We start from the raw sequence: 57,679 nt of genomic DNA, 5'->3' as shown, positions 1-57,679 counted from the left end.
ACAATATTTCTCCATTGTCCAAATAACATTCATTTAATGGGTAACTCAACCAACTGGTAGACAACATTGTTCTAGTTGTTAAAATGATAAAACAACATTTGAATAATTTCATCATTCCAAAACTATGTTTTAGAGGTCAACAACATTTTACAGTCTTGTAATTTCCAATTTTATATACAGTGCCTTCGGAAAGTATTCAGATCCTTCGACTTTTTCCACATTTTGTTACGTTACAACCTTATTCTAAAATTAATTTAATCGTTTTTTCCACGCATCAATATAAACACAATATCGCATAATGACAAAGCAAAAACTGCTTTTTTAATAAGGGGGGGGCCCTGACGCGCGGCCCTCGCAGCGCGCCGCCACCGTCCTCGAGGACGACCCGGAGGACGAGGTGCTGGGCGATCCGGGTGGAGGCGGTGGAAATCTCTCAGGAGAGAAGGGTCCAAAATGTCCCTCACCGGAACCCAGCATCTCTCCTCCGGACCGTACCCCTCCCAGTCCACGAGGTACTGTAGGCCCCCCACCCGGCGTCTCGAATCCAGAATGCCCCGAACTGTGTACGCCGGGGACCCCTCGATGTCCAGGGGGGGCGGAGGGACCTCAGGCACCTCACCTTCTTGCAGGGGACCAGCCACCACCGGCCTGAGGAGAGACACATGAAACGAGGGGTTAATACGGTAATACCTAGGAAGTTGTAACCTGTAACACACCTCGTTTATTCTCCTCAGGACTTTGAACGGCCCCACACACTGCGGCCCCAGCTTCCGACAGGGCAGGCGGAGGGGCAGGTTCCGGGTCGAGAGCCAGACCCTGTCCCCCGGTGCAAATACGGGGGCCTCACTGCGGTGCTGGTCAGCGCTCCTCTTCTGCCGTTCGCCCGCTAACCGTAGTGAGTCCTGAACGGCTTTCCATGTGTCCTTGGAGCGCTGTACCCATTCCTCCACCGCAGGAGCCTCGGTCTGGCTCTGATGCCATGGGGCCAGGACCGGCTGGTAACCTAACACACACTCAAAAGGAGACAAGTTAGTTGAGGAGTGGCGTAGGGAGTTCTGAGCTAGTTCAGCCCAGGGAACATACCTTGCCCACTCACCATGCCGGTCCCGGCAATAGGACCGCAGAAACCTGCCCACCTCTTGGTTTACGCGCTCCACCTGCCCATTACTCTCGGGGTGAAAACCTGAGGTTAAGCTGACCGAGACCCCCAGTCTCTCCATAAACGCCCTCCATACTCTGGACGTGAATTGGGGACCCCGATCAGAAACGATGTCCTCAGGCACCCCATAGTGCCGGAAGACATGGGTAAACAAGGCCTCAGCAGTCTGCAGGGCCGTAGGGAGACCGGGCAACGGGATGAGACAACAGGACTTAGAAAACCGATCCACAACGACCAGGATCGTAGTACTTCCCTGGGACGGGGGAAGGTCGGTAAGAAAGTCCACCGATAAGTGTGTCCACTGCCGTTGTGGAACGGGGAGGGGTTGTAATTTCCCTCTAGGCAGGTGCCGAGGAGCCTTGCTCTGAGCACACACGGAGCAGGAGGAGACATAAAATCTCACGTCTTTAGCTAGCGTGGGCCACCAGTATCTCACTCTCAGACTCCGCACTGTCCTCTCGATGCCAGGATGACCCGAGGAGGGGAGAGTATGAGCCCACCGAATCAGCTTGTCCCGGACCCCCCTCGGTACGTACTGGGTTCCTACTGGACAGTTGGGGGGGGCCGGCTCTGACCGTGAGGCCTCCTCTATCTCCGCGTCCACCTCCCATACCACTGGTGCCACGAGACATGACGGTGAAATGATGGGAGTTGGCTCAACGGGCCGCTCCTCGGTATCATAGAGGCGGGACAGCGCGTCGGCCTTGGTGTTTTGGGAGCCGGGCCGGTATGAGAGGGTAAACCGGAACCTGGTAAAAAACATGGCCCATCTAGCCTGACGTGGATTTAGTCTCTTCGCTGCCCGGATATACTCGAGATTACGATGGTCAGTCCAGATGAGAAAGGGGTGTTTAGCCCCCTCAAGCCAATGTATCCACACCTTCAGAGCCTCGACTACAGCTAACAACTCCCGGTCCCCCACATCATAGTTTCGCTCCGCTGGGCTGAGCTTGCTCGAAAAGAAAGCACAAGGGCGAAGTCTGGGTGGCACGCCCGAGCGTTGGGACAGCACGGCTCCGACCCCAGCCTCGGACGCATCCACCTCCACTATGAACGCTAAAGAGGGGTCCGGATGCGCCAACACGGGCGCATTGGTGAACAGCTCCTTCAAACGAGTGAATGCTCTGCCCGCCTCTGCTGACCAGCGCAAGCGCACCGGTCCTCCCTTCAGCAGCGAGGTGATGGGAGCAGCTACCTGACCAAAACCCCGGATAAACCTCCGGTAGTAATTGGCAAACCCTAAAAACCGCTGCACCTCTTTCACCGTGGTCGGAGTCGGCCAATTACGCACGGCTGTAACGCGGTCATCCTCCATCACCACCCCAGAGGTGGAAATACGATATCCCAGGAAGGAAACGGACTGTTTGAAAAACTCACATTTCTCCGCCTTGCAATACAGGTCATGCTCCAGCAGTCGCCCAAGTACCTTACGCACCAGAGACACATGCGCCGCGCGTGTGGCAGAATAGATCAAGATGTCATCGATGTACACTACCACTCCCTGCCCGAGCAGGTCTCGGAGAATCTCGTCTACGAAGGATTGGAAGACGGCTGGAGCATTCTTCAACCCGTATGGCATGACGCGGTACTCATAATGACCAGATGTAGTACTAAATGCAGTTTTCCACTCATCTCCTCCCCGGATACGCACCAGATTATACGCGCTCCTCAGGTCCAGTTTTGTGAAGAAGCGCGCCCCGTGAAATGATTCCACCGCCATAGCGATGAGAGGTAGTGGGTAACTAAACCCCACTGTGATGGAATTTAGACCTCTATAATCAATGCACGGACGCAGACCTCCATCCTTCTTCTTCACAAAAAAGAAGCTCGAGGAGACGGGTGATGCGGAGGGCCGAATGTACCCCTGTCTCAGCGATTCAGCAACGTATGTTTCCATCGCTACCGTCACCTCCTGGGACAATGGATACACGTGACTCCTAGGAAGTGCAGCGTTCTCCAGAAGGTTTATCACGCAGTCCTCTCGACGATGAGGTGGTAATTGGGTCGCCTTCCTTTTACTGAAGGCGATAGCCAAATCGGCATATTCAGAGGGAATGCGCACGGTGGAAACTTGGTCTGGACTCTCCACCGTAGTCGCACCAACGGCAACTCCTCTACACCTACCTGAACACTCCTCTGACCACCCCTTAAGAGCCCCCTGTCGCCAGGAAATCACCGGGTTGTGTTGAGCTAACCAGGGAACCCCCAACACCACCGGAAACGCAGGTGAATCTATAAGGAACAGACTGATCTGCTCCTTATGATCCCCCTGCGTTACCATGTCCAGTGGCACCGTAGCCTCCCTAATCACTCCTGACCCTAATGGTCGGCTATCTAAGGAGTGCACGGGGAAAGGTTGGTCTACCGACACCAGGGGAATCCCTAGCCTTAACGCAAGCCCACGATCCATGAAATTCCCAGCTGCGCCTGAATCGACTAGCGCCTTATGCTGTAGAGAGGGAAAAAACCCAGGGAAAGAAGTCAAAACATACACATGACCGACAGGAGGCTCTGGGTGAGTCTGGTGCTTACTCACCTGGGGTGATCGAGCAGTGCTCCGCCTGCCCTCCCGACTCCCAGACGAGTTCCTCCAGCACCGGTCTGACGTGTGCCCTCGTCGACCACAACTGGTGCAGGAGGACACTCCTCCTCCGGTCTCCCTCGAAGCTGCCCCTCCTAATTCCATAGGGATAGGGGCAGGAGGGCTGGGAAGTGGAAACGACAGGGCCTGATCCGAACGCCCGCGGGCAGCCAGCAGATTGTCGAGACGGATAGCCAAGTCAATGAGCTCATCCAGTGTGCAGGTGGTGTCCCGACATGCCAGCTCCCTGCGGACGTCCAGTCAAGCAGGAGACGAGGGCGCTCACGCTCTCCTCTCCAGAGGGAGCAGGACGCACGGTAGCCAGGTATAGCTCCAGTTGCAGGAGGAAACCCTGGCACCCAGCCGCCGTTCCGTCATACTCCCGTGGGAGTGTCAACCGCAGAGCCCCGGAGCCAGATGTGGTCGCAGGAACAGGAGGTGCTGGAGAAGGGGGTGCTAGCGATGATGTGGGAAGACCACTCCTCTCCCATCGATCCATCCTCTCCATCATTTGGTCCATGGCAGAACCAATCCGATGGAGCACGCTGGTGTGGTGGAGGACTCTCTCTTCCATCGATGGGAGAGGAGACGCGGCTGCTCCTGCTGATTCCATTGGTGGTGCGGGATTATGTCACGTATTAACAAGGTGGGTGGAATCAGGCGCAGAGAGCAGGTGCAGTGAGTCGAATGTTTATTCTCCGGAACCAAACACGGTCAACCCAAAATACAGGGTGAAATAATCCAACACAGGATTAAATGTATCGGAGCAAATAACACAATACGTATTCACGAAAACACATGAAACCAAAACAATCCCGCACGAAACAAGGGCGGGACAACCTACTACATATAAGGACGTCAATAAACTAAAATACACACAGGTGAAACTAATAAGACAAAACCAACAGACAAACGAAAAAGGGATCGATGGTGGCTAGTAGGACGGTGACGACGACCGCCGAGCACCGCCCGAACAGGCAGGAGAGCCAACTTCGGCGGAAGTCGTGACAGATATGGCAAGAATAAGCTAAGAGAAATGACAGTCCATCATTACTTTAAGACATGAAGGTCAGTCAAAAAGTTTCTTCAAGTGCAGTCGCAAAAACTACCAAGCACTATGATGAAACTGGCTCTCATGAGGACCACCACAGGAAAAGAAGGCCCAGAATTACCTCTGGTGCAGAGGATAAGTTCATTAGAGTTACCAGCCTCAGAAATCTGCAATTAACTGCACGTCTGATTGCAGTCCCAGTAACATACAACATTAACTGTTCAGAGGAGACTTGGCGAATCAGGCCAAACTTTTGTCCAAACTTTTGACTGGTATGTATGTAAATTAATGCATTAACTGTTAATAATGGTGCCCATAATACCTGTAAAATTAAATGTACTGAAACATATTGAAGATAACAGGCAAACAGTAAATGCTGAAATTAATATGAAAATATTATTCTATTTACACAGACCAAAAACAATATTTCTCCATTGTCCAAATAACATTCATTTAATGGGTAACTCAACCAACTGGTAGACAACATTGTTCTAGTTGTTAAAATGATAAAACAACATTTGAATAATTTCATCATTCCAAAACTATGTTTTAGAGGTCAACAACATTTTACAGTCTTGTAATTTCCAATTTTATATACAGTGCCTTCGGAAAGTATTCAGATCCTTCGACTTTTTCCACATTTTGTTACGTTACAACCTTATTCTAAAATTAATTTAATCGTTTTTTCCACGCATCAATATAAACACAATACCGCATAATGACAAAGCAAAAACTGCTTTTTTAATAAGGTTTACTAATTTATAAAAAAATAAAACAACTGAAATATCACATTTACATAAGTATTCAGACCCTTAACTCAGTACTTTGTTGAAACACCTTTGGCAGCGAATTCAACCTTAAGTCTTCTTGGGTATGACACTACAAGCTTGGCACACCTGTATTTGGGGAGTTTCTCCCATTCTTCTCTGCAGATCCTCTCAAGCTCTGTCAGGTTGGATGGGGAGAATTGCTGCACAGTTATTTTCAGGTTTCTCCAGAGATGTTCGATCGAGTTCAAGTCCAGGCTCTGGCTGGGCCACTCAATGACATTCAGAGACTTGTTCCGAAGCCACTCCTGCATTGTCTTGGCTGTCTGCTCAGTGTTGTTCTCCTGTTGGAAGGTGAACCTTCACCCCAGTCTGAGATCCTAAGCACTCTGGAGCAGGTGTTCATCAAGGATCTCTCTGTACTTTGCTCTGTTTATCTTTGCCTCGATCCTGACTAGTCTCCCAGTCCGTGCCGCTGGCAAAACATCATCACAGCATGAGGCTGCCACCACCATGCTTCACCGTAGGGATGGTGCCATGTTTCCTCCAGAACTGAAGCTTGGCATTCAGGCCAAAGAGTTCAATATTGGTTTTATCTGACCAAAGAATCTTGTATCTCATGTTCTGAGAGTCCTTTAGGTGACTTTTGGCAAACTCCAAGCGGGCTGTCATGTGCCTTTTACTGAGGAGTGGCTTCCGTCTGGCCACTCTACCATAAAGGTCTAATTGGTGTAGTGCTGCAAAGAGGTTGTCCTTCTGGAAGGTTCTCCCATCTCCACAGAGGAAGTCTGGAGCTCTGTCAGGGCCCTTCTCCCCTGATTGCTCAGTTTGGCCGGCTCTAGGAAGTGCTTCCAAACTTCATAAATTTAAGAATGATGGAGGCCACTGTGTTCTTGGGGACCTTCAATGCTGCAGAACATTTTTGGTACCCTTCCCCAGATCTGTGCCTCAACACAATCCTGTCACTGAGCTCTACGTACAATTTCTTCGACCTCATGGCTTGGCTTTTCCTCTGACTTGCACTGTCAACTGTGGGACTTTATATAGACAGGTGTGTGCTTTTCCAAATCATGTCCAATCAATTGAATTTACCACAGGTGGACTCCAATCAATGATGATCAATGGAAACAGGACTTGAGCTCAATTTCTAGTCTCATTGCAAAGGTTCTGAATACCTATGTAAATAAGGTATTCCTGTTTTCTGTTTTAATACATTTGCAAAAAAATCTGAAAACCTGTTTTCGCTTTGTCATTATGGGGTATTGTGTGTAGATTGATGAGTAAATTGTTTTATTTGGTCATTAACATAACAATATGTGGAAAAAGTCAAGGGGTCTGAATACTTTCTGAAGGCACCGTATAATTAATACTGAAAATGTGTGATTAATGAGGTTTGGTTTGCTACAGGTTCACTGCCTGGCAGCTGGCTCAGCACAACAACAGTTCATGACTGAGGGCTGGCCTCCCCGACCAACATCCATGCCAAAACCCTCATACAAATTCTAACTACTACCACCCCTGCCAACATGTTTGTAAAGTGGTGGTAAGCTGAACCTCGTGAATTTAGTAATAGTACAAACTTTGGAGAGGTGTGTGACCACTTGGAGACGCCAGTTAGACCTTTTACGCAAACCCTTGTAATTATTTTGTCTTATGTTGCACCTACCTCACATTTTCCATAAATATTGTTATTCTGTTACTGAATGTACAGTGTCCAAACTATTTTCAGTAAAGGATTAAGGAAAATGTTTTCACAAAAATGTGTTTGTTCATGGAAAATAATTTAAAAGTATGCATTAATTAGGAGTCTGTATTATAAAAGTTGGCAAAAATAAATGTAGACATTAATAAATGCATTTCTATATCTTCCAAAACCTTTCAAACAATAGTGGAGAATAACAAACATTGTGGTGCAGTGGCTTCAAAACAGTGCACCCTGTCAGTCATAATGTATATACATAACTGTCAAAAAGAAACACGAGGTGACAGAGGTTGGTTGAGTGGTAAAACCGTCAACTCTAGAGAACACATATCCCTTACTGGAGACTGGGGTTCAATTCCTGTTTCTGTTTTGTCCACCTATGCCAATCACCCACTATTCTTCCTAAAAAAGGGCAATGGAATTCCATTTTGCTTTTAAAAACTAACATGAAAAATTGACTGCACACACAATGCCAAAATGGACTAGCCTACATCACTCAAGTTACAATCTGAAGTGATAGAGGAAGTGATAGAGGAATTAAATTCCTATATGTTTAATACCCAATTAAATTAAATTTACTCAGCCCATTTCTAAAGATTTGTAAGAAACGTATTTGCATAAAATGGGCGGAGACCAGTCTCAAAATCAAGCACTAGCGTTTATTCTCGAGAGTACTGAACATGATACAATTTACAACAGGTTATAAACTGAAAATGACGTCATTAAGTTTCGAACTGTCCGGTCTCTCCACCACTACGGTACAATGACAGTATAGTTCTCAAGCCTTCCTATATCCTACAGATAATTTATGACCAAGCCAAGGTATTCCTGTGTAGATAAGCATTCTAGCCAGTCTGACAAGGAACAGACAGTCATTGTTCTAGTTCTTGATTATAATTACACATATTATATTTAGTACTAGGATTAAAATAAAATTCATACATTTATACAGTAAAATAATAGTATTCTGATTAGTCAGTCCTGATTGAAATGTATACATAATTAGTCAGAATCCCTTAACAAGTTGCCAATTATTTTTCCTGGAGTTTGATTTCACCAGAGGCCTCCAACCTTGTAACCATGTTTGGGAGTTTGGGTTGGGAGTGTTACCATGTTCAGGGTTTTGGATAAAAGGCTGTGATGCTGTTTCAGTCTTGAGGGGTGGAAGAGAACTCAGAAACCAAAGAGAGGACCCTGTGGAAGATCATCTCACCCTTTTTGTTAGTGTTATACTTCAACAATTTATGTCAGGGACAATCCTTCTTATGTTATCTAATGTGCTTGTTGTGATGCTGATGTTTTATGTTAGAGTTGAAAGTGTTATTGTGTCCATTGTATCTACATCTATTGAATTATACAACATTGAATTATAGTCAGTTGTTGTTCTCTTTTGTGAAATATATTATGTTGGTTTGTTTTTGGTTACTTTTTTAACTTTTTCATTAAATCATTTGGTTAAATATATTGACAGTATTTGTTCCAAAACAGTAAGTATTTAAGGAGAGGCAGGGTAATGAACAAGGATTATCAAATTGTATTTGTTGCTTGGTAGACCTTTTCTTAAAGTCATAACACCACTGGTATTTATTTGGTATTTATTATTAAATAACGTTATTGCATTCTCCTGCAGGTTGTGACATTCATTCTGGGTGGCAAATGGAGAACCACACCTACCCTAAGAACATGTTCCTCCTGGAGGGGTTAAAAGTCACTCAACAGTCCTCCTACCCTGCCTTCATCCTTCTCCTCATCATCTACATCTTCACGATGGTATCCAACATCGGTCTCATACTACTGATCTCCGTTGAGAGGAGCCTGCACCAGCCCATGTACATCCTCTTCTGCAACCTACCTCTCAATGATGCTCTTGGAGCCACGGTTATCATCCCTCGTTTGCTGAGTGATATATTTGTGGCAAGCGCAGACCGCTACATTAACAACGTTGCGTGTGCCATCCAAGCATTTTGCGCCCACATGTTTGGCACAACATCACATACAATACTGATTATCATGGCCTTTGATAGATATGTGGCCATCTGCTACCCCCTACGATATGCCACCATCATGACCAACAGGATGATCGCAAAACTGACTTTTTTTGCCTGGGGGTCTGCCTTTCTGCTTGTGGGGATCCTCCTGGGCCTCACACTCAGCCTGTCACGATGCAGATCTGAAATCTTCAACCCCTTCTGTGACAATGCCTCGTTATTCAAGCTCTCCTGTGAAAGCGTTATTATTAACAATATCTATGGACTCACTTTTACCATCCTACTCCTGGGGTCCTCCATAGGAAGTGTGACACTAACATACCTTAAGATAGCTATGGTGTGTGTGAGAAACAAAAACAGGGTTCTGAATAGCAGGGCCTTGCAGACCTGCTCCACACACCTGTCTGTGTACATCATCATGCTGGTGTCCGGTTTCATCATCATCTTTCTCCATCGCTTCCCTCAGTGGGCCGACCACAGGAAACTGTCAGCCATTTTGTTTAATGTGGTTCCTCCTTGGCTCAATCCTATTATATACGGTCTGCAGACCAAAGAGATCAGACAGAAAATCTTCCACAAGTTTCAAAATAATAAAGTGACTGTACGATGAATGGTTGTAAGAAAAAAATATGTATTAATTCTTATTCTGATTTGTCTCTCTCTCCCTCTCTCTCTCTCATTATGAAAAGCCAACTGACATTGGTGTTGAAATGTTGCACCCTCTAGGCCATGGGTTCACATTTTCACTCGGAGGCCCATTTCCAGCATTGGGGAACATCACCCCCCCAGCACATGTGCACATGTGCGACATCTATTTCTATGGGCACAGGCACAGTTCTTGACACAAACTGTTCCCACCCCTCTTATTGGTGGAGAGAATTTAGCACGTCAAGCTAATTTACAGAGTAGTCATGGATTGTGCAACTTCCATTGTTTAGTTGAAGTGGAACTGGCAGCATTTTATCAACATGAAATCTTTTTATTTTTTTCCACTGACAAGCGAGCACTTAGATATGGTCATTTTCATGTTTTCATAAATTTCTCGATTTTTTGGGAATTACGTATACTAAAGCATTTGTAAAAATTCTATTCGACTAATTTTCAACGGAAATATGGGCAGGGTCTCTAGTTTTTTTGTGGGGGCCTTACTGTTAAACACTTCCGGACAATATTTTGCATTTAGCAAACTAACTTGCTATCGCTATCACAACTTCCAAAACATGGATTCATGCAAAATGTGCCTTTTATGTTCAGTAAGGGATGCCACAATAACTGACAGAAAAGAAAGCTGTTCATGGAGCAGGAGTGTTTTAACCACCAAACATTGTAGAGGAGGGAGTGCTGTTGTGGTAAAGCAAGCGGTAGCGGAGCGCCAAGTCGAGGTCCAAGAGGCGTCTTAACAGCTTCTACCCCAAGCCATAAGACTCCTGAACAGCTAATCAAAGGGCTACCCAGACCCCTCTTTTACGCTGCTGCTACTCTCTGTTTATTATCTATGCATGGTCACTTCTACTCTACCTACACGCACATATTACCTCAATTACCTCGACTAACCGGTACCCCCGCACATTGAATCTGTACTGGTACAGTGCCCCCTGTATATAGCCTCGCTATTGTTATTTTACTGTTGCTGTTTAATTATTTGTTTCTTCTATTTTTTACAGAACACATTTTTCTTCACTTCTTAAAGCATTGTGGTTAAGTGCTTGAAAGTAAGCATTTCACTGTAAGGTTTACACCTGTTGTATTCGGGGCATGTGACAAAAAAAATGTGATTTGATTTATGTTGGCCACATACCACACCCCCACGGGCCTTATTGCTTAAATATATACTGTATATAGTTTCCCGTTATATCTGATTCATTTTAAGGCTCCTACATGTATTGTACCTTTGCCTGTTCCTGATAATTACAGGGATCCACTACAATCAGGGGTGGGCAAATTCCAGTCCTCGAGGGCCTGATTGGTGTCACAATTTTGCCCCAGCCCCAGCTAAAACACCTGACCCCAATAATTACCTAATCATGATCTTCAGTTTAGAATGCAATTTGATTCATCAGCTGTGTTTGCTAGGGATGGAGAAAAGTGTGACACCAATCAGGCCCTCGAAGACTGGAGTTGCCCACCCCTGCATGGTGCTGCAATCATTCCAAAATGTCTCTAACAGACCAAGAGGGAAGACAACTGTTTATCAAGTGCCACATTGTTTTTCATAATTTGTGCCACTTGAAAACCAAACCCAGAATCAAACTGAAAACACATTTGAAACCCTCCTATTCCTTCATTTAAAAATGTTAAGTATTAAAGAAAATGTCAACAAAGTGGAATTTCATAGTGTTTTATTAACACCATAATTTGCCAAGTGCAAGATGAGTTACGGTATGCTCAGTTCATGAAGTGCTATATGAAAAAATATTCATAATTCATAAGGACTTATCCTTAGGCATTAGATAAACATGTATGAAGAGAGCTGTACAAGGCAAGCCATAAAACAATTATGCAAATATAATCATGTAAATATGCATATGAAGGGAACTGTGCAAGACAACAAAATAAAGTGTTACGCTTAGATAATAAAGTAGAGCTGACAGAGAGACCTTTAGAAGGCACAAAATATGAGAACTATTTAAAAACACAAAGTATTAGGCCCTGAGCCTAAATACCACATAGTTTAACATATTTGGAGCACAGAGTTAGTCTGCCTGACTGGAACTCATATACTGTCCTTGTCAGCATATGTACGAAATACAATGTCTTCAGTTCAGGGATAACATCAGCACTGAAGTTCACATCAACAATAACAACCTGCCCGGATGGAGCCCAGACAGTAGTTTGCATCTCTCCAGTCCTGTGCAGAACATGCCCATTTGCCCCTGCATGTAGTACCCCAAAAAATCAAATCAAATGTATTTGTCATCTAACCTAACAATTCCAAAACTAATACCTTATACACACAAGTGTAAAGGGATAAAGAATATGTACATAAAGATATATGAATGAGTGATGGTACAGAACGGCATAGGCCAGATGGAGTAGATGGTATAGAGTACAGTATATACATATGAGATGAGTAATGTAGGGTATGTAAACAAAGTGGCATAGTTTAAAGTGGCTAGTGATACATGTATTACATAAAGATGCAGTAGATGATATAGAGTACAGTATATACATACAGTATACATATGAGATGAGTAATGTAGGGTATGTAAACATTATATTAAGTAGCATTGTTTAAAGTGACTAGTGATATATTTTTTACACCAATTTCCATCAATTTTCATTATTAAAGTGGCTGGAGTTGAGTCAGTGTGTTGGCAGCAGCCACTCAATGTTAGTGGTGGCTGTTTAACAGTCTGATGGCCTGGAGATAGAAGCTGTTTTTCAGTCTCTCGGTCCCTGCTTTGATGTACCTGTACTGACATCGCCTTCTGGATGATAGCGGGGTGAACAGGCAGTGGCTCGGGTGGTTGTTGTCCTTGATGATCTTTATGGCCTTCCTGTGACATCGGGTGGTGTAGGTGTCCTGGAGGCCAGGTAGTTTGCCCCCGGTGATGCGTTGTGCAGACCTCACTACCTCTGGAGAGCCTTACGGTTATGGGCGGAGCAGTTGCCGTACCAGGCGGTGATAAAGCCCGACAGGATGTTCTCGATTGTGCACATCTGTAAAAGTTTGTGAGTGCTTTTGGTGAGAAGCCGAATTTCTTCAGCCTCCTGAGGTTGAAGAGGCGCTGCTGCGCCTTCTTCACCACGCTGTCTGTGTGGTTGGACCAATTCAGTTTATCCGTGATGTGTATGCCGAGGAACTTAAAACTTACTACCCTCTCCACTACTGTCCCGTCGATGTGGATAGGGGGGTGCTCCCTCTGCTGTTTCCTGAAGTCCACAATCATCTCCTTTTGTTGTTGACGTTGAGTGTGAGGTTATTTGCCTGACACCACACTCCGAGGGCCCTCACCTCCTCCCTGTAGGCCGTCTCGTCGTTGTTGGTAATCAAGCCTACCACTGTAGTGTTGTCCGCAAACTTGATGATTGAGTTGGAGGTGTGCATGGCCACGCATTCGTGGGTGAACAGGGAGTACAGGAGAAGGCTCAGAATGCACCCTTGTGGGGCCCCAGTGTTGAGTATCAGCGGGGTGGAGATGTTGTTACCTACCCTCACCACCTTGGTGCAGCCCGTCAGGAAGTCCAGTACCCAGTTGCACAGGGCGGGGTCGAGAGCCAGGGTCTCGAGCTTGTTGACGAGTTTGGAGGGTACTATGGTGTTAAATGCTGAGCTGTAGTCGATGAACAGCATTCTCACATAGGTATTACTCTTGTCCAGATGGGTTAGGGCAGTGTGCAGTGTGGTTGCGATTGTGTCGTCTGTGGACCTATTTGAGCGATAAGCAAATTGGAGTGGGTCTAGGGTGTCAGGTAGGGTGGAGGTGATATGGTCCTTGACTAGTCTCTCAAAGCACTTCATGATGACGGAAGTGAGTGCTACGGGGCGGTAGTCGTTTAGCTCAGTTACCTTAGCTTTCTTGGGAACAGGGACAATGGTGGCCCTCTTGAAGCATGTTGGGACAGCAGACTGGGATAAGGATTGATTGAATATGTCCGTAAACACATGCTCTGAGGACGCGGCTGTTGGATGCCGTCTGGGCCTGCAGACTTGCGAGGGTTAACACGTTTAAATGTTTTACTCACGTCGGCTGCAGTGAAGGAGAGTGTTGGTAGCGGGCCGTGTCAGTGGCACTGTATTGTCCTCAAAGCGGGCAAAAAAGTTATTTAGTCTGTCTGGGAGCAAGACATCCTGGTCCGTGACGGGGCTGGTTTTCTTTTTGCAATCCGTGATTGACTGTAGACCCTGCCACATACCTCTTGTGTCTGAGCCGTTGAATTGCGACTCTACTTTGTCTCTATACTGACGCTTAGCTTGTTTGATTGCCTTACGGAGGGAATAGCTACACTGTTTGTATTCGGTCATGTTTCAGGTCACCTTGCCCTGGTTAAAAGCAGTAGTTTCAGTTTCACGCGAATGCTGCCATCAATCCACGGTTTCTGGTTGTGGAATGTTTTAATCGTTGCTATGGGTACGACATCGTCAATGCACTTTCTAATGTACTCGCTCACCGAATCAGCGTATTCGTCAATGTTGTTGTTGGAAGCAATGCGGAACATATCCCAGTCCACGTGATCGAAGCAGTCTTGAAGCTTGGAATCAGATTGGTCGGACCAGCGTTGAACAGACCTGAGCTTCTTGTTTTAGTTTCTGTCTGTAGTCTGGAAGCAACAAAATGGAGTCGTGGTCAGCTTTTCCGAAAGGAGGGCGGGGGAGGGCTTTATATGCATTGCGGAAGTTAGAATAACAATAATCTAGGGTTTTACCAGCCCTGGTTGCGCAATCGATATGCTAATACAATTTAGGGAGTCTTGTTTTCAGATTAGCCTTGTTAAAATCTCCAGCTACAATGAATGCAGCCTCAGGATATGTGGTTTCCAGTTTGCATAGGGTCAAATAAAGTTTGTTCAGGGCCATCGATGTGTCTGCATGGGGGGGAATATATACGGCTGTTATTATAAACGAAGAGAATTCCCTTGGTAGATAATGCTGTCGACATTTGATTGTGAGGAATTCTAAGTCAGGTGAACAGATCACACCACGTCTCGTTAATCATAAGGCATTTCGCTACACTCGCATTAACATCTGCTAACCATGTGTATGTGACAAATAAAATTTGATTTGATTTGATTTTTCCTTGCCATATGTGGTTGCTGAGTTCCCATAGAATCTAGGGAAGAGATGCTCCTGTACAAAGTTGTAGGGATTTGTTGAGGTGTGCACAGGAACCTTCTTTGCTGAGCTAGCAGTGATTCAAAGTTTACGTGCATCATACTACGCATGGAAGGAACTCTGTCCTTTAGTGACCTCCTCCAAGCTGGCACGTTTACACTCCTTCAGCTTAGCAAAAATTTAATAAAATGACAAGCATTTCTGACACTGCATGTTGATTCCATGTACACTATTAGGCTGCTGTAGCTGTGTGGCTGCTGCTGGAACTTGATGACTGGTTTAGCTTTGATGCACTCATGCAGAAGGCTCCCCACTGGAACATTGGCCCCTTCCAAACTAAGTGCGTTGTGGGAGTGGTACACAGGAGTTGGAGGTAGAGATGGAAAGTATGCATTAATTAGGAGTCTGTATTATAAAAGTTGGCAAAAATGAATGTAGACATTAATAAATGCATTTCTATATCTTCCAAAACCTTTCAAACAATAGTGGAGAATAACAAACATTGTGGTGCAGTGGCTTCAAAACAGTGCACCCTGTCAGTCATTATATACATAACTGTCAAAAAGAAACATGAGGTGACAGAGGTTGGTTGAGTGGTAAAACCATCAACTCTAGAGAACACATATCCCTTACTGGAGACTGGGGTTCTATTCCTGTTTCTGTTTTGTCCACCTATGCCAATCACCCACTATTCTTCCTAAAAAAGGGCAATGGAATTCCATTTTGCTTTTAAAAACTAACATGAAAAATTGACTGCACACACAATGCCAAAATGGACTAGCCTACATCACTCAAGTTACAATCTGAAGTGATAGAGGAAGTGATAGAGGAATTAAATTCCTATATGTTTAATACCCAATTAAATTAAATTTACTCAGCCCATTTCTAAAGATTTGTAAGAAACGTATTTGCATAAAATGAGCGGAGACCAGTCTCAAAATCAAGCACTAGCGTTTATTCTCGAGAGTACTGAACATGATACAATTTACAACAGGTTATAAACTGAAAATGACGTCATTAGGTTTCGAACTGTCCCGTCTCTCCACCACTCCGGTACAATGGCAGTATAGTTCTCAAGCCTTCCTATATCCTAAGATAATTTATGACCATGCCAAGGTATTGAGGATTAAAATAAAATTCATACATTTATACAGTAAAATAATAGTATTCTGATTAGTCAGTCCTGATTGAAATGTATACATAATTAGTCAGAATCCCTTAACAAGTTGCCAATTATTTTTCCTGGAGTTTGATTTCACCAGAGGCCTCCAACCTTGTAACCATGTTTGGGAGTTTGGGTTGGGAGTGTTACCATGTTCAGGGTTTTGGATAAAAGGCTGTGATGCTGTTTCAGTCTTGAGGGGTGGAAGAGAACTCAGAAACCAAAGAGAGGACCCTGTGGAAGATCATCTCACCCTTTTTGTTAGTGTTATACTTCAACAATTTATGTCAGGGACAATCCTTCTTATGTTATCTAATGTGCTTGTTGTGATGCTGATGTTTTATGTTAGAGTTGAAAGTGTTATTGTGTCCATTGTATCTACATCTATTGAATTATACAACATTGAATTATAGTCAGTTGTTGTTCTCTTTTGTGAAATATATTATGTTGGTTTGTTTTTGGTTACTTTTTTAACTTTTTCATTAAATCATTTGGTTAAATATATTGACAGTATTTGTTCCAAAACAGTAAGTATTTAAGGAGAGGCAGGGTAATGAACAAGGATTATCAAATTGTATTTGTTGCTTGGTAGACCTTTTCTTAAAGTCATAATACCACTGGTATTTATTTGGTATTTATTATTAAATAACGTTATTGCATTCTCCTGCAGGTTGTGACATTCATTCTGGGTGGCAAATGGAGAACCACACCTACCCTAAGAACATGTTCCTCCTGGAGGGGTTAAAAGTCACTCAACAGTCCTCCTACCCTGCCTTCATCCTTCTCCTCATCATCTACATCTTCACGATGGTATCCAACATCGGCCTCATACTACTGATCTCCGTTGAGAGGAGCCTGCACCAGCCCATGTACATCCTCTTCTGCAACCTACCTCTCAATGATGCTCTTGGAGCCACGGTTATCATCCCTCGTTTGCTGAGTGATATATTTGTGGCAAGCGCAGACCGCTACATTAACAACGTTGCGTGTGCCATCCAAGCATTTTGCGCCCACATGTTTGGCACAACATCACATACAATACTGATTATCATGGCCTTTGATAGATATGTGGCCATCTGCTACCCCCTTCGATATGCCACCATCATGACCAACAGGATGATCGCAAAACTGACTTTTTTTGCCTGGGGGTCTGCCTTTCTGCTTGTGGGGGTCCTCCTGGGCCTCACACTCAGCCTGTCACGATGCAGATTTGAAATCTTCAACCCCTTCTGTGACAATGCCTCGTTATTCAAGCTCTCCTGTGAAAGCGTTATTATTAACAATATCTATGGACTCACTTTTACCATCCTACTCCTGGGGTCCTCCATAGGAAGTGTGACACTAACATACCTTAAGATAGCTATGGTGTGTGTGAGAAACAAAAACAGGGTTCTGAATAGCAGGGCCTTGCAGACCTGCTCCACACACCTGTCTGTGTACATCATCATGCTGGTGTCCGGTTTCATCATCATCTTTCTCCATCGCTTCCCTCAGTGGGCCGACCACAGGAAACTGTCAGCCATTTTGTTTCATGTGGTTCCTCCTTGGCTCAATCCTATTATATACGGTCTGCAGACCAAAGAGATCAGACAGAAAATCTTCCACAAGTTTCAAAATAATAAAGTGACTGTACGATGAATGGTTGTAAGAGAAAAATATGTATTAATTCTTATTCTGATTTGTCTCTCCCTCTCTCTCTCTCGTTATGAAAAGCCAACTGACATTGGTGTTGAATTGTTGCACCCTCTAGGCCATGGGTTCACATTTTCACTCTGAGGCCCATTTCCAGCATTGGGGAACATCACCCCCCCAGCACATGTGCACATGTGCGACATCTATTTCTATGGGCACAGGCACAGTTCTTGACACAAACTGTTCCCACCCCTCTTATTGGTGGAGAGAATTTAGCACGTCAAGCTAATTTACAGAGTAGTCACGGATTGTGCAACTTCCATTGTTTAGTTGAAGTGGAACTGGCAGCATTTTATCAACATGAAATCTTTTTATTTTTTTCCACTGACAAGCGAGCACTTAGATATGGTCATTTTCATGTTTTCATAAATTTCTCGATTTTTTGGGAATTACGTATACTAAAGCATTTGTAAAAATTCTATTAGACTAATTTTCAACGGAAATATGGGCAGGGTCTCTAGTTTTTTTTGTGGGGGCCTTACCGTTAAACACTTCCGGACAATATTTTGCATTTAGCAAACTAACTCGCTATCGCTATCACAACTTCCAAAATATGGATTCACGCAAAATGTGCCTTTTATGTTCAGTAAGGGATGCCACAATAACTGACAGAAAAGAAAGCTGTTCATGGAGCAGGAGTGTTTTAACCACCAAACATTGTAGAGGAGGGAGTGCTGTTGTGGTAAAGCAAGCGGTAGCGGAGCGCCAAGTCGAGGTCCAAGAGGCTTCTTAACAGCTTCTACCCCAAGCCATAAGACTCCTGAACAGCTAATCAAAGGGCTACCCAGACCCCTCTTTTACGCTGCTGCTACTCTCTGTTTATTATCTATGCATGGTCACTTCTACTCTACCTACACGCACATATTACCTCAATTACCTCGACTAACCGGTACCCCCGCACATTGAATAAGACTGGTACAGTGCCCCCTGTATATAGCCTCGCTATTGTTATTTTACTGTTGCTGTTTAATTATTTGTTTCTTCTATTTTTTACAGAACACATTTTTCTTCACTTCTTAAAGCATTGTTGGTTAAGTGCTTGAAAGTAAGCATTTCACTGTAAGGTTTACACCTGTTGTATTCGGGGCATGTGACAAATAAAATGTGATTTGATTTATGTTGGCCACATACCACACCCCCACGGGCCTTATTGCTTAAATATATACTGTATATAGTTTCCTGTTCAATCTGATTCATTTTAAGGCTCCTACATGTATTGTACCTTTGCCTGTTCCTGATAATTACAGGGATCCACTAGAATCAGGGGTGGGCAAATTCCAGTCCTCGAGGGCCTGATTGGTGTCACAATTTTGCCCCAGCCCCAGCTAAAACACCTGACCCCAATAATCACCTAATCATGATCTTCAGTTTAGAATGCAATTTGATTCATCAGCTGTGTTTGCTAGGGATGGAGAAAAGTGTGACACCAATCAGGCCCTCGAAGACTGGAGTTGCCCACCCCTGCATGGTGCTGCAATCATTCTAAAATGTCTCTAACAGACCAAGAGGGAAGACAACTGTTTATCAAGTGCCACATTGTTTTTCAAAATTTGTGCCACTTGAAAACCAAACCCAGAATCAAACTGAAAACACATTTGAAACCCTCCTATTCCTTCATTTAAAAATGTTAAGTATTAAAGAAAATGTCAACAGAGTGGAATTTCATAGTGTTTTATTAACACCATAATTTGCCAAGTGCAAGATGAATTACGGTATGCTCAGTTCATGAAGTGCTATATGAAAAAATATTCATAAATCATAAGGACTTATCCTTAGGCATTAGATAAACATGTATGAAGAGAGCTGTACAAGGCAAGCCATAAAACAATTATGCAAATATAATCATGTAAATATGCATATGAAGAGAACTGTGCAAGACAACAAAATAAAGTGTTACGCTTAGATAATAAAGTAGAGCTGACAGAGAGACCTTTAGAAGGCACAAAATATGAGAACTATTTAAAAACACAAAGTATTAGGCCCTGAGCCTAAATACCACATAGTTTAACATATTTGGAGCACAGAGTTAGTCTGCCTGACTGGAACTCATATACTGTCAGCATATGTACGAAATACAATGTCTTCAGTTCAGGGATAACATCAGCACTGAAATTCACATCAACAATAACAACCTGCCCGGATGGAGCCCAGACAGTAGTTTGCATCTCTCCAGTCCTGTGCAGAACATGCCCATTTGCCCCTGCATGTAGTACCCCAAAAAATCTAATCAAATGTATTTGTCATCTAACCTAACAATTCCAAAACTAATACCTTATACACACAAGTGTAAAGGGATAAAGAAAATGTACATAAAGATATATGAATGAGTGATGGTACAGAACGGCATAGGCCAGATGGAGTAGATGGTATAGAGTACAGTATATACATATGAGATGAGTAATGTAGGGTATGTAAACAAAGTGGCATAGTTTAAAGTGGCTAGTGATACATGTATTACATAAAGATGCAGTAGATGATATAGAGTACAGTATATACATACAGTATACATATGAGATGAGTAATGTAGGCTATGTAAACATTATATTAAGTAGCATTGTTTAAAGTGACTAGTGATATATTTTTTACACCAATTTCCATCAATTTTCATTATTAAAGTGGCTGGAGTTGAGTCAGTGTGTTGGCAGCAGCCACTCAATGTTAGTGGTGGCTGTTTAACAGTCCGATGGCCTGGAGATAGAAGCTGTTTTTCAGTCTCTCGGTCCCTGCTTTGATGCACCTGTACTGACATCGCCTTCTGGATGATAGCGGGGTGAACAGGCAGTGGCTCGGGTGGTTGTTGTCCTTGATGATCTTTATGGCCTTCCTGTGACATCGGGTGGTGTAGGTGTCCTGGAGGGCAGGTAGTTTGCCCCCGGTGATGCGTTGTGCAGACCTCACTACCTCTGGAGAGCCTTACGGTTATGGGCGGAGCAGTTGCCGTACCAGGCGGTGATACAGCCCGACAGGATGTTCTCGATTGTGCATCTGTAAAAGTTTGTGAGTGCTTTTGGTGAGAAGCCAAATTTCTTCAGCCTCCTGAGGTTGAAGAGGCGCTGCTGCGCCTTCTTCACCACGCTGTCTGTGTGGTTGGACCAATTCAGTTTATCCGTGATGTGTATGCCGAGGAACTTAAAACTTACTACCCTCTCCACTACTGTCCCGTCGATGTGGATAGGGGGGTGCTCCCTCTGCTGTTTCCTGAACTCCACAATCATCTCCATTTGTTCTTGACGTTGAGTGTGAGGTTATTTGCCTGACACCACACTCCGAGGGCCCTCACCTCCTCCCTGTAGGCCGTCTCGTCGTTGTTGGTAATCAAGCCTACCACTGTAGTGTTGTCCGCAAACTTGATGATTGAGTTGGAGGTGTGCATGGCCACGCAGTCGTGGGTGAACAGGGAGTACAGGAGAAGGCTCAGAATGCACCCTTGTGGGGCCCCAGTGTTGAGGATCAGCGGGGTGGAGATGTTGTTACCTACCCTCACCACCTTGGGGCAGCCCGTCAGGAAGTCCAGTACCCAGTTGCACAGGGCGGGGTCGAGAGCCAGGGTCTCGAGCTTGTTGACGAGTTTGGAGGGTACTATGGTGTTAAATGCTGAGCTGTTGTCGATGAACAGCATTCTCACATAGGTATTACTCTTGTCCAGATGGGTTAGGGCAGTGTGCAGTGTGGTTGCGATTGTGTCGTCTGTGGACCTATTTGAGCGATAAGCAAATTGGAGTGGGTCTAGGGTGTCAGGTAGGGTGGAGGTGATATGGTCCTTGACTAGTCTCTCAAAGCACTTCATGATGACGGAAGTGAGTGCTACGGGGCGGTAGTCGTTTAGCTCAGTTACCTTAGCTTTCTTGGGAACAGGGACAATGGTGGCCCTCTTGAAGCATGTTGGGACAGCAGACTGGGATAAGGATTGATTGAATATGTCCGTAAACACATGCTCTGAGGACGCGGCTGTTGGATGCCGTCTGGGCCTGCAGCCTTGCGAGGGTTAACACGTTTAAATGTTTTACTCACGTCGGCTGCAGTGAAGGAGAGTGTTGGTAGCTGGCCGTGTCAGTGTCACTGTATTGTCCTCAAAGCGGGCAAAAAAGTTATTTAGTCTGTCTGGGAGCAAGACATCCTGGTCCGTGACGGGGCTGGTTTTCTTTTTGCAATCCGTGATTGACTGTAGACCCTGCCACATACCTCTTGTGTCTGAGCCGTTGAATTGCGACTCTACTTTGTCTCTATACTGACGCTTAGCTTGTTTGATTGCCTTACGGAGGGAATAGCTACACTGTTTGTATTCGGTCATGTTTCAGGTCACCTTGCCCTGGTTAAAAGCAGTAGTTCGCGCTTTCAGTTTCACGCGAATGCTGCCATCAATCCACGGTTTCTGGTTGTGGAATGTTTTAATCGTTGCTATGGGTACGACATCGTCAATGCACTTTCTAATGTACTCGCTCACCGAATCAGCGTATTCGTCAATGTTGTTGTTGGAAGCAATGCGGAACATATCCCAGTCCACGTGATCGAAGCAGTCTTGAAGCTTGGAATCAGATTGGTCGGACCAGCGTTGAACAGACCTGAGCTTCTTGTTTTAGTTTCTGTCTGTAGTCTGGAAGCAACAAAATGGAGTCGTGGTCAGCTTTTCCGAAAGGAGGCGGGGGAGGGCTTTATATGCATCGAGGAAGTTAGAATAACAATAATCTAGGGTTTTACCAGCCCTGGTTGCGCAATCAATATGCTAATACAATTTAGGGAGCCTTGTTTTCAGATTAGCCTTGTTAAAATCTCCAGCTACAATGAATGCAGCCTCAGGATATGTGGTTTCCAGTTTGCATAGAGTCAAATAAAGTTTGTTCAGGGCCATCGATGTGTCTGCTTGGGGGGGAATATATACGGCTGTTATTATAATCGAAGAGAATTCCCTTGGTAGATAATGCTGTCGACATTTGATTGTGAGGAATTCTAAGTCAGGTGAACAGAAGGACTTGAGTTCCTGTATGTTGTTTTGATCACACCACGTCTCGTTAATCATAAGGCATTCCCCCCCCCCCCCCCCCCCCCCCCCCCGCCCCTCTTCTTACCAGAAAGATGGTTGTTTCTGTTGGTGCGATGCGTGAAGAAACCAGCTGGCTGCACCGACTCTGTTAGCGTCTCTCGAGTGAGCCATGTTTCCGTGAAGCAAAGAACGTTACAGTCACTGATGTCTCTCTGGAATGCTACCCTTGCTCGGATTTCATCAACCTTGTCAAGAGACTGGACATTGGCGAGTAGTATGCTAGGGAGTGGTGCGCGATGTGCCCATCTCCGGAGCCTGACCAGAAGACCGCTTTGTTTGCCTCTTTTACGACGTCGTTGTTTTGGGTCACCAGCTGGGATTCGATCCATTGTCCTGGGTGGAAGGCAAAACACAGGATCCGCTTTGGGGAAGTCATATTCCTGGTCGTAATGATGGTGAGTTGACGCTGGACTTATAGTCAGTAGTTCCTCCTGACTGTATGTAATGAAACCTAAGATGACCTGGGGTACCAATGTAAGAAATAACACATAAAAAAACAAAATACTGCATAGTTTCCTAGGAACTCGAAGCGAGGAGGCCATCTCTGTCGGCGCCGGAAGGCTCCATTAGGCTCCATTAGGTTGCAGCTGAGGAACCCGATCCACCAGCTTCACATCGGTGAGTTTGCCAGAAAACAGTTCCGTCAGAGACTTACTCAGAACAGGACATTTGATTTCTAGAAGTTCTCTAACTAGAAGTTTAACACTACATCTGGGTTTGCAGAAAGCCATGGCTCTTTGACACACTACTGTGCCTCTACTCTCCAGACTAAACCCACAGCTCTCCCATCCAAGTGTGGGCAACCTGCTCGTTCTCCTTGCCATATGTGGTTGCTGAGTTCCCATAGAATCTGGGGAAGAGATGCTCCTGTACAAAGTTGTAGGGATTTGTTGAGGTGTGCACAGGAACCTTCTTTGCTGAGCTAGCAGTGATTCAAAGTTTACGTGCATCATACTACGCATGGAAGGAACTCTGTCCTTTAGTGACCTCCTCCAAGCTGGCACGTTTACACTCCTTCAGCTTAGCAAAAATGTAATAAAATGACAAGCATTTCTGACACTGCATGTTGATTCCATGTACACTATTAGGCTGCTGTAGCTGTGTGGCTGCTGCTGGAACTTGATGACTGGTTTAGCTTTGATGCACTCATGCAGAAGGCCCCCCACTGGAACATTGGCCCCTTCCAAACTAAGTGCGTTGTGGGAGTGGTACACAGGAGTTGGAGGTAGAGATGGAGAAGCGGCTGGGGTGCTGTCAGAGAACTCATCGTTTGGTTTGTGAACTTTAAAACAGATCCCGCTCAACCTTTTTGGAGGGAAATTCTGCTGCGTCCCCAAGTTCCACTGGCATTGCTGTACAGGACACCCCTGTCAACCATCCATACCCAGCATTCTGCACCTATTGTTATAATAGTCAATTACAGTATGTAACACTCATTTACATGGTGTTCACAGTTGACAAGTTTACACAGTTCCCTTTTAACTAGTAAGTTTAGGTTATGTTGTCCTCCCGGGTGGCGCAGTGGTCTAAGGTACTGCATCGCAGTGCTAGCTGTGCCACCAGAGATTCTGGATTTGAGTCCAGGCTCTGTCGCAGCCGGCCGCGACCGGGAGGCCCATGTGGTGGTGCACAATTGGCCCGTCTGCGTTAGGGAGGGTTTGTCTGGCAGGGATATCCTTGTCTCATCGTGCACTAGCGACTCCTGTAGTGTGCAGTGCATGGTTGCCAAGTTTACGGTGTTTCCTCTGACACATTGGTGCGGCTGGCTTCCAGGTTGGATGGGCATTGTGTCAAGAAGCAGTGCGGCTTTGTTGGGTTGTGTTACGGAGGACGCATGGCTCTTGACCTTTGTCTCTCCCGAGTCTGTATTGGAGTTGCAGCGGTGAGACAAGACTGTAACTACTACCAATTGGATACCATGAAATAGGGGGTAAAAAATGTTTAAAACTCACCTTGATTCTTTACCTCATTGACTGCAAGTCTTCGACCTGCCCTGCAACAGAAGAATCCAGGCAGAATGATGATGTGTTTGCTCTGACTGGGCTGGACATCTGCTTTGAGGTACACCAGATTGTCATCCTCAACTTTGCCGCTGTGGGTGGGGGTTTATTTGATATTGATATTTCTCTGTGCTTTTGTAGCTCCTCATCTCTTTCCCATCCACACTGATTGACAAGAATAAATCATTAAAGATGTCTTCGTTGGTGATATGTGGCCATTTTTTCATATCGTCCTACCACTTTTGAATAATCTGAGGATTTGGCATAGACTTGCCATTTGACTTTAAAAGGACATGTTGGATGTGTTCAACCATGGACCTGGAGAAGATGAGAATGTCATCCAGGTACACAATCACAAACTGGTGAAGGAAGTCGCGCAGCACATCATTAACCAGGGCCTGGAAAATGGCCGGAGCATTTGTAAATCCAAACGGCATGACACAGTACTCATAATGTCCATTTGGGGTGTTGACCGCTGTCTTCCACTCATCTCCCTGTTTGATGCGCACCACATTGAATGCGTTCCGTAAATCACTTTTCTTTTTAAACGTACAGTGCCTTGCGAAAGTATTCGGCCCCCTTGAACTTTGCGACCTTTTGCCACATTTCAGGCTTCAAACATGAAGATATAAAACTGTATTTTTTTGTGAAGAATCAACAACAAGTGGGACACAATCATGAAGTGGAACGACATTTATTGGATATTTCAAACTTTTTTAACAAATCAAAAACTGAAAAATTAGGCGTGCAAAATTATTCAGCCCCTTTACTTTCATTGCAGCAAACTCTCTCCAGAAGTTCAGTGAGGATCTCTGAATGATCCAATGTTGACCTAAATGACTAATGATGATAAATAGAATCCACCTGTGTGTAATCAAGTCTATGTATAAATGCACCTGCACTGTGATAGTCTCAGAGGTCCGTTAAAAGCGCAGAGAGCATCATGAAGAAAAAGGAACACACCAGGCAGGTCCGAGATACTGTTGTGAAGAAGTTTAAAGCCGGATTTGGATACAAAAATATTTCCCAAGCTTTAAACATCCCAAGGAGCACTGTGCAAGCGATAATATTGAAATGGAAGGAGTATCAGACCACTGCAAATCTACCAAGACCTGGCCGTCCCTCTAAACTTTCAGCTCATACAAGGAGAAGACTGATCAGAGATGCAGCCAAGAGGCCCATGATCACTCTGGATGAACTGCAGAGATCTACAGCTGAGGTGGGAGACTCTGTCCATAGGACAACAATCAGTCGTATATTGCACAAATCTGGCCTTTATGGAAGAGTGGCAAGAAGAAAGCCATTTCTTAAAGATATCCATAAAAAGTGTTGTTTAAAGTTTGCCACAAGCCACCTGGGAGACACACCAAACATGTGGAAGAAGGTGCTCTGGTCAGATGAAACCAAAATTGAACTTTTTGGCAACAATGCAAAACGTTATGTTTGGCGTAAAAGCAACACAGCAACACACCATCCCCACTGTCAAACATTGTGGTGGCAGCATCATGGTTTGGGCCTGCTTTTCTTCAGCAGGGACAGGGAAGATGGTTAAAATTGATGGGAAGATGGATGGAGCCAAATACAGGACCATTCTGGAAGAAAACCTGATGGAGTCTGCAAAAGACCTGAGATTGGGATGGAGATTTGTCTTCCAACAAGACAATGATCCAAAACATAAAGCAAAATCTACAATGGAATGGTTCAAAAATAAACATATCCAGGTGTTAGAATTGCCAAGTCAAAGTCCAGACCTGAATCCAATCGAGAATCTGTGGAAAGAACTGAAAACTGCTGTTCACAAATGCTCTCCATCCAACCTCACTGAGCTCGAGCTGTTTTGCAAGGAGGAATGGGAAAAAATGTCAGTCTCTCGATGTGCAAAACTGATAGAGACATACCCCAAGCGACTTACAGCTGTAATCGCAGCAAAAGGTGGCGCTACAAAGTATTAACTTAAGGGGGCTGAATAATTTTGCACGCCCAATTTTTCAGTTTTTGATTTGTTAAAAAAGTTTGAAATATCCAATAAATGTCGTTCCACTTCATGATTATGTCCCACTTGTTGTTGATTCTTCACAAAAAAATACAGTTTTATATCTTTATGTTTGAAGCCTGAAATGTGGCAAAAGGTCGCAAAGTTCAAGGGGGCCGAATACTTTCACAAGGCACTGTAGCTCCCTAGAGTCTCTCAAAGGCTGACGACATAAGAGGAAGAAGGTAATGGTTCCCCACGGACCTACCGGTCGCGGCCGGTTACGACAGAGCCTGGGCGCGAACCCAGGGACTCTGATGGCACAGCTGGCGCTGCAGTACAGCGCCCTTAACCACTGCGCCACCCGGGAGGCCCCCTGAAGATTGTATTTGACTGGCCAGTATTCTCCCGTCTAATGACGAGTTATCCCGTTTCCCATCAGCTTGGGACAGGAGGCATGGAAATGTCCAGACTGACCACAGTAAAGACAACGTTGCTTGTTAATCCTGCACCGTCTCTCCAGAGCAGAAACCTGGTGTGTCCCAATTGCATTGGCTCTTCTGAAAGATATAAAGGAGAACCAGAGCCGAATTGACAACTCTGACGGGGTACAGGACAAGCAGACGCAGCATTAGGCAGTGGAACAAACAAAGAATCGACTCCTTCGGCGGAACCCGAAACACTGGAAACAACTCTGAACACCTCCGTCCTCTCACAACGACGTTCCCGAAGCCGGTTGTCAATCCGGATGGCCAGAATGATAAGCTCATCCAGAGAAGTCGGTTCATCCTTGAGAACCTCGCTGAGTCCGTTCAGAAAGGCTGAGTGAAGTGCCTCTGTATCCAACCACTTTCAACGGCAAGCGTCCGAAAGTCAATGGTGTAATCTGCTACCCTCCGGCTGCCGTGTCAAAGCACAATGAGTCTTTGAGCAGCGTTCCTACCACTGATGGGGTGATCAAAAACCCTCTTCATCTCCTGGGTGAAGCTTTGACAATTAAAACAAATGTCTGATTGCTTCTCTCATATGGCCGTAGCCCAGGCTAGAGCCCGTCCTGAGAGCAAGGAGATGACGTATGCCAGTCTGAAACGCTCAGTGGGAAACGTTGTTGCCTGCAGCTCGAAGGCCAGTGAGCATTGGAGCAGTAACCCACGACACCTCCCAGGATGCCCCTCATAGCGCTCCTGTGCCGGGAGATGAGGCTCCCAAAGGGATGACAACTCTGAGCATTAGGAACAGCCACTGGTGCAGCAGCCGTTGCCACCGACTGTCCAGTCTGCAGAGCGGACACAAGAGTTCTTAAATCGTCCGACAATGTCTGCAGTCGCGCCTCATGGCGATCAATTTACTTTGTTTTTATTTCATCTTTATTTAACTAGGCATGTACATGCACATCCAATCACAGTTCCATGGTGGTTGAGAGCCGACCATAAATGGTGGAATTCGGAGTGTTCCTCGGACTAATTGAAAAATCTCTGCTGGGTCCATTGTAGACTTAGGACTACTGTACCAATAATGTAAGGATAAATCAAGAACTTTTACTTAGTCTTAACAGAAACAAGGCAACCGCACAAGAGCACACTAATAAAACATGAGACCTAAGCAAATATACAGACCAACTGAGGAACCTAAATAACAAGGCAATCAGGTGAACATACAAGGTAATTAAACACAGGAGAATCCAATGAGTAATTATCAGGGTAACCTGAAATCTAGAAAACAGGGTAAGGGTGCCCTCCAACGGTAACCTAAGGAAACAACAATCAAATAACACAGAAACTGTGACACTTCTGGCTTGTACCATTAGTTTTGTCTAATTCTTCTGCATCCGTTGGTACCATTAGTCTGTGTGTTTAATGGGGGCTGAGCTAGAAAGGTGTTTGTGTCTTTGTTCAAAAATGTCTGTAGAGTCTAAATGGTTTGAGCTGCAAACAATTAAAAGCGATCTATGAAAAGCTGGGACTCTCATGTGACATGTTGTGCTCTATATGACGTTCACAAGCTACACAATAGTCGTTAGAAGGTAAGGGTGGGGTTCTTCATAGAAGATCATAGGAAATCCCAGGACGAAGTGTCTATAAAACTGTAATAAGCTCACATAGTTGCTGTCACAAACTCCACACAGTTGTCACTGACTAGTTGGATATTTATTTCCCACTGAGCAAACCATTTCTGTACTTACAGCATTCATATAAATTCCTTTTTATCAGGTGTTTATAATAAAAACATATAAACATGCAGATAAATGAAAGTCAGATGGGTCTCGGGACTGATAAGGTTAAAGAAAACAAATCATGGATTACAGTTTTCTTCTATCAAGTTATAAAATCCTGAACTTCCCTTTAATCTCTTAAAGGTCACTCAACATACCTTATACCCTGACCTAATCCTCTTCCTTATTATCTACATCTTCACCTCGTGGCCAACATCGGCCTCATAGTACTGATCTCCATGGAGAGGAGCCTGCATCATCCCATGCACAGTGCATCCTTTTCTGAAACTTGTCTCTTAATAACATAGTCGGGGCTACAGCGATGATACATTGTCTGTTAGGGGACATTTTGACCGCAGAACCTGAGCGCTATATCACTTACATGGAGTGTGTCATTCAGGCTTTCTGTGCTCATGTTTATGCAACGACATCACACACCGTTCTCATGATCATGGCCTTTGACAGGTATGTGGCCATCTGCAACCCCCTGCCGCACACTACCATCATGAACAGCAAAATGGTATTCAGGTTGTCTGTGTCTTCCTGGGGGTAGCCATAGTCTGAGTGGGGATTCTGCTGGGCATCACCATCCACCTATCACGATGTAGGAACATATTTAACCCGTACTGCGACAGCGCCTCCTTATTCAAACTCTCCTGCCGAGACCGTGTTTATAAATAACATATGTCTTAACATTTACTGTTATGCTGTTTGTCCCGTCCATAGGCAGCATCAGTCTCGCCTATCTGAAGATTGCCATTGTTTGTCTGAGTAGTAGAACAGCTCTTTAAACAGCAAGGCCCTGACAACCTGTAGCACACACTTACTGGTCTACAAATATTGTGCTGGGATGTGGGTTTACCATTATCATCCTCCATCGCTTCCTAGCCTATGCAGACCTGTGCAAACTGAATAGTGTGGTCCCTACCTGTGTCAACCACATAATATATGGTTTACAGACTAAAGAGATTAAACAGGATATTTAGGGTGTTCACAGAGCCAAGGTAGCTGCAGGATTCTGTGTTAAATCTGATGGGAAAATAAATAATATATAATATAATGAGAACTGCAGTGTATGTGTGTGGCGTTCATAAAACAAGGGAGTTTCTTCTCAATCACCACCTGAGGGACCTGTAAGGGTTCTGTTGAATTGGACGCTAACATAAGTTGAGAGCCATTATTTAATTGATGGTATGCATATTCAAAGCATGTTCTAACAATTAAAACATACAGCTGCCCCGGATTCGGTTAGTACTGATGGAAAAAAATCCTAATGCATAATGCAAATCTACTCTAAAATACATAACTAGGAAGAACACTACTACTATGTTTTCAAACTGACATTTATTTTAGGTGGTGCAAAGTTTTGGGTGGTGTTCCCATGAATCATTTCTTGATTTAATTTCCAAATGCAAACCATATTAGAATATTTTATTGTGCAAAGTTTTATTTTAATTTGTGACGCTTACAGAAAGGCAGAGGCACAAAACCAAAATCTGTTGGTACACTTTATTTGACAATGTGCTATTTCTCTGATATTTAGGAATAATATTGCGAGAATGTAATTACACAATAATCACATACCATTTAGTACTGTATCTGGTAATTTGTACAATGCAATTGAACAGGACTTTACAGTTGTTATTTCGTTTTTATCAATAAACTTAAAACTATTAAATCAGATGTATACAGTTGTGCAACCCACACAAAACCAAAACAAAAATATTGTTCGGTTTCGTTTATAAGTGCATGATAATGAAACATTTAGCTGTTCTGCTTTCCAAACAACAAACAATAATTGGAAACAGTGACTTTGCATTATTTTGGAATCTCTGAAAATTATCACACTTTTTAGCCCAAAGGAGATTGTATTGAATGTTTTGCAGTCAGGACAGTGTGTTGAGTGTTTTGCGGCTCTGCGGTGAGACGTCTCTGTGTCGGCAGAAGGCCCTCTTGATGGCCGCTCTCAGCTCCTTGTTCCTCAGGCTGTAGATCATCGGGTTCAGGAAAGGAGTCAGAGCCGAGTACAGCACCGACACGATGATACGCACCTACAACAATAACACAACATGAATACAACATTAAGACAACCGCAATGTAACAATGATACCCACAACCACAATATACTAAACAAAAAGTTACACATTATTAAACAACAATGATACGCACCTACAACAATAACACAACATGAATACAACATTAAGACAACCGCAATGTAACAATGATACCCACAACCACAATATACTAAACAAAAGGTTACACATTATTAAACAACAATGATACGCACTTACAACATCAACACAATGTTATCTAACCTTATCACAACGTTATTAACAGTATGACCTTGATCATATTCAACCATAAACATATACATAGCATTAATAGGGATGGTTGGATTCCATTTAAATTCCAATCAATTCAGGAAGTACTCTGAAATTCCAATTATCCTCAACGCTTTTCAATTAGGAAAATGGAATTACAATTGGAATTTCGTATACTTTCTTAATTGACTGGAATTGAAATGAAATTGACCCCAACACTGTTATTGGGATTTTCACAGCACTGACAACATACTACAAATGTACAGTGACTGAAGAGCATCAGTATGTTACACTAAAATAATACAACAGTGCCATCTCCTGGTGGGAATGCCTTTTGCGTACCATTAGACATCAACAGTGAATGACAAATCAGAGAGGACATGGGTAACCAGAGTAATGGCACAAATATCAGTCAAACTCTTCAACTGGTGAATGTAAGATCACAGTGTTGACTGAAGGTTGTCTGATGGAGGAGTTAAACAGTCCTTAAAACAGGGAAAGGAGGAGGGGGAGAAAGAGGATGAAGAGGAGGGTCACCTCTGGAGAGAAGTTTCCCACACGGTAGGAGATATAGACAAATGAGGCAGAGCTGTAAGAAATGGACACAACCGTCAGGTGGGCGGCACAGGTGCTAAACGCCTTCAGTCGCTCTGTGGCGCCCATTTTAGCTATCTTCACACCGATGAGGATGTAGGAAGTGAGGATGAGCACACCCGTGGTGAGCAGCGCTACGAGAGCAGAAGACAGTGACACGATGTTGTCCACCTGAGTGTCCCCACACACCAGCAGCCTCACTGAGGACGGGTCACACCAGCAGTGGCGCACCACGTTGGGTCCACAGTATGAACGTTGCATTGCCATGCTAGTGGTTGGGAAGGTGCAAATGGCACCGAAGGTCCAAGCCCCAATGATGAGTAGCAGGCAGACGGAGCGGGTCATCACAGCGGCATAGCGGAGAGGATTACAGATGGCCACATAGCGGTCGTAGGCCATAGCGGTCAGCAGGGCGCGGCCGGTAACAGACATGTGGATGAAACAGTACATCTGGAGGAAGCAGCCGGGGACGGACACAGTCTTGACCTCAGTCAGGAAGCCTGACAACATGTTGGGGATGGTGACCGTTGTGTAAATCATGTCCACGATGGACAGGTTGTGGAGGAAGAAGTACATGGGGGAGCCCAGCTTCGGGTCGGTCCGGACCTTTAGGACGAGATAAAGAAAGCGGTTAGACAGTGATGTCATAGATAGGCCCAGCGGAGAGTTTTTCCTGACAACATGACTCGACCAGGGGAAACTCTGGGCCCAAGCCATAATTCTCAAGAGTTCTAAACTCCTGACTCCTGAGGAGTATAGTGTAGTCTACGGGCCCTTAGAGCAAATTCTAAGTGAGAGGACCTGAACAAAACCCTTTGATTACTTACACTAACTACAACTCATGGTCTCTTATAACATCATCTCTATCTAATGTTATTGTGATCTGGTTCTGGCTGTGCGTGTACAATGTACAGTACCAGGTAGATGATCATGATGTTTCCACCTAGGATGACAGTGTAGGCCAGCAGGAAGATGATAAACAGGACCATCTTCTTCTCCCCCAGACTGGCCAGACCCTGGATGATGAAGAAGGTGACAGGGCTGGACTGGGTGCTGTTCATACCTCTGGGCCAGTGGGCTTGATAGGATCTCAGACAAACCTGGTGCAGACAGAGAGATACATTGATACCTTGTAGACTTCAGATAGAAGAAGCTCATTCTTAACAAACATGGCTTAGTACAGTTATCTTCTTGTTCCGAAAGTATCTACAATAATATATGGTGTAACTATAATTTCTATGAAAAGTGTTGCCTGTAGAAGCAAAAAATATAACTCTTATTATTTCAGATTCTCAACCTTGGTGGGGAAATCTATGATATATTCGATGTGATATAACACAAACATGTATACTAATTCATAGGATGTGGTTCTCAATTATGTTCAGTTACAGGCCCAATGCAGTCAAAATTCTGTTTTCCGGTGTTTTGTATCATATTGTACAACAGCTGATAAAATGCAGACTGTAAACGTGTGAAGAAATTTGATGAGTATTATTTCCTGATAGTTGCTAGTTGAAAATACAATCTACACAGGACCTTCTAATCGGGAGGTTTTGCATGGGTGGAGTTTTGTATGGATCGAGGCAGTATAATGTCTCGATCCATACAACTGGGAACTTGGAACTCCAACTTCCATCTTCAGTGTGTTCATGACAACTGCGAACTCAGGAAAAATTAGCTCAGACTGGGAATCATTGTTTTGAAGACTTATCCAACTTGGAATTCCAATAACCAATAACAAACAGTTCCAAACCTTTTTGTCAAGAACAGATTACCATTCAGATGACATATTCATCCCCCTCCCCACTCAGACCACTCCCAGACAGTCCTAGAAAAATTATTGCTTGATAAATGTTTTTTTCCTGAAAATATATTTTTGTTTTTTTTGACAATTTGAATGGAAAAATATTACAGTAAGGTACTTATTTGTTAGCCAGAAATGATTTGATATTGAAATAAAAATCCCTGCATTCGGCCTTTAACAAATCCAGCCAAAAGATTGAACGCTGATTTCAAAACGTGTTAGTGAATGCAAATATTGTGCACTAATCTGTTGAAATCTGATTACTATAACATAAAAGTTTGTAAACAAAACACACATTTACACTTAACGCTAATTTCTAAATAATATCTCTATGAGTTATCTATACAAATTCACAGTGTTTCCTACGGAAGTATTTTCAGACAAATCCACAAATCCTACTGTTAAAAAACAAAATCTGTATGATAGTTTTGCAGTATTGGATTGTTAACCTCTTACCTGAGTGAGTGCATATCACACTCAGTGATCTGGAAGCTGAGCAGCTTCTTAAATACAATTATTTTACCAGCATCCCATAGTCCCTGTTTTTCCACAGGATGATGTGAGAGGCCGAAGGGACTTGTTATTTATCTCATTTGTACATCTACACTACATTCATTCATTTCCCTGGAATAATTAATCAAGTGTCAAATGTTTACATTAAACTCTAGGTAAATTGCATCATTACAGAATATTAATCATAAAAAGTAATTTAGCTACTGTATTTAACTCTAATTGGTGGTGTTTGTGTGTATTCTTCTCTTGTGAGTAATTAGGTATGGCCTCATTAGCTGCAAACAGATGTTAAATTGGGATCTTGTTACTGGTGGAACTGTAAAATCATGTTTAACAACTCTTACTGTGCACTGTCTTCTATTCCTACGGTGGATGAACAAAGTCCAGAATTCAACTGTAACACATGGCATTGTACTTATGACTCTGAGAATATACATTTTTTACTTAGGGACAGAAACAAATAACTAAACAACTGGACATAACCAGAAGAAAAAGAGGCCTCAAGGCAAATTTCAAATGACGCCCTCCACATTCAGTGTACAAGTTTTGGGCCTCATTTGTTCTCTTGTCAAAAGTTAGGAATAAGGGCTCATTTGAGACACAGACCTTCAGATAAATCAGGTTTTACTCTCCCACAACCTTGTACAATATCAACATTAGAATACCCTGCTGTAAGGTCCTCTTCCTTTATGTTCTCTGGTTTATCAGAGTTCTTAAATGTACATGTATTCACCCCCTTGGCATTTTTCCCAGTTTGTTGCCTTACAACCTGGAATTAAAACAGATTTTGGGGGGGGTTGTATCATTTGATTCACACAACATGCCTACCACTTTGGAGATGCAAATTATTTTTTATTGTGAAACAAACAAGAAATAAGAGAAAACAACTGAAAACTTGAGCGTGCATAATTATTCACCCCCCGTAAAGTCAATACTTTGTAGAGCCACGTTTTGCAGCAATTACAGCTGCAAGTCTCTTGGGATATTCCTCTATAAGCTTGGCACATCTAACCACTGTGATTTTTGCACATTCTTCAAGGCAAAACTGCTCCAGCTCCATCAAGTTGGATGGGTTCCTGCTGGTGTACAGAAATCTTTTAGTAATACCACAGATTCTCAATTGGATTGAGGTCTGGGCTTTAATTAGGCCATTCCAAGACATTTAAATGTTTCCCTTAAACCCCTTGAGTGTTGCTTTAGCAGTATGCTTAATGTCCTTGTCCTGCTGGAAGGTGAACCTCCATCCCAAGTCTCAAATCTCTGGAAGACAAACAGGTTTCCCTCAAGAATTTCCCGGTATTTAGCACCATCTATCATTTCTTCAATTCTTACAATTTTCCCAGTCCCTGCCGATTAAAAATATCCCCACAGCATGATGCTGCCACCACCATGCTTTTTTTGTTCTCGGGCTGATGAGAGGTGTTGGGTTTGTGCCAGACATAGCATTTTCCTTGTTAGACAAAAAGCTCAATTTTAGTCTCATCTGACCAGAGTACCTTCTTCACTACGTTTGGAGAGTCTCCCACATGCCTTTTGGCAAACAAACATGTTTGCTTGTTTTTTTATTTAAATAATGGCTTTTTTTCAGGCCACTCTTCCATAAAGCCCAGCTCTGTGGAATGTACGGCTTAAAATGGTCCTATGGACAGATACTCCAATCTCCGCTGTGGAGCTTTGCAGGTCCTTCATGGTTATCTTTTGGTGGGCGGTCCTCTCATGGCAGGTTTGTTGTGGTGCCATGTTCTTTCCATTTTTTAATAATGGATTTAATGGTGCTCCGTGGGATGTTTTTTAGAACCCAACCCTGATCTGTACTTCTCCACAACTTTGTCCCTGGCCTGTTCAGAGAGCTCCTTGGTCTTCATGGTGCCACTTGCTTGGTGGTTCCCCTTGCTTAGTGGTGTTGCAGACTCTGGGGCCTTTCAGAACAGGTGTATATATACTGAGATCATGTGATAGATCATGTGACACTTAGATTGCACACAGGTGGACTTTATTTAATGAATTATGTGACATCTGAAGGTAATTGGTTGCACCAGATCTGATTTAGGGGCTTCATAACGAAGGGGGGGAATACATGTGCACACACCACATTTCCGTTTTTGTATTTTTTGAAGATTTTCAAGCAAGTCATTTTTCTAATTTCACTTCACCAATTTGGACTATTTTGTGTATGTCCATTAAATGGAATCCAAGTAAAAATCCATTTAAATTTCAGGTTGAATTCCAACAACATAGAAAAAACACCAAGGGGGTGAATACTTTTGCAAGGCACTGTATTCCACTGAAGACAAGAGTTAGATTCTCATGTATTGGTCACCTATGAATTTAAGGGCACAGATGGAGCCACAGAGAGTACATTTGTGAGCAGGATTATTTTCAGAATGAGGGGTGCAGTAGGTCTGCTGGTTTTGCTGTTCTGTCTGTTTGGGACATGTGCTCAGTGAGAAAAATCGCAGACCTCCACATGTCTGGTTCATCCTTGGAGCAATTTCCAAATGCCTGAAGGTACCACATTAATCTGTACAAACAACAGTACGCAAGTATAAACACCATGGGACCACGCAGCCGTCATACCGCTCAGGAAGAAATTCTGTCTCCTAGAGATGAACGTACTTTGGTGCGAAAAGTGCAAATGAATCATAGAACAACAGCAAAGGACCTTGTGAAGATGCTGGAGAGGACAGGTACAAAAATAAACGAGTCCTATATTGATATAACCTGAACGACCGCTCAGCAACAAAGGGGCCACTGCTCCAAAAACGCCATAAAAAGCCAGATTACGGTTTGCAACAGCACATGGGGACAAAGATCGTACTTTCTGGAGTAATGTCCTCTGGTCTGATGAAACAAAAATAGAACTGTTTGGCCATAATGACCATCGTTTTGTTTGGAGGAAAAAGGGTGACACTTGCAAGCTGAAGGACATCATCCCAACCGTGAAGCACGGGGGTGGCAGCATCATGTTGTGGGGGTGCTTTGCTGCAGGAGGGACTGGTGCACTTCACAAAATAGATGGCTTCATGAGGCAGGAAAATTATGTGGATATATAGAAACAACATCTCAAGACATCAGTCAGGAAGGTAAAGCTTGGCCGCAAGTGGGTCTTCCAAATGGACAATGACCCCAAGCATACTTCCAAAGTTGTGGTGAATGGCTTGAGGACAACAAATTTGCTTACCGCCCCAATAGGTCCACAGACGACGCAAATGCAATCCCACTGCACACTGCCCTAACCCATCTGGACAAGAGGAATACCTATGTGAGAATGCTGTTCATCGACTACAGCTCAGCAATTAACACCATAGTACCCTCCAAACTTGTCATCAAGACCCTGGGTCTCGACCCTGTCCTGTGCAACTGGGTCCTGGACTTCCTGACGGGCCGCCCCAGGTGGTGAGGGTAGGTAACAACATCTCCACCCCGCTGATCCTCAACACTGGGGCCCCACAAGGGTGCATTCTCAGCCCTCTCCTGTTTTCCCTGTTCACCCACAACTGCGTGGTCATGCACGCCTCCAACTCAATCATCAAGTTTGCAGACGACACTACAGTGGTAGGCTTGATTACCAACAACGACGAGACGGCCTACAGGGAGGAGGTGAGGGCCCTCGGAGTGTGGTGTCAGAATATAACCACACACTCAACGTCAACAAAACAAAGGAGATGATCGTGGACTTCAGGAAACAGCAGAGGTGTCAACAGTCTTTAGATATAGCTTCAGGCTTTTATTTTGAAAAATTTGTGAGAAAGATAACATCACGTCAGTGGATAGCTGGGTGTTCGCAGAGCTTTGCTTGCGCAACAGAGTGGGGCAGCCATTGTCTCTCCCTCTCCTATTGAAAAAGCAACAGTCCCGGTTGATATATTATCGATTATATATTTTAAAAACAACCGTCAGTGGATAGCTGGGTGTTTGCAGAGTTTTGCTTGCGCAACAGAGTGGGGCAGCCATTGTCTCTCCCTCTCCTATTGAAAAAGCAACAGTCCCGGTTGATATATTATCGATTATATATTTTAAAAACAACCTGAGGATTGATTATAAAAAAACATTTGACATCTTTCTACGCACTTTACGGATACTATTTCAAATTTTCGTCTGCGATGTCGTGACCGCTCGAGCCTGTGGATTTCTGAACGCGTCAAACAAATGGAGGTACTTTGTATATAAAAATAATCTTTATGGAACAAAAGGAACATTTATTGTTTAAGGTTAACTGGGAGTCTCGTGAGTGCAAACATCCAAAGATCATTAAAGGAAAGCGATTTAATTTATTGATTTTCTGACTTTCGTGACCAATCTACTTGGCTGCTAGGTGTTTGTAATATTTTGTCTACTGAGAGAGATGTTCTTACATAAACGCTTGTTATGCTTTTGCCGAAAAGCTGTATTGAAATCTGACACGCCAGGTGGATTAACAACAAGCTAAGCTGTGTTTTGCTATATTGCACTTGTGATTTCATGAAAAATAAATATTTGTAGTAATTTAATTTGAATTTGGCGCGCTGCAATTCAGCGGGTGTTGTTGAAAATGATCCCGCTAACGGGATGGGTGCGTCAAGTAGTTAAACAGCCATCACTAACATTGAGTGGCTGCTGCCAACTTACTGACTCAACTCCAGCCACTTTAATAATGGAAAAATGGATGTAATAAATATATCACTAGACACTTTAAACAATGCCACTTCATATAATGTTTACATACCCTACATTACTCATCTCATATGTATATACTGTACTCTATACCATCTACTGCATCTTGCCTATGCCGTTCTATACCATCACTCATTCATATATTCTTATGTACATATTCTTATTAATTCCTTTACACTTGTGTGTATAAGGTAATTGTTGTGAAATTGTTAGGTTAGATTACTGATTGGATATTACTGAATTGTCGGAACTAGAAGCACAAGCATTTCGCTACACTCACATTAACATCTGCTAACCATGTGTATGTGACAAATACAATTTGATTTGATAAGAAGTCAAGGTATTGGAGTGGCCATCACAAAGCCCTGATCTCAATCCTATAAAATGTGTTGGCAGAGTGTAAAAGCGTGTGCGAGCAAGGAGGCCTACAAACCTGATGACACGCACCTCAGGGCGAGCGCGAGGAGCAGGCACAGGACGTACTGGACTGGGGAGGCGCACTGAAGGCCTGGTGCGTGGAGCCGGGACAGGTTTGGGGCAATGCCATAATCAGTTGGTTGTACTCTTGGATTGAGCAGACCTTTCCGTACAATTGTTATAACTCCATGAAGGACATAACTCTACCATTCCAATTTACAATATCTTTTAAGAACAAAATACCCTTTTCAAACATCTTTCACATAAATACAGGTATTTTATCAACCAGCACATTTGAGTTCAGCCATAATATTTGCTGTAATATTTGTTCTATTTTCAGGGGGAAATTGAAATTGTAGCCAGCTCTGCATGCATGTTTGAAATAGAGAGATACTTTGAAAAAAGTATGGCAATCTGCATAAAGGCAAAAGAAGACAAGGCAATCTGCACAAAGGCAAAAATACTATTTTTAAACAATGGATGAGCTTTTCTTAGTAAACTACTTGAGAACCATTTAGGGTTCAAATAAAACACTTTTGAATGAGTGAAACTTTTAGAGAAAGGTTTAGTGCTTTTATATTTAATAATCTCAACACACCCAATTCATATTCATTATATAGATAGGCATGTTTTATTTTGTCTGGTTAGCGTCCCAGATAAAGCTAAATATTTTTTGCTCATATGATTTGAAAAACAAATATTCAGGAGTAGGCAGCGCCATAAGTAAGTAAATCGAGATATGACTAAGGAGTTAATCAGGGCAATTTTTCCATAAATATACAGGTATTTACCTCTCCATGGTTGTGGATCTGTCTTATTTCTTGTTTGTTTCACAATAAAAAATATTTTGCATCTTCAAAGTGGTAGGCATGTTGTGTAAATATAATGATACAACCCCCCAATAAATATATTTTAATTCCAGGTTGTAAGGCAAATAAATAGGAATATACCAAGGGGGGTGATTACTTTCGCAAGCCACTGAATATCATACATAAACACCTTCCTAACATTGAGTTGCACCGAACCTTTTGCCCTCAGAACAACTTCAATTCCTTTCGGCATGGACTCTACAAGGTGTTGAAAGCATTCCACAGGGATGCTGGCCCATGTTGACTCCAGTGTGTCCCACATCTGTGTCAAAGTGGCTGGACGTCCTTTTTGTGGTTTACCATTCTTGATACACACAGGAAACCGTTGAGCGTAAAAACCCAGCAGCGTTGCAGTTCTTGACACACTCAAATTGGTGCGCCTGGCACCTACTACCATACCCTGTTCAAATGCACTTAAATATTTTGTCTTGCCCATTCACCCACCCTCTGAATGGCACACATACACAATCCATGTCTCAATTGTCTTAAGGTTAAAAAATCATTCTTCAACCATCTACACTGATTGAAGTGGATTTAACAGGTGACATCAATAAGAGGATCATAGCTTTCACCTGGATTCACCTGTGTATGTCATGGAAAGAGCTGTGCACTCAGTGTATGCATGTAAGTACATATGTACCTGTGTGTATATATAAGTATGATCATTTTATTTTTAGTTACAACAAATAGTGTCTAACAAGCCCATGTGAGCTGGGCGTCATGAAGATCAATGACACTATAATCATTTTTATAAAATAAATCAAACTGTCATTTCCACCGTCAAATTTCAGACCTAATTTGCCATAAAGAAAAATGTATCAACCCCTAAATAAAAGTTCCATTAATTATAATCCACATAATAATTCACATTTCCTGTTGCTGCAGCATTATTTTCCTACTCTAGCAAACTTCCTGAAATTAAGCTCCTACATCTGTAACTATAGCTCTGTACCGAATATTGTATCTGCCTTTGGGAGGGTCAGACACGTCAACAGCAGAGGGAACACTCACTGCACACAAAGCACAAGTCGTGTTGTCGTCATGCCCTGATCTGTTTCACTTGTCTTGTGACGGTCTCCACCCCCTCCACGTGTAGCTTATTTTTCCCGGTGTATTTATTCCTGTGTTTTCTGTTTCTCTGTGCCAGTTTGTCTTGTCTTGTCAAGTCAACCAGCGTGTTTTTTCCGTGCCTCTGCTTTTTTTTAATCTATTTTGCTAGTCCTCCTGGTTTTGACCCTTGCCTGCCCTGACTCTGAACCCGTCTGCCTGACAATACTGCCTGCCCTGACCTCGAGCCTGCCTGCCACTCTGTACCTCCTGGACTCTGACCGTGTTATGATATTTGGTCCACGACCATTCTCTTGCCTGCCCCTTGGATACTAATAAATATCAGAGACTCAAACCATCTGCCTCCCATGTCTGCATCTGGGTCTCACCCTGTGCCCTTATAGTTTTCGTCAGTTTGTTATATACTGGAATTACAAGATTAAGGCTTAATTTGCATTCTTTTCCAAAGAGATAGAGATTTAGTGAGCGAGAGAAGGGGTGCCAGAGATACAGAGAGAGGGGAGTTTGCCATTCCCCAATTAACCTGTGGCAGCATGCAAGTGTGTGCGTTCATGTGTTTGCTTTGTGTATGTGATAGTGAGGTCATAAGGGTCCATGATAGTTAGTGGGATTTTAATTAGTAGGTAAAGTGTGTTTATGTTGACACTGCCCTATTAGTCTTCACGTCAGAGAATGTTCAATGCAGACACCCGGGGCCATCACCTCTCTTAATGAGCTATTACATCAAATAGATTCACGCGCGTACGCACACACGTACACCCTAAGGACTCCACACGTTACATGCAACCCCAGGTTAACTCTCAAACACTTGTGTGTAACACTTAAGCTTGATTCCTCCCTGACCTTTGACAGCCACATCAAACAACTGTAACATGCAATTCAATACCTGAAGAACATTGTCAAACTTCATCCCAGCCTCACTCAGTCTGACTCAGAGGAGCTTGTCCATGCTTTTATCTCCTCGAGGCTGGACTATTGCCTATTCCCAAAAGATTGGAAAGCTGCCACGGTCATCCCCCTCTTCAAAGAGCGAGACAGTCTAGACCCAGACTGTTATAGACCTCTATATATCCTACCCTGCCTTTCTAAACTCTCCTTCCAGACTCACAGTAAACATCTCAAATCCAAAATTAAATCTAGAATCAGCTACCTATTTCGCAACAAAGCATCCTTCACTCATGCTGCCAAACATACCCTCGTAAAACTGACTATCCTACCAATCCTTCACTTCAGCGATGTCATTTACAAAATAGCCTCCAACACTCTACACAGCAAATTGGATGCAGTCTATCACAGTGCCATCCGTTTTGTCATCAAAGCCCCATATACTACCCACCACTGCGACCTGTATGCTCTGGTTGGCTGGCCCTCGCTTCATATTCGTCGCCAAACCCACTGGCACAGTTCATCTATAAGTATTTGCTAGGTAAAGCCCCGCCTTATCTCAGCTCACTGGTCACCATAGCAGCACCCACCCATAGCACACGCTCCAACAGGTATAGTTCACTGGTATTTCACATCTCAAAGCCAACTCCTGCTTTGGCCGCCTTTCCTTCCAGTGCTCTGCTTCCAATGGCTGGAACGAATTGCAAAAATCACTGAACCTGGAGTCTTATCTCCCTCACTAACTTTAAGTATCAGCTGTCAAAGCAGCTTACCGATCATTGCACCTGCACACAGCCCATCTGTAAATAGTCCACCCAACTACCTCATCCCCATATTTTTTGCTCCTTTGCACCCCAGTATCTCTACTTGCACATTCATCTTCTGCCCATTTATCACTCCAGTGTTTAATTGCCAAATTGTAATTATTTCGCCACTATGCCTATTTATCGCCTTACCTCCCTAATCTTACTAAATGTTGCACGCAATTTATATAGATTTTTCTATTGTGTTATTGACTGTACATTTGTTTATCACATGTGTAACTATGAGTTGTTTTTGTTGCACTGCTTTGCTTTATCTTGGCCAGGTCGCAGTTGTAATTATGAACTTGTTCTCAACTGCCCTACCTAGTTAAATAAAGGTGAAAAAAATAAATAAATTGCAACACACTCTTCCTCGGGATCCCTGGTAGGAGTCTCCAGAAGCTCCAATACATCCAGAACAGTGCTGCCAGGATCTTGATGAGAGTGTGGAAACACCATCACATCTCCCCCATCTTGCATCTCTGCACTGTCTCCCCATCTCATTCTGGATTGAATTCAAAAACCCTCTTGCTGACTTTCCAGTGTGTTCATCACAATGCCCTTCCTTATCTTAAAGATCTGCTATACCTCCATAGCCCCACCCTCAGATCAAGCCATAACCTGCTCCTCCACACCCCCAGGACCAAATGCCTCTCCTTGGGGTATCGACTGCCCCCAGCCTCTGGAATGCCCTCCTGGACCACCTGAAGGCACCACAAACGGCTTAAAGACATTTCTCTTTAGGAGTGTTTTCTGTTGATATCTGTGCTCCTTCGTGTGCTTGTACTTTAAAGTGTCAGCTGGGGTCTTTGTGTCAGTTGCCCTATCTAGTTGTGTCCCCAAATAAAATAAAATGCACTTTTGAGATTATTCTGTACAATGAAAAGTGCTTAACAAATGTAATAAATCATTATAATTCACAGTACATCCACCGACACGAAGACTAACTGTATTTTGAAATAGGCAAACAAACACAACCATGATGTTATTCTGTAATTCCCTGCTACAGAAGAGTGTGTTGTTGGTAACAAGGTTATAATGACTTGATATGAGCTTGGAGGTGATGAGACACCCACAGGGCTCATTAGGACCTTATCTGGAGGGAGGGGGGGGGGGGGGTGTCAGGAGGGGGCAGTGTGTGTGGGGGAGGGGGGGTCATTAAAGAACGACTGCCCCTATGAACCAACTAATCCCTTCGGGGCATCGATATAAGTCAGAAACATTTATTCTAGTGTGAAAATTGACTACAAAGTGTAAATAGGATAATTTGGGTCATAAAGTCAGTCTCATCTAAAATGGAGTTTGGAACCTCAGTGCTTTACAACAAGTAAATGAAGGTTAGATTTTGGATGACAATTATGTCTACAAATCAAGCCCTCAGTTGCCAGTAACAGTAATGGCAACATTGCCATCTCTGGCAAAAGTTGTTTCCTACTAATTATTTGCCTACTTTAGTAATGTCATCGTATTTCCATGCCACTCTAAGTTAGTGTAATTCAGAACTAAACAGTCCACAGCCTCTGAGGTTAAACCCATGTCTACGGCACAAATACAGAAGGTAACCCACTTCATTCATTTGATAACCCAGTTGTGAAACATAATTTATGTAAACTGACTTTATTTGTTGCTTATTTTCTATTTCTTAGATGTGTCGTGTCTTTGGCATCATTAAACTGAAGATTAATCTTTATCATATAACTCTGTAATTATTATTACGTGATTAAACTGATTAACCACGTGGTGTGGTTAAAAGATTCAGCCATCTACTCAAACCTTAAGTTTATGGTCTCCTCTCAAACCTTGGAGAGCAGAAAGGGGCCTGTTCCAGGACACCAGACCATAACTGTGCTCATGGGCGGTCCTCTGATTTATTGGAGTTTCCTTCATTAAACAGTCCAAAATCACATTACACAATTTCACAAACAGTATCATCCTCACTCATTCATCTTATACAACAATTAGATGTAAGCCTCATATCTGAGGCAATTGTATAAACAGTTTTATGGTAATGTGGCCGTATTGTCTCCCATGAGTTTCACAAAATTGTACCAAATGGACCAGTTCGTAGCTGGATTCTTCACCGATCTTCTATACCTTCTCCGGAACATAAATGTTGTTCGGACCTCAAATTCTGTGAGGTGGAAGAAATTCCTTTGTTCTCTCTATGAAAACTCACTCTCTCTCTATACTGTAGCCATGAGATAATCTCCTCCAGGAATTTACGACCTGAGGTCGCAGCAGCCTGAGTGTAGGAGACAGAGAGAGGGGGGTGGTGCTCGCTGTACCCAAAGAGGGCAACGTCATGACATACCCCCCTGGTGATTTGGATCTTGTTTGTCCTGCAAGTTACAAATCAACATAAAATCATGACCATGTGATGTTCTGTTTGTAGATCATCTTTGCAGTCCCCTCTGCTGGTCGAACTTGATAGGCTTCTGAAAGCAGAGCAGTCCACCACAAGGATGGGCAGTTGATGTCCGGTTGGTGATTGCCATTGCGGTCCCCTCTGGTGGTTTACCTTGGTAGGTTCCCTGGAAGCTACAAAGTACCCCAGGAAGGGCCAGGGGATGTCCTAGAATGTCCTAGAAGTTCTGGGCAGTAACTTAGGCAGATGTTAACAACGCACACACACTCATGAAATATATATAATTACATTCATTCCCCAATGAGCGGCGTTGTGGCACTAAGTGATGGTTGTATGGGGACTTTGTTAATGGCTCTATCACTTCCTAAGTGTCAAAGGAACTGAACCAAAAAGGAATGAAAGCATAATCAAAAGATATACAAAATATAGTTCTCACACTAAAATCACCTAATTGGACTGTATTCGTCCAATGTTCTGGCAAAATTACTATCATGGCATTGTCTCTAATGCCATTTCTAGGGTTTTCCTACTTGGTGTGTTGCTACCTCTCATGTGAAATGCGCGTGACTGAGATCGAGGCTGCTGCCAGACCTCTGACTCAATCCACTCTCATCCGGCCCCCCTTCACAGTAGAAGCCTGAAACAACGTTCTAAAGACGAGGGAAGTTGCTTATTCACAGAGACAGCTGGCTCGAAATCATGAAAAGAATGGTCAATCAGGTTGGCTGATGGAATGTGTCGAGATTACAACTAGATTTGATTTATGCTCTGGTGGCCTCGTGCGGTATTGTCCGTAGTCTTGACCCCCCCCACCGGCCTAGATGAGGCTCATCATGGGTCTGGGCTACTATTCCCCCCCTTTGTGTCTCGGGACCCCCCCACCAGCGGTTGGTGTTGGTGTCTGTCCGAGGCGCAAACGAAAAGGTTGGACCCTATGTACGAGTTGTCAGCGGCCACGTTGTTATGAGAATGGCTGGAACCTGTCAACCAAATCTCCTGATGTTTGTGCTTCAGAACGCTCAGTGGCTGTCGAGGCCTGTCAGTCACCACCGCATCCGCGTGTGAACCTCTTCAGTACCTGCGAACTGAGATGAGGATATCGGTCTGTGACATCGCAAAGTGTTTCACCAGTGGGAGTCATCGGGTCAGTTGCTGGACTGATGCCATTAGTGTCATTGTAAGGGGTGACAGTCCCCAACAAAGAGGAAGGTGTATCATCGAAAGCAGAGTATACTCTGCGCATCAATGTTTTTCTTGCTGAGACAGCCGCAGTGCTTGTGGAAGTGTCCGAAGGGCAAGAGAAGTTCCTCTCAACTACCGTATTGCACGACTGCAAGGATGAGGGAAGTTGCTTATTCACAGAGACAGCTGGCTCGAAATCAGGTTAGCTGATGGAATGTGTCGAGATGTCGTAATATCTCCTTGGATCGGATTCTGCACCAAGAGGTTTCTAAACGTCTTTTTCCCAAGGGGTGCTTTCGACAGATACCCCTCGTGAATGACTGCGTTGTGAGAGTGTGGTCAGTGGAGAAGGCACTGTGGCCTGTGACCATACCTGGTTGGTTTTCAAATCCATCAATGGGAGTAACCGATCCATCAAGTCTGCTCCAAGTAGCAGGGGTACAGTTTCGAGGCTGGTGACATTCACAGGGTGAACGAGCGATACGTCCTTGATGTGTAGTTTCAGCATGACTCTCTATGTGAGAGGCAAGGTAGTCTGAGTGACCCCTCGAAGTGTAGTGTCGCAGCGTTCCACTTTTAACCAACGTTTAGTTGGCTTCAAAGCCCTTTTGAGATCATCGAACAATGTTTGATAGATGAGTGATATTGTCCCACCCGAATCAATTAGCGCATGACAAGTTAAGCAGTCCTCCAGGACTGTTTCCAGGTATGGCCGTTTAGATTCGTGGTTAGTGGACATATTCCCCACAAAGTGGAGTGGTTGTTCGCAACGACGTGATGTGCCATTTCTGTTCAAGGTGGAAGCAGATTGACATTTCCGATTTTGAGTGGGCTTGGCTTTAACGAAGCGTTTTACCTTTTTCTTCGCAACCTTTGCATCAGAGTCTATAGACAAAGCCCGTGGGCTTGTTCTTGATCCAGCGGGCCCTGGATAGGGTCTTGAATGAGAGCGGGAGAAATTTTTACTTTAACGTCCTTGCTATGGGTGTTAATTCCTGCGGACCTGGTGTCCAGTAATTCCCCGTCTAGTCCTTGTGACTTATCTTTTACCCTTTTCTCAAATTGTTCTTGCTTTAGTTCTTCCCGTAGTGGAACTTCTGGAGAACATTGGTCTACGTTTTGATCGTCCTTTAACCCTTTGATACTGTTGTGCTCTGACACTTTTTGTGGGTTGTGTGCAGGAACGTAGTGAACAGGTTGATTGTAGCGGTAGTCATGTTGATGGCGACGTACTTTACAGTTATTTCGAACACGGAGGTTATTGGAATCATGATTTGGTGGTAGAAACTGTTGTGCGTCATCTCTCAACACTCCAATACTTGATAATGCACCCTCTAACTGGAGTGAGTGCTCCTGGTCAAACTTAAATAAATACTTATTTTCCACCATAATTTGCAAATAAATTCATTAAAAATCCTACAATGTGATTTTCTGGATTTTTTTTCCTCATTTTGTCTGACATAGTTGAAGTGTACCTATGATGAAAATACAGGCCTCTCTCATCTCATTTAAGTGGGAGAACTTGCACAATTAGTGTCTGACTAAATACTTTTTTGCCCCACTGTAGGTCTGATCATCCAATGAAGAAGGGAAGCCTAATATAGCTGTTATGCACGTGAGTGAGGACCCAAAAGCGGTTTAACAAAAACAGAGTCCTTTAATGTCAAAACACAGGTAAGACATAGATCCTCTTCAAATGTATATGATGGCAAAATAAGCGTGACTTGGGGACGGGCCAATCAATGACAGCTTGGACCTTAGCGGGATCCATCTTAATGCCTTCAGCGGAAATAACAGAACCGAGAAATGTGACGGAGGAGGCATGAAAAGTGCACTTCTCAGCCTTCACAAAAAGACAATTCTCTAAAAGGCGCTGGAGGACATGTCGAACGTGCTGAACATGAATCTGGAGTGACGGTGAAAAAATCAGGATATCGTCAAGGTAAACGAAAACAAAGATGTTCAGCATGTCTCTCAGGACGTCATTGACTAATGCCTGAAAGACAGCTGGAGCGTTAGCGAGGCCGAAAGGAAGAACCCGGTATTCAAAGTGCCCTAACGGAGTGTTAAACGCCGTCTTCCACTCGTCCCCCTCCCTGATGCGCACGAGATGGTAAGCGTTACGAAGGTCCAACTTAGTGAAAAACCTGGCTCCCTGCAGGATCTCGAAGGCTGAAGACATAAGAGGAAGCGGATAACGATTCTTCACTGTTATGTCATTCAGCCCTCGATAATCTATGCAGGGGCGCAGGGACCCGTCCTTCTTCTTAACAAAAAAAAACCCCGCTCCGGCGGGAGAGGAGGAGGGGACTATGGTACCGGCGTCAAGAGCTACAGACAAATAATCTTCGAGAGCCTTACGTTCGGGAGCCGACAGAGAGTATAGTCTACCCCGGGGAGGAGTGGTTCCCGGAAGGAGATCAATACTACAATCATACGACCGGTTTGGAGGAAGAGAGGTGGCCCTGGACCGACTGAACACCGTGCGCAGATCGTGATATTCCTCCGGCACCCCTGTCAAATCACCAGGCTCCTCCTGTGAAGAAGAGACAGAGGAAACAGGAGGGATAGCAGACATTAAACATTTCACATGACAAGAGACGCTCCAGGAGAGGATAGAATTACTAGACCAATTAATAGAAGGATTATGACAAACTAGCCAGGGACGGCCCAAAACAACAGGTGTAAAAGGTGAACGAAAAATTTAAAAAGAAAGGGTTTCGCTATGATTACCAGAGACAGTGAGGGTTAAAGGTAGCGTCTCACGCTGAATCCTGGGGAGAGGACTACCATCCAAAGCGAACAAGGCCGTGGGCTCCCTTAACTGTCTGAGAGGAATGTCATGTTCCCGAGCCCAGGTCTCGTCCATAAAACAGCCCTCCGCCCCAGAGTCTATCAAGGCACTGCAGGAAGCTGACGAACCGGTCCAGCGTAGATGGACCGACAAGGTAGTGCAGGATCTTGAAGGAGAGACCAGAGTAGTAGCGCTCACCAGTAGCCCTCCGCTTACTGATGAGCTCTGGCTTTTACTGGACATGAAGTGACAAAATGACCAGCGGAACCGCAATAGAGACAGAGGCGGTTGGTGATTCTCCGTTCCCTCTCCTTAGTCGAGATGTGGATACCCCCCAGCTGCATAGGCTCAGCACCCGAGTGATGCGGAGAGGGGGGCAACGGAGAACGCGAGCTCCTTTCCACGAGCTCGGTGACGAAGATCAACCCGTCGCTCTATGCGAATAGCGAGTTCAATCAAGGAATCCACGCTGGAAGGAACCTCCCGGGAGAGAATCTCATCCTTTACCTCCGCGCGGAGACCCTCCAGAAAACGAGCGAGCAAAGCCGGCTCGTTCCAGTCACTGGAGGCAGCAAGAGTGCGAAACTCAATAGAGTAATCTGTTATGGATCGATTACCTTGACATAGGGAAGACAGGACCCTGGAAGCTTCCTCCCCAAAAAACAGAACGATCAAAAACCCGTATCATCTCCTCCTTAAAGTCCTGATACTGGTTAGAGCACTCAGCCCTCGCCTCCCAGATTGCCGTGCCCCACTCACGAGCCCGTCCAGTAAGGAGAGATATGACGTAGGCGATACGAGCTGTGCTCCTGGAGTAAGTGTTGGGCTGGAGAGAAAACACAATATCACACTGGGTGAGGAACGAGCGGCATTCAGTGGGCTCCCCAGAGTAACACGGCGGGTTATTGATTCTGGGCTCCGGAGATTCGAAAGCCCTGGAAGTGGCCGGTGGATCGAGGCGGAGATGGTGAATCTGTTCTGTGAGGTTGGAGACTTGGGCGGCCAGGGTCTCAACGGCATGTCGAGCAGCAGACAATTCCTGCTCGTGTCTGCCTAGCATCGCTCCCTGGATCTCGACGGCTGAGTGGAGAGGATCCGAAGTCGCTGGGTCCATTCTTGGTCAGATTCTTCTGTTATGCACGTGAGTGAGGACCCAAAAGCGGTTTAACAAAAACAGAGTCCTTTAATGTCAAAACACAGGTAAGACATAGATCCTCTTCAAATGTATATGATGGCAAAATAAACAACCCGCAGAGAGGGCGACAAATGAAACATAAAGTCCTTCTGAATATCACAGAAGAGTTCCCCTTCTAGCAGCAGAGGAGAAATATCTGGGTTGTAGAGGACAGAGGTACCTGATCACACGTAGCCTCAGATGAACAGGCAGATTCCGACAGGACAGGACAAGGTTGAAGCAAACGAGACGATAGTTTGGTTCTGGCATGAGAAACTCAAACAAGAATCTGACAAAGACAGAAGCAGGAACAGAGAGAGAAATAGAGACCTAATCAGAGGGAAAAAAGGGAACAGGTGGGAAAAGGGTGAACGAGGTAGTTAGAGAAGATGAGGAGCAGCTGGGGGAAGGAGAGGAAGAGAAGGTAACCTAATACGACCAGCAGAGGGAGACGGAGTGAAGAGAAAGAACAGGAACAAGACATAATATGACAATACATGACAATAGCGGAGGGAGAAACAAGATATTAACGTCAATAGAACAAGAAACAACAGAAAAATAGGCTGTTGATGAGGGATTTACGACCCCGGGAAAATAGCTTATAGTTGTATACGGGTGAGACCTAATGTCCGATCGACACTTCGACAAACTTTATAGATAAAGTTTCAAGAAAGGAAAAACACAGATCCGTAATGGCTCGAAGGTATCTGCACTACCAATTTAAACTATCTATGTTGAGACCTAACCATTAACTTGGCCAATATACATTAGCCGATCTAACATACGTAAGTACGAATTTGACGGACATTTAAATATAGAAAAACTGGAATCAATGATTAAACAAATAAATAGGGTTTGTGGGGACAAGGCAGATAAACAACGAGCAGAGGGGCTAGACACAGCGAGGGTTAGCCGAGACGAGGAAGAGAGCTGAGGGAGAAAGGAAAAAGAAGGAATATGTAAGTTGCCAGCAACAGAGAGCAATAACTCCCACGGCTCCTCTGGAGGTCCCTCATAAACCTAAATTATAGCCCAGTGAGGAGAGGAGTAGCAGAGTGGCTGGATGACTAAGATGAAAGGGAGGCTAGTCAGTATCCTCTAATTGCGTTGCCCAACCCACGGGCTGGGGACGCAGGACAGGAACCTATTTTAGAAGTGTATAGGGCATGGACCCATAGGGATGTAGAAAGAGAGGTGGGAGGAATGGTACACCCTAAAACAGGCATGGAAGGATTTAGAAGGGATCTAGAAGGTTTGACAGCCAGCTTCAAGTTAAACACAGGAGAAGATGAGAGAGCGGTACGGCAGTTGGTGGGGAAGGACTGTGCAGCTGTACGAAGGCAATGGGTACCAGGGCATAACAATTTAATTACAGTGCCATGGGCAGCAGAGGGTGATTACATTGTCAAAATTGCAGAATTGTATAATAATTTGAGGGATTATTATCACCAACACGCAGACTTCTCTAAGGTTTCCGAATGTAGGCAGGGGGATGGTGAGTCCATCAGTCTGTACTTAGAGTGACTGAAGGATGTGTTTAACACCAACAGTGGGTTAACAGAGCCCATCCTAGCAGAGCCCCCCCTAACACTGCATATCACCAGCAGCTGAAGATAGCTTTCCTCAGCGGAATGCGCCCCGAGATTAGCAGTACCATAAAGAAAACCTTGGTGGGGTGGGGACTAGCAGAACTGGGGGAAGTAAAAAGAAATGCAATTCATTTTGAACAGCACGGTAAAAGCGAGGAGACTAAGAAGAAGCTGAAATGGGCAGAATACTTGATGGCCACTCTGGGTGAGATAGCCAGTAAGGGCTCTGACAGAAAGGGATGGAAGGCTAACAGAAGAGGAGATAAGGACAGAGATAGAGATAATGATAGATGTTTTAATTGTAACAAGTCGGGTCACTTTGCTCGGGATTGTGAGGCACCATGCAGGCACTGCAAGAAAGTAGGACACAATCACCGTGATTGTCTTAACAAGAAAGATAGAAGGGAAAAAACAAGCAGGTGCCCACAGCCTGAGTCAGATGAGGAAGAGGAGGCGTGACTAGATACAGGGGCAGAGGATAGCGGAAGCAATTAAAGGGATAACACCCACTTTTGAACAGTTTCGAAAGGGAGGGGATATCATACCGGGGAATGAAGCGTTCTGTAACTCTCCTCTTCTTCCAGTGACGAAAGCATTTCCTAGCAATGACTGGAGAATGGAGTCGGATTGAAATGACTGAATCATAGAAGAGACCGTTACCTAAATCTAATGAATTCTAAATAATAACGGAGAGATAATTGCGATAGAGTTGTGCCCATCGAAATGTGTTTTTATTCTTATGGATTGAAATTGAACAGGAAGTTAAGGTATACTAACATTATAATCTGTTTCCATTACGTGGAACCATGACAGGTCCGCAAAGTGGATTGCAGGTTGAGTTAATTTTATTTTAAAGGGACAGTGCACGTTAATCACAGTTGTGGGGCTCTATTGGCAGGGTGTTCATATCAAGCATTTTGAGAGACTGTTTGCAGACGGACAGAATGGGTTTTGCATATAACCATTGAGGAAATTTAAAACTAATGATTTGAGGGAGTACAATGGAATTATCATTATTATTAGGTTTTGTTTGTAAAAAACTTTTGGGTTTGAGGAGATTTCCATGTTTCCCAGAGACACAATATCTTAGGGGTACACTCACATATGGAATATTATAAGTTTTGTTTTCTGAGTTTTAATTAAACACGTGAATTCTTTAATTTTTCTAATATAGTATGGAACACGACTGTAAAAGGGTGGTATGACCTTTGACCTCTATCATGGCTTTCCGTTGGGGTCTAATCAGCCTCATGGGAGGGCCATTTGGATAATGAATTTGAGGTAATTTGTGGTACTGATTTTAAGGTAAATTGATAATTATGGACGAGTTTATAGTTCTTTGACATAGTTGTAATTTGAACCAACGAGAAGAAAGAAATGGCATAGCCTTGGATTAATGGTAGATTTATATTAAGTATTTAGAACCTAATCCAGGCCAACAGGACAGGGATATATGACATCTGTGGTGATTCAGGATTATCGATCGGATCGAGATAACCTTAACTTCTTTGGGGTAGGGGGAAGTATTGGGTAGCTTGGATGAAAAACGTGCCCAAATGTAGCTGCCTGCTACTCAGCCGTAAAGGCTAGAATATGAATATAATTAGTATATTTGGATAGAAAACACTCTGAAGTTTCTAAAACTGTTTGAATGATGTCTGAGTATAACATAACTCATATGGCAGGCATAAACCTGAGAAACATCCAACCAGGAAGTGGGAAATCTGAGGTTTGTGGTCAACTGAAGAAGATACATTGAAGATACAGTGGGATATTAGTTTTGTTTCACATCCCAAGGCTTCCACTAGATGTCAACAGTATTTAGAAACGGTTTTGAGGATTCTTCTCTAAAGGAGTGGCTCATAAGAGCTCTTTGAGTGAGTGGTCTGGCAGAGTGCCACAGCCTCGGTCTGGCGCGCTCACGTGAAAGGTAGCAACGTTCCACTTCATTTGTAAAGACAAAGGAATTGTCCGGTTGGAACATTAATGAAGTTTAATGTTAAAAACATCTTAAAGATTGATTCCATACTTAGTTTGGCATGTTTCTACAGGCTGTAACGGAACTTTTTGAACTTTTTGTCCGACGTTCGGCGCGACCTGAACGCGCTTTTGGATTTGTTTACCAAACGCCCTAACAAAAGAAGATATTTGGACATAACTGATGGAACTTATCGAACAAATCAATCATTTATGGTGGAACTGGGATTCCTGGGAGTGCATTCTGATGAACATCATCAAAGGTAAGTGAATATTTAAAATGCTATTTCTGAGTAATGTTGACTACCTAATATAGCGGGTATCTTTTTGACTGCTTTGTTGTCTATTTGCTTTCTCCGTAAAGTTTAAAAAAAATCTGACATAGCGGTTGCATTAACTTCTTGAGTGTAGGGGGCAGCATTTTCATTTTTGGCTAAAAAACGTACCCATTTGAAACTGTCTATTTCTCAGGCCCAGAAACTAGAATATGCATATAATTGTCAGATTAGGATAGAAAACACTCTAAAGTTTCCAAAACGGTCAAAATATTGTCTGTGAGTATTACAGAACAGATTTTGCAGGAAAAAACCTGAGGAAAATCCAACAAGGAAGTGCTGTTTTTCCTGAAAGCTCTCTGTTCCATTGGATGCCATGCCTCTATTTAAAGGGATATCAACCAGATAATGTGACCAGTGACCAGTCTTTAGACATAGTTTCAGGCTTTTATTTTGAAAAATGAGTGAGGAACAACCCATCACGTCAGTGGATGGCTGGGTGCCAGCAGCGTTTTGTATGCGCAAAAGCCATTTTCTCTCTCTCGCCTATGGAAGAAGCTACATTCCAGTTGACATATTATCGATTATATATTGTAAAATCAACCTGAGGATTGATTATAAAGAACATTTGACATCTTTCTACGCACTTTACGGATACAATTTGGATTTATCGTCTGCGATGTCGTGACCGCTCGAGCCTGTGAATTTCTGAACATAATGCGCCAAACCAATGGAGGCTCGGGACATGAGGCATGGAAATGTCCAGACTGACCACAGTAAAGACAGCGTTACTTGTTGATCCTGCACCATCTCTCCAGAGCGGAAACCTGGTCCTTCCCAATTGTATTGGCTCTTCTGAAGGATATGAAGGAGAACCAGAGCCGAATTGAGGACTCTGACGGGGTACAGGACAAGCAAACGCAGCATAAGCCAGTGGAACAAACAAAGAATTTACTCCCTCAGCGGAACCCAAAACACTGGAAACAACTCTGAACCCCTCCGTCCTCTCACGACGACGTTCCACTCATCCAGAGTGTCAGGGTTGTCCCGGGAAGTCGGCAAGAATCCGAAAGTCAATGGTGTAATCTGCTACCCTCCGGCTGCCGTGTCAAAGCACAATGAGTCTTTGAGCAGCGTTCCTGCCACTGATGGGGTGATCAAAAATCCTCTTTGTCTCCTGGGTGACACTTTGTCAATTAAAACAAATGTCTGGTTGCTTCTCTCATATGGCCGTAGCCCAGGCCAGAGCCCGTCCTGAGAGCAAGGAGATGAGTATGAGGCTCCCAAAGGGAGGAAGACATTGAGCTGGTAGGGAGTGGAGGATTAGGAACAGCCACAGGTGCAGCAGCCGTTGCTCCCGCCTGTCCTCTCTGCAGAGCGGACACAAGAGTTCTTAAATCATCCGACAATGTCTGCAGCCGCGCCTCATGGCGACCAATTTATTTAATTTGTATTTAACCTTTATTTAACTAGGCAAGTACATCCAATCACAGTTCCATGGTGGGTGAGAGCCGACCATAAATGGTGGAATTCGGAGTGTTCCTCGGACGACTGAAAAATCTCTGCTGGGTCCATTGTAGGCTTAGGACTACTGTACCAATAATGCAAGTACGAACTCGAATCCAGGGGCAGAGAAACACAGCAAGCAGGGGTAAGGATAAATCCAGAACTTTTACTTAGTCTTAACAGAAACAAGGCAACCGCACAAGAGCACACTAATAAAACATGAGACCTAAGCAAATATACAGACCAACTGAGGAACCTAAATAACAAGGCAACCAGATCAACAGAGAGGATAATTAAACACAGGAGAATCTAATGAGTAATAATCAGGGTAACCTGAAATCTAGAAAACAGGGTAAGGGTGCCCTCCAGCGGTAACCTAAGGAAACAACAATCAAATAACACAGAAACTGTGACACTTCTGGCTTGTACCATTAGTTTTGTCTAATTCTTCTGCATCCGTTGGTACCATTAGTCTGTGTGTTTAATGGGGGCTGAGCTAGAAAGGCGTTTGTGACACAAGGGCGGATCCTGAAGGGACCCGGGGCCAAGTCTTTGTACAAAAATGTCTGTAGAGTCCGAATGGTTTGAACTGCAAACAATTAAAAGCGATCTATGAAAAGCTGGGACTCTCATGTGACATGTTGTGCTCTATATGACGTTCACAAGCTACACAATAGTCGTTAGAAGGTAAGGGTGGGGTTCTTCATAGAAGATCATAGGAAATCCCAGGACGAAGTGTCTATAAAACTGTAATAAGCTCACATAGTTGCTGTCACAAACTCCACACAGTTGTCACTGACTAGTTGGATATTTATTTCCCACTGAGCAAACCATTTCTGTACTTACAGCATTCATATAAATTCCTTTTTATCAGGTTTTTATAATAAAAACATATAAACATGCAGATAAATTAAAGTCAGATGGGTCTCGGGACTGATAAGGTTAAAGAAAACAAATCATGGATTACAGTTTTCTTCTATCAAGTTATAAAATCCTGAACTTCCCTTTAATCTCTTAAAGGTCACTCAACATACCTCCTACCCTGACCTAATCCTCTTCCTTATCATCTACATCTTCACCTCGTGGCCAACATCGGACTCATAGTACTAATCTCCATGGACATTATCCCATGTACATCCTTTTCTGAAACTTGTCTCTTAATTAGATAGTTGGGGCTACAGCGATAATACCTCGTCTATTAGGGGACATTTTGACAGCAGCTCCCGAGCGATATATCACTTACATGGAGTGTGTCATTCAGGCTTTCTGTGCTCATGTTTATGTGCCTCCTTATTCAAGCTCTCCTGCGAGACCGTGTTTATAAATAACATATATGTCTTAACATTTACTGTTATGCTGTTTGTCTCGTCCATAGGCAGCATCAGTCTCGCCTATCTGAAGATTGCCATTGTTTGTCTGAGTAGTAGAACAGCTCTTTAAACAGCAAGGCCCTGACAACCTGTAGCACACACTTACTGGTCTACAAATATTGTGCTGGGATGTGGGTTTACCATTATCATCCTCCATCGCTTCCTAGCCTATGCAGACCTGTGCAAACTGAATAGTGTGGTCCCTACCTGTGTCAACCACATAATATATGGTTTACAGACTAAAGAGATTAAACAGGATATTTAGGGTGTTCACAGAGCCAAGGTAGCTGCAGGATTCTGTATTAAATCTGATGGGAAAATAAATAAGATATAATATAATGAGAACTGCAGTATATGTGTGTGGCGTTCATAAAACAAGGGAGTTTCTTCTCAATCACCACCTGAGGGACCTGTAAGGGT

At 43.9% G+C, this 57,679-nt stretch overlaps 3 protein-coding genes and 2 pseudogenes across 3 annotated transcripts; 4 read left to right on the top strand and 1 right to left on the bottom strand.

Annotated features, from left to right (window-relative positions):
- The first annotated feature begins 8,910 nt into the window (after positions 1-8,910).
- LOC110534892 (olfactory receptor 52N5-like) lies at positions 8,911-9,858 on the top strand. Its single transcript, XM_036989343.2, has one exon. The coding sequence runs from the start codon at positions 8,917-8,919 to the stop codon at positions 9,856-9,858; it is 942 nt and encodes a 313-aa protein (XP_036845238.2). The 5' UTR covers positions 8,911-8,916.
- Positions 9,859-16,787: 6,929 nt separating this feature from the next.
- On the top strand, positions 16,788-17,917 carry LOC110534914 (olfactory receptor 52N5-like). Its single transcript, XM_021619831.3, has one exon. It carries the CDS (start codon positions 16,880-16,882, stop codon positions 17,819-17,821), a length of 942 nt encoding a protein of 313 aa, XP_021475506.3. The 5' UTR covers positions 16,788-16,879; the 3' UTR covers positions 17,822-17,917.
- An 11,377-nt stretch (positions 17,918-29,294) lies between these two features.
- Positions 29,295-30,086, top strand: LOC110534891 (olfactory receptor 52N5-like; annotated as a pseudogene).
- A 900-nt stretch (positions 30,087-30,986) lies between these two features.
- On the bottom strand, positions 30,987-33,103 carry LOC110534890 (olfactory receptor 5J3-like). Its single transcript, XM_021619812.3, has 3 exons — positions 32,933-33,103; positions 31,959-32,621; positions 30,987-31,151 (listed from the first exon to the last, which is right to left on the bottom strand). Exons 1-3 carry the CDS (start codon positions 33,074-33,076, stop codon positions 30,987-30,989), a joined length of 972 nt encoding a protein of 323 aa, XP_021475487.1. The 5' UTR covers positions 33,077-33,103.
- A 23,915-nt stretch (positions 33,104-57,018) lies between these two features.
- On the top strand, positions 57,019-57,524 carry LOC110534889 (olfactory receptor 52N5-like; annotated as a pseudogene).
- The last annotated feature ends 155 nt before the right edge of the window (positions 57,525-57,679 follow it).

The sequence above is a fragment of the Oncorhynchus mykiss genome, chromosome 10 (genome assembly GCF_057628025.1).
Source record: "Oncorhynchus mykiss isolate SJ-2025 chromosome 10, ASM5762802v1, whole genome shotgun sequence".
Lineage (NCBI taxonomy): Eukaryota > Metazoa > Chordata > Actinopteri > Salmoniformes > Salmonidae > Oncorhynchus > Oncorhynchus mykiss.
The sequence above is the reverse complement of the archived record's forward strand: the minus strand, read 5'-3'. Positions and strand labels throughout refer to the sequence as shown.

Coding starts and splice junctions, on each gene's coding strand:
- LOC110534892 (XM_036989343.2), top strand. CDS start 8,917: ATGGAGAACCACACCTACCCTAAGAACATGTTCCTCCTGGAGGGGTTA.
- LOC110534914 (XM_021619831.3), top strand. CDS start 16,880: ATGGAGAACCACACCTACCCTAAGAACATGTTCCTCCTGGAGGGGTTA.
- LOC110534890 (XM_021619812.3), bottom strand. CDS start 33,076: ATGAACAGCACCCAGTCCAGCCCTGTCACCTTCTTCATCATCCAGGGT. Junction 32,622..32,932: donor ACATCATGATCATCTACCTG/GTACTGTACATT, acceptor CTCGTCCTAAAG/GTCCGGACCGACCCGAAGCT. Junction 31,152..31,958: donor TGGGAAACTTCTCTCCAGAG/GTGACCCTCCTC, acceptor TTATTGTTGTAG/GTGCGTATCATCGTGTCGGT.